The sequence below is a fragment of the Tiliqua scincoides genome, chromosome 4, assembly GCF_035046505.1.
Source record: "Tiliqua scincoides isolate rTilSci1 chromosome 4, rTilSci1.hap2, whole genome shotgun sequence".
Taxonomy (NCBI): Eukaryota; Metazoa; Chordata; class Lepidosauria; order Squamata; family Scincidae; genus Tiliqua; species Tiliqua scincoides.
Window position 1 is genome coordinate 45,184,587 of NC_089824.1, and position 71,529 is coordinate 45,256,115.

The 71,529-nt window shown below is 44.2% G+C and overlaps 3 protein-coding genes across 3 annotated transcripts; all 3 read left to right on the forward strand.

Moving 5' to 3' along the window:
• Positions 1 to 1,294: 1,294 nt before the first annotated feature.
• Positions 1,295 to 13,881, forward strand: LOC136648303 (DGAT1/2-independent enzyme synthesizing storage lipids-like). The gene is made up of 7 exons (XM_066624416.1): positions 1,295 to 1,298; positions 2,280 to 2,429; positions 5,491 to 5,655; positions 6,486 to 6,679; positions 9,678 to 9,738; positions 12,978 to 13,117; positions 13,777 to 13,881. The coding sequence occupies exons 1-7, from the start codon at positions 1,295 to 1,297 to the stop codon at positions 13,879 to 13,881; spliced, it is 819 nt and encodes a 272-aa protein (XP_066480513.1).
• A 12,114-nt stretch (positions 13,882 to 25,995) lies between these two features.
• Positions 25,996 to 34,611, forward strand: LOC136649103 (DGAT1/2-independent enzyme synthesizing storage lipids-like). The gene is made up of 6 exons (XM_066625529.1): positions 25,996 to 26,317; positions 27,431 to 27,595; positions 28,468 to 28,661; positions 29,497 to 29,557; positions 31,314 to 31,453; positions 34,507 to 34,611. Exons 1-6 carry the CDS (start codon positions 25,996 to 25,998, stop codon positions 34,609 to 34,611), a joined length of 987 nt encoding a protein of 328 aa, XP_066481626.1.
• A 17,028-nt stretch (positions 34,612 to 51,639) lies between these two features.
• Positions 51,640 to 70,369, forward strand: LOC136649122 (DGAT1/2-independent enzyme synthesizing storage lipids-like). Its single transcript, XM_066625549.1, has 6 exons — positions 51,640 to 51,952; positions 54,863 to 55,027; positions 59,293 to 59,486; positions 62,514 to 62,574; positions 68,932 to 69,071; positions 70,265 to 70,369. The coding sequence occupies exons 1-6, from the start codon at positions 51,640 to 51,642 to the stop codon at positions 70,367 to 70,369; spliced, it is 978 nt and encodes a 325-aa protein (XP_066481646.1).
• The last annotated feature ends 1,160 nt before the right edge of the window (positions 70,370 to 71,529 follow it).

Sequence of the window (71,529 nt, forward strand, 5' to 3'; positions counted from 1 at the left end):
TTATGGACAGTTCAATAAAATGTCGACCCAATGTGCGGCTGCAGTGAAGAGGGCTAATTCCATACTTGGGATCATTAGAAAAGGCATTGAGAATAAGATGGCTAATATTGTAATGCCATTATACAAATTGATGGTAAGGCCACACCTGGAGTATTGTGTCCAGTTCTGGTCACCACATCTCAAAAAGGATATAGTGGAAATGGACAAGGTGCAAAAGAGAGCAACCAAAATTATTACTGAGCTGGGTCACCTCCCATATAAAGAAAGACTACAGCGTTTGGGGCTTTTCAGGCTAGAAAAGAGACGCCTGAGGGGGGACATGATTGAGACATACAAAATTATGCAGGGGAAGGATAGAGTGGATAGAGAGATGTTCTTTTCCCTCTCACATAACACCAGAACTGGGGGACATCTACTAAAATTGAGTGTTGGGAGAGTTAGGACAGACAGAAAAAAATATTTCTTTACCCAGCATGTGATTAGTCTGTGGAACTCTTTGCCACAAGAAGTAGTGATGGCAACTTGCCTAGATGCCTTTGAGAGGGGATTGGGCAAATTTCTGGAGGAAAAGTTCATTAAGCGTTATAAGTCATAGTAGGTATGTGCAAGCTCTTGGTTTTAGAGGCAGGCTGCCCCTGATTGCCAGATGTAGGGGAGGGCACCAGGACGAAGGTTGTGCTGTTGTCTTGGGTGCTCCCTGAAGCATTTGGTGGGCCACTTTGAGATACAGGAAGCTGGACTAGATGGGCCTTTGGTCTGATTCAGCGTGGCTCTTCTTACGTTCTTACGTGAGATTCCTTCAAAGGGAAGAACATCCCCTTTCCTGCTACTTGATCTTTGTGTACAGCCTCAGCCACCGGGCTCTTCTTTTGCTTCTAGTCTCTCTAGAAGTGGCTATTAATGATGGGAAGTGGCTAGTGGCTATTAATGATGGGAAGGGGTCCAGTCAACAAACCACACTTTTTGTTCTCTTGTAAAAGCGTCAAACTACGCTCTGCACTTTCCGGCTTCTTTGTTGTGCATTCCCTCTGCGGACAGCACTTCCTGCTACTGTTGCAACTGCTCATGGAAGGCTGACTCCCTCCCTTGCTCTCAGTCCCCCAGGGCCTTGCTTGCTTGCCTTTGTCACTCCACTAGGAATGCCCGACTGATGCAGCCTCGTGTCACAAAAACTCTTGTTGCTGCCCCTCCTGCTTTCAAACTTTCTTCACTGGGTGAGTCTGGTGTGGGGAAAAAGTCATGGCCCACCAAAATGGCCAGATTTTGGAACTGTCCAGATTTTGAGTGCCTCGATATGGGTAATCAAACTGTGTAATGAAAGAGATTCTTAAATATGGAAAGTGCCTGGAAATCATTGCTTTTCAAAGCATATACTGTTGGTCATTGATTGCACATATGTGATAATTTTGTATCTTTGTAATTTATTTTTTTAACCTCTCCTGTGCAGCACAAAAACAACAGAGCCTGTATACACACCTTTCTACAGCCTCCCTACCCCCTCCACATTATAACAGGAGCAACAGCTAAACACAAAACTGAGAAAGGAAGAGAACGATAGAATGAACAAATGAAGATGGAGGGAAGAGATCTTTACTTGCTCAGATCTTTCTCCCTTTCTTCATTTTCCATTCAGAAGGTAAGAGGAAAAACACTGCAATGTTATTTCAGCTCCTGTCCTCAGCAGGCCATCCATGGTGGGCCTTGAATAGAGGCCATGCCGGTCCTGAGAACTAGCCCTCAATCTGCTGCTTTGTGGTGGGGCTTGTCCTGAGACAAACACATCATACAAGAGATAAAAGCAGCATAAAACCAGTAAGCAAACAAAAATGATCACTTGCTTAGGCGATCCTTAGTCGAGATATTCTATGCAGCTGTTGAGGGGAAGCTGTCTGGGGAGCCGGCTACCATGTGCTTTACCTTGAACCTGATCTTCAGCCACTCACAAATGCTTGGTAGGATTCTTGAATTCAAAGTTATCAATAGATGCAGCTGTTTTTGTTTCTGCATCCCAGTCTACCTTCCTGGAGGTTTACAGATCAATAGATGCTGAAAAGACATGCTCGGTCATGCTGGGCTGCTGAAGGCTGAAATCATTTTCTTCATCATTTTGACTGAAAATTTTCCTTGGTTTCTTTCTTTCATAGGCACATCTACAATGACAGCAACAACTGTACTAGTGGCAACTGCACTTGCTTACCTTGGAGAATATCTGACCTTTGGGGCTCATGTGTTGTGGTTATTCATGTGGTTACTCATATTGATGTATCCTCTGCCATTAGCCTTATATTGTATTAGCTGCATTGTCAACCTTCTGCTATATCTTTACAAGAAAAAGAACAAAATACAAGGAGACACAACTAGCAAATCATGGGACAAGGCAAAAGAAGCTCTCGCATACCTTGTGAGTTCATTTGGAAGGATATGGCATGGTAAGCAAGCATTTCCTTAAATAGTGATAGTCCAATGCTGTTGTAGTCATTGTAATTCCGAGGATAGAGGTTCAGAATTTCAGTGCTGATGTAGGAGCCACTGTGTAGCCACTCTTAGTGGATGTGCTTTTAAAAAGGCATTAACATGTGAAAATGGGGGAAACCACCTTGTGTGCTGGGATCCTTTGTAGTGGCCAATGGGACAGCTCAAACTCTGAGGAAGGAAGAAGGATGCAAGGGTGAGATGTGAAACTAAGGCTGCAATCCTAACCAACTTTCTAGCACTGACATAAGGGCAATGCAACTCCAAGGTAAGGAACAAACATTGCCTTACCTTGAGGAGGCCTCCATGACTGTCCCCCACTTTAGGATACAGTAGATGCCCCACTGGCACATCTATGCCAGTGCTGGAAAGTTGTTAGGATTGCGCTCTAACTAACTTTTATTATGGATACATTTAAATAATAATAGGAAAGGGGAAATAAAATAAAGCAATTCAGGGCACAATCTGGACTCCTGGTTTAGGCCAGCACAAGTTCACTTGCGCCAACCTGAGGGTGTCACGAACATGCCATAAGGCACGTTTTGCCCATTTAGGTCTCTAGGAGGCCAGCGCTGGCCACCCCGCGCCAGGTCCAGGCCCAGCGTCGGCCGAGCTCGGATGACGCAGGGGTTGGAGGGAGGCATGGGGAGAGCGGGAAGGAGGCTGAAAGGAGGCATTTTGGGGTGGGGGGAGGCAGGTAGTGGGCGGCAGAGCATGGGAGGGGGGGCCAGAACCCAGCGGTTATGCCAGATCCTGAACCCGTTCCCAGGGGGTGTGGAGCAGCACCTGACCTCTCCATTCTGCTTGGATCTGTGTCACCTCATCAGATGGCGCAGATTGGGACCAGTGCAGCGCGACATGGCGTGAGAGGAAATAGGCTCGGCACCACATGAAAAGGGAGATGTAGGGCTTCTGACTAGGGCTGCAAAGGATTGGGTTATCCTAGTAAGCCTTGCAGCTGCTGCTTGTGACCATCCTCCCTCTTGCCACTTCTTTCCCGGTACTCTGTCACTCCCTCCCACCCCCTCCCACCTTGTTTACAGATGGTTGGGGACATCAGGGGAGTGTTCAAAGAACTCTCTCTCTCTCTCTCTCTCTCTCTCTCTCACACACACACACACACACACACACACACACACCCTGTTAGATAACTAGCTCAGGAGCCCAGTTGCTCCATCAACATGGCTCCCTGATTGAATTTGGGCCTGTGATTTATGAGGACAAGCAGGGCTTGGGGTCCGTTTGTTGCCTTGTTGTCAACTTATTTGCTCCAACTCGCAAAGCTCCGCATAGGTTAGTTTGGTTTGTAGGATGACATGTGCTGTACAAGTAAATTGAGGTTGCCCAAGGAATTTTCCAAGGACCAGGCAAGGCGCTATTGAAGCCTGCCTGTGCATGTGTGTAAGCACGCGTGCAAGCATGGTGTTGTCAATAAAATCTATGGTCCCCCTCTTGCCAACGTCAGGACTTGTGTGAAATGTCAGGACTTGCCTCTCAAACCAAGGCACTGCCTGGGTTCATTATTTCTTTGCAAGCACCCACTGCCACTTATGCAAGAATGGACAGTTGTTTCCCTACATGCTTCAAGAATTATGAAACTGAGATTTGAAGCTGAGATTGGCAACACATTCGCAAGCTGTAATGGAAGATCAGAAGATCATCAGGTGGATGATGTGGTGTTGACAGCGATTCCGTTTTGACAGCTGTTTGACAGCTCTGGGAAGGGAAGGGCTGGCTCAACAGCTGTAATCAATCAAGGCCAATGGAGACCTGAATGGACAGCTGAGCTTCATATGACCTTGATGGGACTTTGAATGGACATGGACTGAAGGGATGGCTCACCTGAGCCTAATTTGGAGCTAATGAGGTAGCTCACGGCTGAGCTGCATTTGGATCATGAAACCTCCAAGGATAAAAGGCAGCTTTGGAAGGAGACAGAGCTACCCTGACCTAGGACCAAGAGCGGGACCCTGATCCAGAGCCAGAAGCTGGACCCTGATCCAGAGCCAGAAGCGGGACGCTGACCCAGAGGAAGCCAGACGCTGACCCAGAGGGAAACCTGGACGGACCCACACTGGGAGAAGGGGACTGCCAGAACTCTGCTGGAGGACACAGAAGAGAGGACTGCCAGAACCCTGCTGGAGGAGACACTCTGCTGGAGACAACACTGCTGGAGAGGAGGAACTCTACTGCAGAAGATTGGACTGGGAATACTGGACTGGGAAGACTGGACTGTGCTTTGGAGACTGGATTGGACTTCGACTGGAGGCTTCAGACCTCTACCCACTAAGTTAAGTGGAGTTTTGGGGAGGGAAAGCCTCTGGACAAGAGAACTTGCAGGGAGTGTATGTGTTTGTAGCAATAAATTCTGGTTAACTGCTATAGATAAGGAGTTCTGTATTCATTTCTTTGCACACCGCAGCTGTTGTCCTTGGAAAAAAAGGGTGTTAATTAGCCAAAAAGCGGGCATTAGAAAGGAGTTGGAGTATTTGGACAGGACGAATTGGCGTGGTCAGCAGGAGTCAAAAATTGGGACAGAACACAAGCCAAAGGTGACTCCACTAGGTTCGAAAGGAAGTCATTATCCTTCAGGGATGGCATATTGCTCGGGAAGGAAAGCTATGCCAATATTTTGAAACGTATTAAAAACTAATTAGAAGCCTTGCCTGGTTAGTCCAAATCAAGATGTCAGAACCCTACACCTTGGCTTTTGGCTCTCATTGCTCTCTTAGGTTTGCAAGACTACAGTAGCCCTTTACAGACATCCCATTCCTGTACTCAGTCACCCCAGGAAGAAAGGGAAAGGGAGCACTCCAGGCAGCTCCATAACTCTGAAACACTCAAAGACAATTTATTGAGAATAGATGCAGTGCATCTAGAATGGTCGGTTCCTATAATAGGGCCTCTTTCGCTCCCCTGTTCCGAAAACCATCCTGTCCTTTTCCTCTACCAGAAATTGGTTGAATCTGCATGTCAGTGACATGAAATATTAATCATTTGCCTTCATCCTCTTTTCAGAGTATGAGGTTATTGGCATGGAACATCTACCAGAAGGACCAGGGCTTATTATTTATTATCATGGAATTGTTCCTTTTGACTATATCTACTTTGTAGCTACACTGTACAGGCAAAAAAGGAGAACTTGCTATTCTTTGACAGAACGTCTACTGTCTTGGATGCCAGGTAAAATACTTATGCTCTGCCTTTAGGATTAAAATTCTGAAAATAACTGCACCGTGAAGGGTCATAAACAGCAGGTCTAAGGCAGACTTTTTCTAGAGCAGTGTTTCTCAAACAGTGGGTTGGGACCCACTAGGTGGGTCACAAGCCAATTTCAGGTGGGTACCCATTCATTTCAATATTTTATTTTTAATATATTAGATTTGATGCTACCATGGTATGTGACTGCATTTGGGGAAATGTTACAGACCTGTACTTGTAACGAGCTACTATGTATATTCTTTTAACAGTGATAGTAAATGAGACTTACTCGTGGGTAAGTGTGGGTAGGATTGCAGCCTAGGATTGTTAAAAATTTTCCTGCTTGATGATGTCACTTGCAGTCATGACATCAACTTCCGGTGGGTCCTGACATTTTCTCATTCTAAAAGTGGGTCCCGGTGCTAAATGTGTGAGAACCACTGTTCTAGAAGATCCCTAAGTCTCCATGTATGATAACCTGCTAAAATGAATAGGATATTTACTATGGAAGGAGTTCTTTGTTTTCACTGGCAAAAGACTTCTTCACTCCTTATCTCCCTGAGCACACTGAACCCAGGGACGGGGGAGTAGTAACTTGCTTGTTAGTCATACCCACCATGGCAGTGCTCTCCCTGGCCCTCCCTGAGAACGTTCCCATGTTCAGGGCTGTCTGAAGAGGCAAATGCTGAGTCCAGTGAGATTTTTAAATCAGAGGAAAACTCATTATTCCATAAGTTGTATTTATATAAGAACATAAGAACATAAGAACATAAGAATATAAATCAGTATTCTGTTTTGGGCCTATTTTACAGGAATACAGTTGTTTGTTGAACTGGTCGGTTGTGGAGCTCGCAACAAAGCTCAATGTGTGGAACTTCTGAAGAGAGGCGAATTATTGGGAATTGCACCTGGTGGACTTAGAGAACAAAACTTTAGTGATGATAACTACACCCTGGTCTGGGGTAAACGTGTAGGTTTTGCCCAAGTGGCTTTAGAGGCTAAAGCGGTGAGTGAGTTTCCTGTACTAGCAGTGATTTATCCTGGCTTTTTCTACATACAGTACTTTGTCCTTGCAAGGATTCAAGATCATATGAATGGGTTGATGTACAAAGATACATTGTTGATGGAAGAAACATGAGCTGAGAAACTGCAACATGACTGAGATTAAATAATTATGGAACATTGCAAGGTTCAGGCTACAGGAGAAGCATACAGTAAATATGTCAACGACTTGTCGTGTTAAATGTGCAGTTTGCCATTGCGTTCTTGCTTTTGAAATGGAAGGAGCAGCGCTGGGGAGCAGATTCAGAGTGGGACTATGACACAAGACAGGGAATTGGGCTTTCACAATTTTCCTCTGATGTATTTCTGTCAGGGAACGCATACCCTCAGAGAGAGCTGGGAGTAGCATCTAGTGGTTAGCACAAATGCATCCTTTCCTGCTGCCCACTTACTCTTTACCGCATCAGCAGCTGAACAGGAAGGGGGGGGGGAACCTTGATGGTTTGCATCTTCTTCCACAATTCCAGGCTATGGAGATCGGTCAAAGGATGGACCATCTGGAAGAAGTTCCCTCCCAATATCCCAGGTGTTCTTGTTGAAAACCAAACCCAAGTTAATGGCAAAGAGACAGGAAAGGAATAACTGTCTCCACATACTTTGGTCCCTGATTTCGATCTGGACCAGGTGACTAACATTTGCTTTTGAATACAGAAGGGCCAAACTGCACAGTCCTCAGTATACAGTCCACTCAGTATACAGTCCTCAGTATACTGAGTATACTCAGTATACAGACTCAGTATACAGTCCTCAGTATCTCAGTCCTCAGTCCACAGTATAAAGACTACAGTAATCTGCAGTCTATTCAAATGTAAAGCTGCAATCCTATACACACACCTTCCTGGGATTAAACCTCTCTGAACACAGTGAGTAGACATGCATAGGAATGGGCTCTAATTCAAGCATACAATGTAGACCCAACCCTATTGAGCCACTGTGTGTCTGGAAGGAGGGAAAGGGAGGAACAGGGTGAAGGTGGGGGAAGTGGTGTGTGTCAAGGGTGGGATGGGAGGTATCAGTCCCCATTCCTGGCTTCATTCCTCCTTTCTGGATACACTTGGACATGCACCAGCAAAATCGCTGGCACAGTTAGTAGACCAAACAGGGCAGGCAAGTCTTATTCTGGGGCAAGAGAACAAGAAAATTATCCCTGTAATTCAAGGAGGACTTCATGGCTCAACCCCCCCCCCCCCACCACCACCACTGGATGTATTTTGCACGGCAGCATCAGAGCTGGGTGAAGAGCTGGGTGAAGCAGAGCTGGGCTGCTAGAAAAGTTCATAAATTCTTAATGGAACAGTATAAAGACATAGAATGGATAATGTGAGGCAACCACACAACTTACAATTGTCATTGACAGCAGGATTGAAACCAGTCTTTGTAAGCTGGTGATTTTCTGTGTGCAGATGAAACAAAAGTAAATTCTGTTCTTGCTGAGGCAAACATACCATTTTATAGTTTCGTAATAATGCACCTCCTTACCCATTCCTGCCAGTAGGAGTGATTTTGCCCTACCCTGTCGCCCTTCTGCCATAACTTGAGCCAAATCAACGCACTCTATTGGGCACTTCTTGCAAGGGATGGAGCTTAATGGCTGCTGTCAGCACCCTCCATCATTTTTGCTGCTCACATGATTTGCCTTGGTGGGTGGTTTCTTTCACCTATTCCAGACTGGAGTCGGTCTGGAGTAGACTGGAGTACATCTGTGAGGCAGTGGCATAGCTAACCCAGTTGCTGACCAGTGCAAAGAAAATTCTGTAGCCCCCCCATCCCCGTCCCCACAATTACATCAAATTTAATTAATTAAATATAATTAATTAAATTACCATGTGGCTGCATTGTGGCTACTATTGGAGCTGGAAAGTTGGGCACAATTGGGTCCTCAGAGCCCAATCCTGTGCTTGTCTACTTAGAAGTAAGTCCCATTATAGTCAATGGAACTTACTCCCAGGTAAATGTGGATAGGATTTCAGCCTTACTTCTGTAAGTGACTACAAATCTAAAAAGCATATCTAATTTAGAGCCCATTCCTATGCCTGTCTACTTGGAAGTACTGTAAGTCCCATGTGTTCAATGAGGTTTACTTCCAGAAAAGTGTGCATATACAGTTTGAGAGATGCAGGGGGCTGAGATGATCATACCAGCCAGCTGCTTACCTTTAGGAACTGGAATAGATGAATTATGAATAAATAATGAGATGATAATGGCTGCTATGAGGCCAGGCCAGGTCTGCTTTGGGCACCACATCACTCAGTGCTCCCTGCTCGCCTGGCACGCCTTGCCTTGCCTTGCTGCTCCCCACTTCAGGTTCCTACGCAAGCGCAGGCAACCCATCACATCCAGCCAAACCCACTCCTATGTGTCTATTCGGAAGTAAGTCCCATGATGGTCAATGGGTGTTACTCCCAGGAAAGGGTGTATAGGATTGCAGCCTTAGGTGCCGGTATGAGAAGTGGGGAAGGGAGGGCTTAAGAGCCCAAACCCATGCCTGTCTACTCAGAAGTAAGTCCCATTATTGTCAATGGGACTTACTCCCAGGAAAGTCTCCACTTCATTCCTTTCCCTCCCAACCCCATTTTGCCCACACACTGCTCCTGTCTGTCCTCTGCAGCATCTGATTGATGCCAGGATTTCCTGGAATTGCTGGAGTATGGCCACAGCTGCATACTGCTTGCAGTGGTGGCCCAGCTGCGTGGAATGATTCATTGCCATTTGTGCACACTGTAGAGCACACTGCACCAGTTGAATGTGAGTTCCAGAGGCTAAGCCGGTCCATAGGATTGGGCCCAGATTATCAGTTTATATCTTTGCTTGAACGTAATGCTTTTGAAATATACTGGTTCATTTTTAGGAGCCTCCCTCTTGTTCCTTAATAACAGATAACAGCAAGAAGAGACAGGACTAAAATATTCTCCAGGTTTCATACTTTCTTTCATCTTTTTCAGCCCATCATTCCAATGTTTACACAAAATATTCGCGAAGGATACTACACGTTTGGAAATACATGTGAGCTACAATTTCTAACTTCATTAATGAATAAGTTCAAATGGTACCATGTGGTTGGCTCACACATTGCATAGTTAGAAATGAGGGCAATGTGTTCTGTCCCACACCCAGTACAACATTCATTTCCATGCATTCAAGGGGGAAGACAATCTAAACCAGGGGTGTCCAAACTTTTTGGCAAGAGGGCCACATCATCTCTCTGACACTACGTTGGGGGCCAGGGAAAAATATTAATTTACATTTAAAATTTCATTAAATTTACATAAATGTATTACATAAATTACATGAATATATTAGAGATGGAATATGTATGACTGAATGAAGGTCTCATTCATTCATATGTATGAATGAATGAATATGAATGAATGATGGCTCCAGTCCTATAAAAGACCTTGTAAAAAGCAAGGCCACTCTTTCCTTTGCTGCTGCTGTGGCTTCACAGGTGTGAAACAGCAAGCAGCAGAGGGAGCCCTCGGCCTGCAGCTCGCGCAAGAGATCAAACAGTTGGCCCTCACGCTGAGAGTAGTCATGTTGGGCCAGTGCAGGCTCTAGCAAGTCTCTGGAATGCCAGAGGCTCATTAGAAACTAGGAGCTCCCTGAGGGCCGGATTGGGGGTCCCTAAGGGCCTCAAATGGCCCCCGGGTCGGGGTTCACACCATTCACAATTGTATGACTTTCTACCTCCATATACATTGTTAGAGTAGAATAGCAGGTTATGTGGAGCAGAGAATTATGTGGGTGAACCTGAGAGTTATGTGGATGAACCATATCATCCAAACTAGTCTGAGGTCACAGTCTAGCACAATGTAACTTATTATTCCCTATTTACCTAAGAGACGTTATCAGTTTGTACCAGACCTCTTTCATGAGAACCGTGTGCAGATATGGGTATAACCTAATTCTCCCTGGATTTTTCACCAGCCGTTTTACCTCACTGTGAATGATAAGGGACCTTTAAATTAAAAGAAAAATGTCCCTTCAATCAGAGGTTTAAAAATAGCCACACTTACCATTGCAGGTTGAGAGAGCAGCAGCAGGTAACATAGACCTACAAAACTGAGTGTCAGAAAAGTTTTTCCCAAACTTTGTGGTGCTTTGCTATGAATTTGGGGTGCCAATTCCAAAAATGGCATCCGTTTTCCCCATCATGTCTAGTTATGGAGATATAGTATAGCCTCATTAGTGAATGGTTCAAGCAGCTTCCTCAGGAGGAAACCATGGTATAGGCTTCCTCCTGAGAAAGCTGCTTGAACCATTCACTAAAGAGGCTATGCCGTGTCTCCAAAATTAGACGTGTTCGGGCAAAACAGATGCCATTTTTGGAACTGGCACCCCAAATATACCCAGGAATTGGTGTAATGTTTAAGGAAGCAAAATGTGTGGTGACCTGTGTAATCGGTCAATCAATTGGTCAATGTCCAGTGGCTTCAAACAACTTAGTTTCAGTTCATTCCAAAGCAACTGACCCCTCCCTTCCCCCTGGAGCTCAGGAAAAAATGGTAAGGGAAGGCAATTTTTTAATTCTTTTGTGCACTTCAGGGGGAAGGGAGGGGTCACTTGCCTCTGCATGAACTGAAACTAAGCTGTTCTAAGACCCAGGAGATTGATTGCCTGCCACTCTACCATGTAACAATTGTAAGCAAGGCTATTTTTCAGCCACTGAGTGAAAAGACTTTTTTAAAAAGATGGATTTGGTTTAACACAATTTTCGTTATCCATGAGGGTTCTGACAACAGAAGGAGGAGGGTTTCATCATGGCTGGGAATTGTTCAGAAGGAACTGATCAGCATGTTCTGCACTTCTGCCTTCACTTGAAGAACAGCATGGCTTTTGTTTACTGATGGGATGGGTGGGGACATCAGGAGAGTGTTTAAAGAGAACTCCAACACACACACACACACACACACACACTGGCAGCAGCTCTGTTTTCTTCCATTGAGCTGCAGCTGACTTTTTTCAGAAAAGTTTTGGGATTCAAATCTTTTGTTGTCCCCAAAACACTCTAGACAACTCGGAAAGTTCGCCTGGTAGGACTTGTTTTCGAGTTGAGTTAAAGGGAGCGGACACTCATGAATTGACTCGAATCAAGCTGCGCTGCATGCATGATTAGATTTCAGTTCTTCTTCTTACAGTAAAAGTTCAACATTGCTTGACGTTTTGAGCAGTTGATCCACAGCAGGTTTGCTGACAGTGTTGAAGGAACAGCTTAGATGTCAATAGAAATTGTGTTTGCCTATTTCTACCACAAATGTCTCTCTTGATACTTGACATAATTAAGGAAACCAGTGTAGAAATATCATGGTGTAAAGCCAAACCCATTCTTGATAGTGAAGTGTGGCTGTAATTCATTTGCCTTTATGCATTTCTGAATTTTTGGTTACATCGTTTGTTTGTTGTAAGAGATCAGGATACAGATAATTGAATTCAACAAAGTGGGGTTTATTTCATTCAAAGCCAGGTATACTGGAAGGACTCACTGTGCATATTTCATTCTCCTTTAATACTGTGAGAATGTGTGATTGCATATTACTCATTATATTTAAAACAAAATGGCAATCCATGATGGGGTAGTATGAGGACAAGGCAGGTGGGGATGCCAGCCACATTCTGTAATCCATTGTAGAGTTAGGCATCTGTTCCAGGAAATGGGAAATGTCACACACAGAGTCATTACAGGCTTTGCATATCTATAATAATAATAATAATAATAATAATAATAATACAGGTATTTATATACCGCCTTTCTTGGTCTTTGTTCAAGACTTTATTCAAGGCGGTTTACATAGGCAGGCGATTTAAATCCCCATAGGGATTTTTACAATTGAAAGAAGGTTCTATCTTTCAAGAACCACAACATTCAAGATGTTTCTTTCTTGATCTGGTTTCACGTTCTGGCCTCCATCCTCCCACGCTCAGAGCAGATGGAATAACTTGGCTCAGCTTGTCAGCTGCTTCAAGGTTGCACGGTGCTGCTGGCCTCGAACTGGTGACCTTGTGGATGTTATCTTCAGGCAAATGGAGGCTCTACCCTCTAGACCAGACCTCCTGCCACATCTATCCACAAAGATGGATTTGCAACAAGTTGTAGAAATCGTAGGAAATTGTAGAGGAGGGTCTGTCTTTACTCACTCACATATCATAAGACATCTCACGGGATTATTTACAATTCAGCCTATCAGTTCATCTCATATTCGCTATCAAGTAGTAGTGATCAAAATGTTGTTCCGCTTCACTCACAGGGCTGACACGATGGCTGTATGAGCGTACCCGGTGCCTAATCCTTCCTATATATGGAGAGTTCCCAGTCAAACTTCGTAGTTATTTTGGAGAACCCATCCCTTATAATCCAAATATCACTGCTAAGGAGCTGGCTGAAAAAGTAAGTGAACTCTACGCTTCAAAATATCAAAGCAGAATGATATCCCAATGAATTCTGGGGAAAGCTGGGAACACTGATAGAAAGAAAGAATAATTTCAACAATTCAGTGGCCAAATCAATTTTGGGGTTGGATACATGGCTGCTTTCCCATATTTAGTTTTCGTTCATAAGTAGAAAAGGAAGTAGAATGTGACCCGAGAGAGCCCTCCTAAATGTGCTATTATTGAGGATGTGAGGAAGGTGGCAGCAAGGATCATGGTCTTTTCAGTGGTGGCACCCTGATAATAGAATTCCCTTCACATAGAATTATGTGGGAGGAGTTTTGGGGTGGGGAGAGCGGACGGTGGACATTCCTGGGGGCAGGTGGGCAGGGAGCAGGAAATGGGGCCAGGATCCAGCAGCAGGGCGTGGCTCCAGGTTGCTCCTCATCAGGTGGTGCAGATCCAAGTAGACCACTGAGGCAGTTGTAGCACAACATGCGGTAAGGGGAAACATTTCCCTTTGTCTTGAACTGCACTGCTTTTGCCCCAAAGCTTGTGCTGGATGCAGCCCAGGCCCAATGGCCTGCCTGCTTCTTCCACATGTTAGGATTGTGCTTCAAGAAACATAATATAAAATTCTGACGGTAATGCTATGCTTTCCTTCTTCATTATTTACAGACAAAGACAGCACTTGAAAATCTTATAAACCAACACCAAAGAAAGCCGGGGAATAGAATGAGAGCTTTAATGGAACGGTTTGAAAAGCATCACAAAGATGATTAAGCTTAAGATAACTTCTGAACCGATCCTTATGCCATGTTTATGGTCCATGGTATGTTTGTAGTGGAACTATTCAGTCATGATTATGTCACTTTAAATGCTTTTTTGGAGTTGTATTAATCATGGAATGATGGCTCATCCATGTGGTCTTCCTAAAAACGTGCTGTTTTAGGGAGTCATTTCTTTGATGCTGTATTGAAAGTTATGACAAATTCTCTCTCTTTTTACATACTGTACGACAAGGGGTTCAGTTGTTGCCTTTTGTGGGCTAGTTCTCGTGTTCTAAAAAATGGATAATGTATAACCTCTGAATAAAGCAAAGGATGGTCAGGGGGTTCTTCTTTTTCTATGGAAGTACACATGCGTCACCCATAACTACAATCTGGAAGTGAGGCCGCTTGCTGGCCTGCATGATAAGAAGGCTGGTTGCTGGTGGAAGGCAAGGAGTCAAATATTTTGTTCTGGGGGCTGACATGGGGATAGGCTAAGTCAGCAGGCATTATGGGAGATAGACAGACAAGGTCCAGATGCGCTAAGTGCAAAACCAAACCATGGTCTGTCCTGAAAGCAATCTGTAGTATATGATGTAGACATTCTGTGCGATTCTGTAAAATTGGAGTGCAGCCAGAGTAAGTGCAGAGTCCAAGTACATTCATTTTAAGAGAGCTTTGATTGAACATTTATTGTAGTGGATGATTCACAAATGTAGGAGCAAGAAACCTTTCATTTTGAGAAGATATTCTTTTGAATATTCTTATTGGGTTCTCTAACCTAGAAACTGATAGTTTGAACTGGGTGGCAGGAATATAATAGCAGTAAAACATAGCATTGGGCATTAGGTTCCCTTGCTTCCATACCTGAACTGGCATTGCCACCTGTGGACTCCTACTGAGCTACAGTTTGTTTGAAGCCCTTTCTGTCCTATTCAACTTTGGGCGCAGTCCTAACCAACTTTCCAGCACTGACATAGTTGTGTCAATGCATGCTGCAGTGGGGAGGTACTCAAGGATGCCTCCTCAAGGTAAGGGCATGTTTGTTACCTTACCTTGGGGCTGCATTGCGGCTAGGTTGGTATTGGAAAGTTGGTTAGGATTGTGCCCTCTGTCTTTTATATCCAGTTATGAAACAGACATATCTAGCATATCTTTCAATTGGCTCGGAGGCTTCTTTGGATTCCTTACTGAGAAGAGGCCGCATCGACTGCATAAAAAGAACACATTATTTATCATGCTTTTCTCTTGTATCCTGCCCTCACTTTATAATTCTATGGCAATTGCTACTATAGGAGTATGAGAAACATTAAACAATAAAAGGAAGAATGAATGATCTTGTATTACTTCTGTGTTTAATCTGTGGTATGGACAAATTGCCATTCACCATGAATGTAGCTGCTAGGTGGAGAGAGTGTGCTGCAAATCAAGATTTCCTGGCCTAAAATCTCATCTCTGCTATGAAGTCACTGTGTGGCCTTAGTCAAGCTATTTCCTCTCAGGTAGACCACATTCAGCCATTACTGAATGGAATGGAATGGTTCCATTACATTCATCCCCAACTAGTGGCTGAATGCAATATAGCATCTATATTGGAGTGAAATTGACTAGCTTGTAATAGTGTCCATATAAGGACAGAATCACTTAATGGGGGCAGTGATCGTGTTCCTGTCGTTAGTGACCTGCACCTGTATCCACAGAACTTATTCTTCTGCAAACTGGTAGCCACTTCTCTGTTTCACCCCACCTTTGTCGAGCTATTCCATCTGCTCTGAGCGTGGGAGGATGGAGGCCAGAAGGTGAAGCCAGATCGGAATGAAACACCTGAATGTAATAGTTCTTGAAAGAAAGAACCTTCTTTCAATTGTAAAAATCCCTATTTAATAAGGGATTTAAATAAAGCCTGCCTATGTAAACCGCCTTGAATAAAGTCTTGAATAAAGACCAAGAAAGGTGGTATATAAATACCTGCTATTATTATTATTTGTCAGCCCAGAGAAGGCAGCTGAGCCACTCCTCCATGAACTCTAATTTTGGTAATGCCAAAATGTCAAAATGATCTTGGCAGAGAATTTAGCTAGCTGTGTGTATTCCCTTCATCCAAACAACCACTTGAGCAAAATATATTTTAAAGGTTTATGACTGACAAGCATTAAGAAGAATAAGGGGAGCCAAAGCCCTCAGAAAGACAGAAAGGCATATTAAGAAGATAACACACAATACAACAAAACAAGAAATACTACCTAACCCAAAATATTTAACTATGAGTTGGCCTGGTGAGGCATCTTTCCATCTGTATGTTTAGCAGCAGGATTGGAGTGCCCTATCGCTGCAGCCTCTGGTTGGGGTGGAGCTGGCCCACACAGGGAGACCAGACATCTTCTTTTTCCAAGACATTTCCAGCCTCATGTCCTGGAAATGAACTTAAATGTCCTCCTTTTCCCTGTGAGTGGGTCCCTGCACGCAACTCATAGCCTTCTTGTAATCAATAAATTATATGTAATATAGTTTTAAATTTAATAAGTAATATGGTATTTAAAAAATGGAAAAGGTGCAAAAGAGAGCGACTAAGATGATTACGGGGCTGGGGCACCTTCCTTATGAGGAAAGGCTACAGCGTTTGGGCATCTTCAGCCTAGAAAAGAGACGCCTGAGGGGGGACATGATTGAGACATACAAAATTATGCAGGCGATGGACAGAGTGGATAGGGAGATGCTCTTTACACTCTCACATAATACCAGAACCAGGGGACATCCACTAAAATTGAGTGTTGGGCGGGTTAGGACAGACAAAAGAAAATATTTCTTTACTCAGCGCGTGGTCGGTCTGTGGAACTCCTTGCCACAGGATGTGGTGCTGGCGTCTAGCCTAGACGCCTTTAAAAGGGGATTGGATGAGTTTCTGGAGGAAAAATCCATTACAGGTTACAAGCCATGATGTGTATGCGCAACCTCCTGATTTTAGAAATGGGCTATGTCAGAATGCCAGATACAAGGGAGGGCACCAGGATGAGGTCTCTCGTTATCTGGTGTGCTCCCTGGGGCATTTGGTGGGCCGCTGTGAGATACAGGAAGCTGGACTAGATGGACCTATGGCCTGATCCAGTGGGGCTGTTCTTATGTTCTTATGTTCTTAATATATGAGTGTTTTTAGCTTTTATTCTGTCACGTCCTACATTTTTCTTGTATGTCCTATATTTTGTGGAGCTTTGTCCTCTTTTGCAGTAATGACATCTGGTTACCCTGGGTCCACAGCATCCTCCTGAGGAAAGCAGAATCAACAAAAGAACAAAATGGTAGAAAAAATAAGATGATGCAATCTCTACCTTTATGCGATTTTGCACCTAGGCAGTCCAGGTGTCCAGTTAGAAAATAAATTTTCCTCATCTCGTGATTCATTATAAAAAAACTGGAGCTGATCTTTTAGAAACACTTTCATACCTCCACTCCCTCTGTTGATTGCTCAGCTGTGTCAGTTTCTTCTTCTCTCCAAAGTTCCTCCCTGGCACCAAGAGAGACTCTTCAGGACTTAAGGCAGGACTGATTCTCCAAAATGTACTTTGATGTTTCTCTGGGCATTTAACTTTGTCACCAGCAATAAATTCAGGTTCTTACCTCTTGTCAGAACCCTGCTGCAGTGTCCCGCATTGGAATCACTACCAGAGCTGTGACACCCTCTAAATCTGCATAACGCAACCTCCTTCAGGTGTTAAGAACCCACTTCAGGGAACAGGGGGATGTCCCTGGGTATTTCAGAGGTGGGAGGGGTTGGCACCCTGTGCAGGTGACTTGTACCAGCTACTAACCCCTCTGGAATGAGCTGACACACCCCTTTCTGATGCTGATCTTAGGCACAGTCACATGGGAGTGTGTGCACCTTGGTCACATGAGGGAGGAACAATGATGCAAATTACCTGAAATTCGAAAAGTGTAGGACTCAGGCCAGAGCAACAATGGATCAGAAGCAACAATGGAATAGTATTTCCTCTCATCTCTAGTCCTACTGCCTGGGCCACACACATTGTATAGGTTAGCAAATGATGGTGTATTGCATTAGGTGGGTTTGCAAGGGGTATAGCAGGCTAAGCAGGTGAGCCAACAGCTTCTTTGCCTTTCCATCCTCCTGATGTTAATCAGGGCTCATTTAAGAAACTGAACCAGCCTTTTTGGATGTTGTTAGCTGCAGTGTCCACTGGCAGGGTCAGCAATCCCACCTTAACAGAGTTTTCTTCCAGGCAGAAACACTTACTTGCTGAGTAAGTAAGAGGGATGATCACATACTTATGTCATAAGCCAGCTGCAACCCACCCTCTCCATCTCCACATATGGGAGGCCCACCAGAACAAAAATCACTTTTTGCTTCCTGAGTGGGAGTTACCAGTGCATGGAGCTGGTGGACTGCATTGGGTGCCTGGTTGTGGCAATGATATCTCTGAAGGTAGAGTGGAGTGGAGGAAAGTGCTACCCACATTCTCCCCCCCCCCCCGTCACTCCATTGACACTACTGTGGAAAACAAGTCATATTCAGGGCAAGCCTCAGACCTACCATGTACTATGCATCAACCCACCATGCCCCTGCCAACGTGCCCAGGTGCCTACACTGCACAAGGTTAATGACCATTAACAAGTCCTGGGGCAGTCACTGAAGATGGCAGGGTTTGACTTGAGGGAGGACTGCTTCTCACATGGGCAGTTCTATGTGGCCTGCTCCAGAGTGAGTTCACCCAGCAGCCTGGTGACCCTAGCACCTAAGGGAAGAACCACCAATGTGGTCTACAAAGAGGTCCTTAAGTAGATAACCAAAGGTTGTAGGTATTTTTCACGATTATTTTTTTTATTACAATCTTCTCTTTATTATGTCTTCATCAAATGTCAAATTTGAAATATTTCAAATTTAACTTCATCATTTTTCTGCATCAACATGCTTCACTTTATTCAAACTGCATATATATTTTCTTAATTTGTGTTCATTTACTTTTGCAAACACATTTGCAAAGCACTATGCTATTATAGAACAAAACCAATTCAAAGACAAAAATAAAAATTTATTAAACAAAAAAATCTTATATACCCAGAAGTATTATAATGTTCAACCTAAACATTTAGGTTTAAACATAAAACATAAAATTCTGTCCCCCATGCTATTTAATATCTACATGAAACCGCTGGGAGAGGTCATCCGGGGGTTTGGAGTGAGGTGTCATCAATATGCTGATGACACCCAGCTCTATCTCTCCTTTCCTCCAGACTCCAGGGTGGCGGTTGAGGGCCTGGAGCGCTGTCTGGAAGCAGTGAGGATCTGGATGGGGGCTAACAAGCTGAAATTAAATCCTGATAAGACAGAGGCTCTCCTGGTTCGGAAATCCTCGATGCAGGTGCTGGATTATCGGCTTGCTCTGAATGGGGTTGCACTCCCTCTGAAGGAGCAGGTTCGCAGCTTGGGGGTCCTCCTGGACTCGCAGCTGCTCCTGGATTCCCAGGTGGTGGCTGTGGCTAGGGGGGCCTTTGCTCAGCTTCGGCTGGTGTGCCAGCTGCGACCGTACCTGGATCATGCAGACCTGGCCACGGTGATCCATGCCACGGTGACATCAAGGTTAGATTACTGTAACGCGCTCTATGTGGGGCTGCCCCTGAAGACGGTTCGGAAACTACAATTAGTACAGAATGCGGCGGCCCGTGTGGTCACCGGAGCCAGGTGGTTTGACTCTGTCAATCCACTTCTCCGGGGGCTACATTGGCTGCCCATTCGTTTCCGGGCCCAATTCAAGGTGCTGGTTTTGACCTTTAAAGCCCTATACTGCTCTGGGCCAGGATATCTTAGAGACCGCCTACTCCCGTACAATCCGGCTCGCCATCTCAGGTCATCAGAGAAGGCCTTTTTGCAAGTGCCGCCACCCAAGGAGGTCCGGGGGGCGGCTGCAAGAAATAGGGCCTTCTCAGTAGTGGCACCAACATTATGGAACTCCCTTCCCCTTGATTTGAGAATGGCTCCCTCTCTTGAGAGTTTTCGGCGAGGCCTGAAAACACTGTTGTTTAAACAAGCCTTCTGATTTCTGGCCTTCTGAACATTTTTATACATCTTTTAGTTTGTTACAGGCTTGATTCCTCAGTGACTTGCTCTTTTATTCTGTCTTTGAATCTGACTACTGTTTTTATGGCCTCTGTAATGTGTTTTTAAATGTTTTTATCTGCTTTGTATTAATGTTTTTAAAATCTGTTTTTTTTAATATGTTGTTAGCCGCCCTGGGTCCCGTTAGGGAGAAGGGCGGGATAAAAATAAAGTTTTATTATTATTTATTATTATTAAACATGAATGTGGCGTTGGTTAAGTCATATGATGAAACCATGTCTTTAAATAATTACAGGGTGTTGCCTGACATGAGGTATTTGTGCTACGTTTAAATTGTTCATTGCAATTAAAGGAAAGTATATTGTAGTCAAAATGGATTTAAAGTAGTTAAATACCATAGCGAAGCTAGTATTGCATATTGAGAAGCAATAGAGAGATATTTCTCTGCCATGAAAATAGTGTAATATGTTCCTGACTTCCATGGTGGTTGTGTGTTGTGCAGAGTGTATTTGGTGCAGCTGAAGAAATAAAGGAAAAGGGTCACTTTGAAAGGGAAGGAATTTTAGGGGTCCTTGCTCTTCCAGTGCAGCTTTTAACTAGGGAAAGGGAGAGAGAAGGGAGAAGAATGGAGGGGGGGAGTGACAGAGTTTAAAGCACAAATAGCTACCTGCCTTGTCTTGCATAGATGTGGACACTGTCCTGAAATGTGTGTTGCATAAGGAGCGTGACATTTTGCTGGTCCTTACTACATTTTGCCCTTACTACTTAGGGAATTTTGCAAGTTGCCTACATACAGGCAGATTGTTGGAGATAAATACGTAACTTTGGCTGCTTTTTTTTACAACATGAATTTGGAACTTGGAGGTAAATGGGGAAGAGATTCTTTCTCATTAAGCAGGATATTGGTAAATAAGGCTGAGCAGCGTCAGCTAAAATGTAAGTACACAATGCTACCAAGCAGTGGTGCCAAGGGATGTCTGGCATCTCAGGGTGAGGTTTTCATAATGTCAACCTCCATCCTTTTAACATAAAATGCATGAACCTAAATCTAACATGCAGGTATAATAGAATGCAGATGTTTTGGTACAAAGTACAGAGGATATTGGAATTGTATTCACAGAGGGCAAATACCGTGAGAGTCTAATACTATCCTTTGCTGACCCGGAGCATGCAGAACCACTGTCAGTCTGTGCTGCATGCTCTGGAATAATTGGAAACCTGCGGTCCAGCAGAAGTGAATGTTCCTAGTTCATAGTGGTCTGGAATCCCTACATAAAGGAGTTGATATAAAAAGTTCCATTTCTTTTGTTGCGTATTTACACCTATTACAAAAGCAGATCTGACATGGAGGCCCATTTCCCTTCATGTGATCTTCAAGGAATTGCTGATTTGTTCTGCCTCATCAAAGGTGTACACTGTGGGAGTAAATCCTTTACAACCATGCATAGCAGGTGAAACTCACCTAGTGAAATCCGACTAAGACTGCAACTATTCTCTCCTAATCCAGGATTTCTTCATGAGGGTGGCGCAATCCTGTGAGCCTCTCCTAATTTTGGTTTTATAAAGGAAATTATCTCTATAGGGAGCAGAAAGTAACTGAGGAAAACTGAACTTCAGTGACAAAAGATCCTCTTGTGCTGCCTCCACAAGAAGAAAAAGGGAGTTTTATTTGAAATTACCACGTTACAGGTAAGTAACAGTCCTATGCACAATGTGACCATGTGTGGAGAGAGGGTTCTTTCCTGTGAGTGAAAGCAACAAAGAGTATTATGGTACTTGACACACTCACAGATTAACTGTGGCATTCAAATTTGGTGGGCAAGAGCCAACACTGTAAAACTGGTAATTTCTTTCTCTGTGTGTGTTTACCTACATCTATTACTATATGTATGAAGGGAAAGAGAGGAGAGAAATTGTGGGTCTCAATGTCCTTGACACTCAGGTTTAGACTGTGATATTTCTATGCAAATCCAAATGTATACAAGGGAAATGAAATCACTATGTACATCACAGTCTGTTCTTCTGGCTTTTTGTGACCCTTGAGGTGACTGTTTACATTTTTGCTTTGTGAGGGAATGCATGACTCTGTTGTCTTATGACTAACACAGCAATCTTAATTCTTTGCCAGTAGCAGAGTAGTATTGCCTATTCCGTTGAAAGAGATGCAAGCGTCAGAGGAAGAATCTAGACATTGAAATAGGGATTGAAAGAGCCCTGAAACCCTGACTTGGAAAGTGCTCTTAAAGTTTTCATTGCTCTGCAGGAGAGACACTTTCAACAGAAGCCTAGTTTGTTTTTTCTTTCCATATTGGATTATGGTTATATTTTAGGTACCAAAGAGTTCTGTGACTGAAATGATATAGTGATGGTATTTGAAGAATAAACTCTCTTGATGTTATTATTTCTATGTGTTTGTATACATTAGATAATGTAATGCAAATCACATTATTGGAAGCTCCCTTCTAAAGATTCCACAAGTTAGCACAGCTACTATGCAAGACTCGCCTTTTCCTTGAGACTTTAGTGTGTTTCATTCAAATTTATTAGTAAATAAATTTACTAATAATGAAGAAACGTGGAATAAATGCAGAAACAAAATCCAAAACATTCCCTGGATCTGCTCCTCCCCTCACCTACCCTCCCCTTGCACAGTTCTGCCCCCTTCCCACCCACCCACCCCCAGCTCGAAAAGCCCTGCTGCCAGCAATTCTCACTGCCAGGAGCTCTCAGCATCTATCTTCAGGTGCTGAGGCACAGTGCTAACTTTGGTGAAGTACCAGTGCTGCAGCCCACAGGATTGGGCCCCTTAATCTCCATTTGAGAGCTTAGGAATTGCAATTCTAACAGTTAAAGCCGTTTTCCATTGCTTACATAAGAGAGGAAGATTCAATTGCATGTCTCTGCTGTGAATTGAATTGCACACTCCCAGATATGAGTTATAAGTTGTATGTTATATGTAGAACCTCTGGCTTAGTGCACCAGAAGGATTCTAAATCCTTAAAGAAGGTTTTGATTAATGGTTCTCCTGCAGGGGTTCCCAACCTTCTTTTTCACTTGCATATCCCTTGGTAGCCCATTTCCCTAAATTGTACCCCTTATATTAGCTAAATGTTTGTAGTTAATATTAATAATATAAGCCTTCATCTCCTCTATATGAAAACCCAGACTTCATGTATTCATCACAGTATTTTCTCTATTTATCTGTTTAAAGAACTGAAGTCAATGCCTTTTCACTGTTTTGCACCAGAAGTGTCCTGAGAAATTCTGGGTGATTGATCACTTTCCATATTATGTCTCAGCTTTTTTACTGTGCTGGTTTTCAATCACTGATTCATGCATGAATTGATGACCAAAAACTAGCTATAGGTGGGGCTTTCACAGCCAACTAGTTACCTTCCTGTCTTTCTGGAGCACTTTTTTCTGCCATTATTCCATTCTTTTTCAAGTGCCCCCAAAGGTCCTGTCAAGTGCCACTGCCCCAGGTTGGGAACCACTGTCCTACAGTGCACTTACTCTGGTAGCATTTACAAAAAGGTGGTGAAGACCAGAATTTAGAAAGTTAAAGAATAAAAATCTATCTTATGATCTTTTACTATATTTTTAATAAATGAGTGACTGTACAGTTCTTAGGCAACAATTACTGGTAGGTTATTTTTCAGGATCTAGCCTCGGGTAAAATCAGACAAAACTATAGTCAGACACCCCCCTAAATTTAACCCAGGGCTGAATAACCCAACTTATCTGAGGATTATATAAAATGCCATGATTTTTGGCTCAAACCCTGCCCTCAACTTATCTGTGAGATCAACTTATAGGTGTGTATCTATGGTAAATGTTGCGGTGTATGAAGAAATGTGTAAAGGAATTGCACATAAGGCATATATAATGCAAGGTATAATATTCATTTTAAGTGTATTATCTTTGCCCCCAAAAGACAAGTTGAAAGGGCACAATCCTATGGTGTTCAATGCTAGTGGTATGCTTGTACTGCCAGCCCTGGGTGTCATAAAGCACTTCTCCACCAGTCATACGTGTGTACCACTGGCACTGAGGCAGCGCCAGTCAGGGGTATCACCAACACTTTTGGGGGGCTGGGAGGGGATGGGTGGAGGGAGGGGAGGGAGGGGTGGAGGGAGGGGATGATAGGGCCCATGAGAGGTCAGAGATGGCAGCAAACTCTTCTGCCAAATCCTATGCCCTCTTCCTGGCTAGGAAGCCATACACCAGCTTCCTCAGTTCTGCACCTGCTCAGTAGTGGGCACATCTCTGAGAAGACCCATTGCAGCCACAGCATCATTACCCAGGTAAAGGAGAAAATGTTCCCTTCAACCGAGGAGCCCTGGCCCAGTTGGACACAGCAGCAGCCATTCCAGCTGTTCCTCTGGGCACTGGAGCAGCATAGAACTGGGCTAAAAGTCATCAAAGTGGAATGACCATTAAGTTTGTTTACTGTTGGGAAAACATTCTATAACAATGAATAATTATAAATTACTAGGAAATATGCTACATTTCTGGTACAATATTGTTAGCAAACTTGAAAACAGCAAATCAGTGGCAGACCTCCACAGCCCCTCGCCCCAGGCAAAGTTCAAGATGGCACCCCCCCCCGCAGCATGCTGCTGCCCCCCTGCACAATATCCGCCCCCTTGCTTACCTGGAATGGTACCTCGCACGACGCCAGAACATGTCAAGGAAGCCTCTCTGAGGTTCCCCAGTGCTTTAAACTGTGCTTCCAGTAAATCAGAAGCACAGTTTCCAGCCACATTGGGAGCCTCAGAGAGGCTTCCGCAGGGTCCTGAAGCTCTGCACCTGGGGCATTTGCCCAGTCAAGCTTACGGGAGGTCTGCCACTGCAGCAAATCTGCCTGTCAACAGAGCAATGGGAACATAAGGTTTGACAAAGAATGCTGAAACACTGAGGAACTGGCAGCCCAATCCTATGCATGTCTACTCAGAAGTAAGTCTCATTAAAGTCAATGGGACTTAATCCCAGGAAAGCGTGGATAGGATTGGGCTGTAAGGCTGTAATCCTAACAACTCTTTCCTGAGAGTAAGCCCCATTGAACAAAATAGGACTTGCTTCTGAGTAGACCTGGTTAGGATTGTACCCTAAATAAGCAAAAAAAGAATGGAAGCAGAAATTGCTAAGGCAGATTCCAGGGAAATTCCCAAGAGAATATTGGATGGGAGATGCTTAGAACTGTAAAAGGAAGAAGAGTGCTAGATATGGTGCCTGGAAAATATTGCTTTTCAATGTGTATCCTGTTGATAATTGATTGGAATTATATGGTAAGTTTGTGAGTATCCTTGTAATTTATTTCATTAATCCACAAACCTCTTCCTGTGCAGAACACACAAAGCAGGGCCTGTTTGCCCACCTTTCCACAACCACCCTACCCCCTCCACATTATAACGAGCAAAAGCTGAACAGAAAACTGAGAAAGGAAGAGAACAATAGAATGAACAAGAGCCAAGGAAGGATGGAGGGAAGGGAGCTTCACTTGTTCAGATCTTTTCTCTTTCTCCATTTTCCATTCAGAAGGGAAGAGGACAAGCACTGAAATGCCATTTTACTTCCCTGCCTGTAAAAGCTGTCCATGCTCAGCATTGGGGAGAGGTCCGCGATGCCCCTGAAAACTGGCCCACAACCTGCTGCTTTGTGCTGGGGCTTGTCCTGAGACAAACATTGAACAAGAGATAGGAGCAGCATAAAATCAGAAAGCAAGCAAAGAAAAACCTTTGCTCCCTTTGAGGATCCTCTTCATCAAGACATTCTGTGCAGTCATTGAAGAGAAGCTGTGTGATGAGCCATGCCTCCATGTGCATTTCCTTGAAGCTGTCCTACGGCCATCCATGATTGTTTGGTAGAATTCTTGAATTCAAGGCCATCAACAGTATGCAGATGTTCTTGTTTCTATATCCAAGTCAATGTATCTGGCAGTATACAGAGCAAGAATGACATTGTCAGTCATGTGCGCTACAGAAGGCTGAAATCACTTTCCTCATCGCTTCTGCTGAATATTTTCCTTGTTCTCTTCCTTTCACAGGCACATCTACAATGATAGCAGCAACTGCACTTGATGCTTCTGGGGAGGAAGATGCCATGACCTGGTTTACTCCCATGCTGTGGGACTGGAATGGTTTTCCTTACCTTGAAGAGTATCTGACCTATGGGATTCATGTGTTGTGGATATTGGTGCCTCTCATATTGATATATCCTACATCTTTGGTCGTATATTTTCTTTCGTCCATTGCCAACCTTCTCCTTTATATTTACAAGATAAAGAACAACATACAAGGAGACATGTCTAGCAAATCTTGGGACAAAGCAAAACAAGCTATTGCATACTGTGTGAGTTCATTTGCAAAGATATGGCATGGTAAGCAAGCATTTCCCAATCCTATTATTCATTCTAATTCCAAGATCTGAGGTTCAGAATCTCTGTGCTGATGGAGTGGCCATAATGTTGCCATTGTTACTTGGTATACTTTAGATAGGTATTAACATACGTACATGGGGGAAACCATCTCGAATGGTTATGCTCGGATCCTGGGTAGTGGCCAAAGGCACACTTCAAATGCTGAGGAATAAAAAGGGAAGATGGATGAGATATGCAACAAAGAAACTTTTATTGTGGAGACACTTTAACAATAATATCGGGGGAATTAAATTAAAGCAAATCATTCATGTAAAGAAAATGACCAGAGCATTACAGATGTTGCCTATTGGACTATAGAAGAGAAAATAAGGAAAGACAGAGGACAGGCCGTGCCAAGAACCAAGATTACACAGAGCAACAAAATTGAGAGTCAGTAATGTTTTTCCCAAACTTTATGGTGGTTTGATATGAATTTGGGGTGCCGATTCCAAAAATGGCATCCGTTTCGCCTTATCTTATCTAGTTTTGGAGACACGGCACAGCCTCTTTAGTGAACGGTTCAAGCAGCTTCCTCATGAGGAAGCCATGGTGTAGGCTTCCTCATGAGGAAGCTACTTGAACCGTTCACTAAAGAGGCTGTGCCGTGTCTCCAAAACTAGATGTGTTTGGGCAAAACGGATGCCATTTTTCAACATGCCTAGGAGAGAGGCAGCAGCCTCAGCTGACCCACAGAAGGGCAAGAGAGCTGGAGCGTTTTTCACAGGGAAAGGGGCATGTTGCAGGATGACCCACAAAGATGACTGTCTTGTCCCTATTCGCATAGTAAATTTGATTGTGCTCAAGAAAAGCAATGGGAAAATAGATAGACAGAAGAAGGCAGTATGGGGCTGTTCATCTTGGCTGCCGGCTTGGCATGGTGGCAAGCTGAGACTGGCAACACACAGCCACAAGCTATGAGTGATTTCACTTCATTCAAAAAGAAGTCATTTTCCTTCAGGAATAGTACAGCACTTGCAAAGGAAAGCTATGTCATTATTTCTAAATGTATTTAAAATTGATTAGAATATCAATTAATATGAAATATTAATCTTTTCCATTTAATCCCCTTTTCAGGTTATGAGGTTATTGGCATGGAAAATCTACCTGAAGGACCGGGGGTTATTGTTTATTATCATGGAGTACTTACTATCGATTATGGCTGCTTTGTAGGTGTACTATATAGGGAAAAAAGAAGAACTTGCTATTCTGTGTCTCACCCTTTAATGTTTTTGTTGCCAGGTAAAGTTCTTATAATCTGCTTTTAGAAATCTAAAAATAACTGGAAATCTGGAAATAACTGTACTGTGAAGGGTCATAAAGGTCTACAGCATTGGTTCTCAAACTGGGGCGTTGCGATGCCCCGGCCTGAGGGCCCTGGACTCTGCCCCCTTAAGGGGCAGGGGGTAGGCAGAGACGCGATCCCCAGGATCACATTGCTGGGGGGGGCGGTATAGGGACTGACATGCACTTACCATTCCCTGCAGCAGTCTCCCAGGGGTGCAGGGAGCCCTGTGTGACCCTCCACGTGGCTCCCCGAGCCGTAGAAAGTGAAAGTGGAGTTTGAGAACCACTGGTCTAAGGGCCCAATCCCACCCAACTTTCTAGCACCAGTGCAGCTGCAATGCAACCTTGAGGTAAAGAGAGCAAATGTTCCCATACCTAGAGGTCTCTGTGACTGCCTCCCCACCACAGGATGCAGTGCATGTCCCATTGACACGGCTGCACCTGCACTGGAAAATTGCATAGGATTGGGCCCTAAGGCAGATTTTTTCTAGAGGACCTATAGATCTCCAAGTATGAGCACCTGCAAAAACTAATATAAGACATTTTTACTAGGGGAGGTAGTACTCCATTTTAGTAGGCAAAATCCTCTTCACTCGTCTCCCCAAGCACACTGAACCCAGGGAGAGGGGAAATATTAATTTGATTGTTAGTCATACTCCTCATGGCAGTGCTCTCCCTGGGCACTCCCTGGGAACATTCTCATGCTCAGGGCTGCCTCAAGAGGCAAATGCTGAGTCCAGGGGGAGTTCGAAATCAGATGAAAATTCACTATTCCATAAGTCATATTTATATAATTACATTATTCTCATCTGGACCTATTTTTACAGGAGTTCAGTTGATTCTTAAGCTGGTCGGTTGTGCAGATCGCAGCAAAGCTAATTGCGTGGAACTTCTGAAGAAAGGCGAATTATTGGGAATTGCACCTGGTGGACTTAGAGAACAAAACTTTAGCAATAACAACTACACCCTGGTCTGGGGTTACCGTACAGGTTTTGCCCAAGTGGCTTTAGAGGCCAAAGTGGTGAGTGATTTCTCTGTACTAGAAGTGATTTCTCCTGCTAGAAAAGTATCACAGAGCTTAACTAATAATCCCATGTCCCCAATATGAAACCAGCCAAGCAATTAAAAAGTTGATTGTGAGGTGTGTGCAATCCATTAGGAAAGAAAATCGAGGATCAATCCATGGTAAATGGAATATATAGCTTTTATTATTGTAGAAAGTATGTTGTGTGCTAGGTGCTAATATTCTAGGATTCCCAGCATCTTGGTGCAAATGTAGTATTGCTGGAATATGTATCAGACATTTAATGTAGAGCTATAAAGACAGAGAGTGAGTTAATGATACCCTGTTACCCTGCACATGCTCAATCTCATCTGATCTCGGAAGCTAAGCAGGGTCAGACCTGGTTAGTACTTGGATGGGAGATTGCCTGGGAATACCAGGTGCTGTAGGCTTATACCATAGTCTTTCATGACTGAAGGTTGCCAACCATTATTATGAGCCTATGATGCAACCACACAACTTACAATTGTCATTAACAGCAGAATTGAAAGCAATTTCTGGAAGCTGGTGCTTTTCTGTGTACAGAGGGAAAAAAGGTAATTCTGTTCTTGCTGATGCAAACCTTCCATATTATGGTTTCACAATAACGCAGTTCCTACCCCCTTTCTTTCAAGTGTTATGGCCCTTATGAGTGGGGGAGCCAATCTCTGCTGCCTATTGGGTGCTTGTCGTAATGAGATACTTGACATTCTTTTTCTTGAGCTTCTCACTTGTTCCTTAATAACAGATAACAGCAAGAAGACACAGGACTAAAATACTCTCCAGGTTTCATACTTTCTTTCGTCTTTTTCAGCCCATCATCCCAATGTTTACACAAAATATTCGTGAAGGATACTACACGTTTGGAAATACATGTAAGCTACATTTCGCAAATTCCGTCATATGCTTCATTAAAGGATTAATTCAAATGATACCATGTGATTGGCTCACAGATTGCATAGTTAGAAATGAGGAAACATGTTTTCTGTCCTGCACCCAGTACAATATTCCATTGCGCGCATTCAAGGGGGAGACAGACTATCCAAACCATGCTCAGTTTGACATCTCATCGTCCAAGTATGCTTGCAGGGCAGAATAACAGATAATGTGGAGCAGAGACTTATGTGGGTAAACCATATCATCCAAACTAGTCCAAGGTCACAGTCTAACACAGTGGTTCTCAAATTCTTGTATAGACTTAGAGCCGTTCTAAGTTTTTGCAGGGGTGGAAGGATGATGGCGACATGAATGGAACAATCACACTGCCAATGGGGTTCCAGGGGCTTGGTTTTTACTCAACCTGTTTGCTGTGGCATACAGGGTGTGTGGGGATTCCCATGGAGCCCTATGCAGGACTTTCCATGCCTCAAAATGTTGAAGAAATGCAATTGTGACCCACTTCCGGTTTCACACTTGCAACCCAGAAGTGGGTTGTGATTGGGCTCTCCACAACATTCTGAGGTGTGGAGAGCCCAACAGAGGGCTCTCTGGGGATCCCTGCACCTCCTGGATGCCACATCACGCTATGGTAAGTAAAAATCAAGCACTGGTGGCGCAATTGCTTCAATCATGTCACCACACTCCCCCTGCCCTGCCCCTTAAAGGGGCAAAAGAGACCTTCTCAGGCTGGTGTGTTGCAACACTCCAGTTTGAGAACCTTTTCTCTATTCTCACACAGTGTCACTTGTGTTTTATTCACTATTTACTTAAGAGACTTCACCAATTTGTACCAGATCTCCTTCATGGAAACTATGTGCAAAGAGGTTGTACAATCTTGTTAGCTCATTGGTGAAAAAGGCATTGCTGTAGGGCATGATAAGATTTCATTTCTGATGTTGATCAAGAAATATGATTTGAATAGATTCAGCTCTGCAGATTGCCTAGGGCAATACTTATAGTGAGAATTTATCATTGCTTGATGATGGCCCTTTGAAGCAAAAATTTTGAGCAGCTGACACACAACTCCTTTTCTGAAAATTTATAGGGAAAAACTTCAATGTCAATAGAGATTGTATTTGCCTATTTGAACCACAAATGTTTTTCTGTATACCTGACATAATTAAATACATCAGTGTGGAAATATTATGGTTACATCTAAATGTTACAAAACTTGATTCTGAAGTGTGCCTGTATTTCATTTGCCTTTCAGTCTTCCCGCATTCTGAACTACAATGTTTGTGTTTGATACAACAGTTCAGGGTACAGATAATTGAATTCAAGAAAATGCTGTTGAGTTCATTCAAATTTGGGTAAATTGCAGAATGCAATTCTGCCTTTTGCATTCTCCTTTAATGTTGTTGGAATGTGTGATTGCACATTATACCCATTACATTTAAAATAAAATAGATTCTGTAACCAAATACAACCAGATTAGAGTCATGCATCTACCCTGGCAAATGGGGAAAGTCACGTACAGTGCAGGCTTTGCAAATACATCCACAAAGTGGATTTGCAACAAGCTACAGTGATGTACTGTAGACAATAGCAGAATTGGGTATTTCTTCAAGCACTCACATATCGTAAAGCATCTGGACGGATCATTTGCAGGGGTCAAATATTGAAGTGATCCGTTCATTTCAAGTCTGCTATCAGGTAGTTGCAATTCAAAATGTTATTCTATTTCACACACAGGGCTGACAAGATGGCTATATGAGTATAGTCGGTGGCTAATCCTTCCTGTATATGGAGGGTTCCCAGTCAAACTTCGTACTTACATAGGAGAACCCATCCCACACGATCCAAATATCACTGCTAAGGAGCTGGCTGAAAAAGTAAGAAAAGTATACATTTGGAAATATCAAAACAGAATGGAATTCTACACCTTGAGAAGGACAATGTTAGCTTTTGAATGACACTCTGCATATATAGCTTCTCCATAATTGAGAGTAGGCATGGGGTTCATTTCTGTGACTGAGGGCACAATCCTAACCAGAAGTATTCAGAAGTAAGTCCTATTTTGTTCAATGGGTCTTACTCTCAGGAAAGTGTGGTTAGGATTGCAGCCTGATAGTTATCACTGATTTTTACTCCCCCTTTGTTTGAGTTTACACTGTGAGAATTGCATATACCTTGCAATTGCAAGGAAGTGTATATGCCTGTGTTACTCATGTGTTGACTGTACTTTTCCTTAGGAAAAGGGCAATAAGACCAAGCAAGAGTTTAAATGCAGGTAATGCAAAAATGCAAGTACCACCACATCATATGATTTGAATGGTCCCAGTCTGAAGATGGCACAGCTTTTCAAACCTGCCCCGACTCATTCTGGGCTTGCAACCTCCTTCCAGTTGTCAGAATCTCTGGCTGTAAGTGATACCAGGACTTCCTCTGGATGGATGGGATTGATTTCCTGCTGGGAGCCATGAGGTGGTAATATTGCTTGAGATTGTACTGTCAGCTCTTCTTCTGCAAGCTAGATCTGCTACTGATCACAGAGCTGCTCTCTGTAAAAAGCCAGGCCACAACCCTGACATTTAGAATCGCAATAAGATTTTGAATTGTTACACTTAAAAAAAATTCAGTAGCCAACTCTATTTTTGGGCTGGACAAGTGGCTGCTTTACCCATGTAAATTTTTGTTTATGAGTAGCAGTGGAAATTATCTAGGGACATTCTCTTCTGTACAATTGCCTGAGGACCATTTCCTGTTTCAGTTTTTGAAAGATGTCCTTTTCTGAAAATGAATTAAGTGGGAAAAGTGCCTAAGAAAAAAATAATTCAGCCAGGATTTGGGATGGAGACAGCCTCGGTCTACTTGGTGGATAACCTGAGCCAGGGACTGGACAGTGAGAATGTGCCCCTGTTAGTCCTACAGGACCTCTCAGTGGCTTTTGATACCATTGACCAAGGTGTCCTTCTGGGGTGGTTGGAAAGATTGGGGCTTGTTGGCACCATCTTGGGGTGATTCTGCTTCTTCCTAGCTGACAGATCCTAGAAGGTGGCACTGGGAAATGCTTCCTCAATACCCTGGCCTTTGAGGTGCGGGGTGCAACAAGTTTCAACTCTATCCCCCATGCTTTTCAGCATCTATATGAAGCCAATGGGAGAGGTCATTCAGATATTTGAGGCAGGGAGTCATCAATTTTCTGATGAACCTCAGCTTTTTCTGACTTTTCCACCTGATTCCAAGGGGGTAGTCAAGGTCCTGTATCATTGTCGGGAGGCAGTTGGTGCTAGATTAGGGAAAACAGGCTGAAATTAATTCTTGATAAGACAAAAGTTCTCCTGTTCCAGAAGTCCGTGTTTCAGGTATTGGACTATTGCCCTGCTCTGAATGGGGTTGCACTCCTTCTGAAAGAGCAGGTCTGCAGCTGCTCCTGATTCCCAGGTGGTGGTTGTTTCAAGGGAAGCTTGTGCAAAGCCTCAGTTGATCCAAATAGTGACCTGGCACCAAACAGGGCTTTCCCAATGGTGGCACTCCAAAAGTGGAATTTCCTCCCCCTAGAATTAAGAACATCTCCCTCCCTGGAGACCTTTAGGCAGGGCCTTTTTATTTAGTTTGTTGTACAATATTTGAGATGATGGGTTTGCGTTTTTCATCAGATGCAATTCACCACATATACTCGCCTATAGGTCGAAAAATTGATGCCTAAGAATAGAGCCTGAGATCCTGGATCGACTTATACCCGGGTCAATGCAGTGGGTGGGGCACAGTCCTCTGGGAGCTTCTGGGAAGCTTATGGAAGCTCAGCAGCTGTCTGGTGAAGTGGGGGGGGGCTGGAAATGGGCTGAGAAGCAGGAAGCAGGGGGAGTAAAAGGAGTATTTTTACCAGTAATTACGGTATTCAGAGGCAGCCATTTTAGCCTCTTCTCCAGACAGGAAGAGAAGTGAAGGCGCTTCTGGGAACTGTAGTCTGTATGGGCTGCTATGGAATGCAGCACATACTCCCACAAAGCCTCCCCACAATTCCCAGAAGCCCCTTTGTCTCCTTCCAGTTTGGAGAAGAAGGGAAATGTCTTCTTTTCTTCTACGGCTGCTGTCTCAGAACATTCCTGACAAGTCATTTGCCAAGAATTTCACCTCCCCCCCCCCAAGTTTATGGGTCTGGTTCTTAAGACCCCAGGATGTGATCCTCATTTCCACCTGAAACAAGGTCCCAGGCTGCAGTGCACCGTTACTTAAGAGTAACACCCATGGAAAGCAGTGGGTCTGCTTCTGAGTAAAGAGGATTGCAACTGTATGCAGCTCAGTCCTTGTTGCTTGTCTCCCTGCTGTGAACTGAACCGCACACTTCCAATTGCATGTTTTATGTTGCATGTTATATGTAGAGGCTCTGGCTTCACACACCAGGCACCTTAAAGAAGGATTTGATTGATGGTTCCACTGGTATGTTGTTTACTGGCACTTACTCTGAGAGTGTTTACACAAATGTTGTGAAGACCAGAATTTTAAAAGTTAATGAACAAAAATGCATCTTATGATCTTTTATTGTATTTTTAATAAATTAGAAACTGTACAGGTTTTTAGGTAACAATTACTGGAAGGCTAGTTTTCAGGATCTGGTTTCAGGTAAAATCAGACAAAATTATAGTCAGACCCCCCCTAAGTTTAACCCCCGACTTATCCGAGGGTCAGAGAAAATTCCATGAGTTGGAGCTCAAAACCTGCCCTCGACTTATCTGTGAGATCGACTTATAGGCAGGTGCCTGCAGTGACTGTTAATGTGATCCTTGGGACTTGCTGTGTATTTATTGTTTATCATGCTATTTTTTAATACTGTATGTTCTAAAAAAATTTTTCTCAGTTTAGGTTGGATCTCAGACCTTTTCTTCATTGTTTGTGAAAATATAGACAGTAATGTTTTGCTTTCGTTTTTCGTTATTTACAGACAAAGACTGCACTTGAAAATCTTATAAACCAACACCAACAAAAACCAGGGAATATAATGAGAGCTTTAATGGAACGATTTGATCAGTATCATAAAGATGATTAATCTGAACTTTCCTTATAACTGAATTTTTATGTCATATTTATTGTCCATGTCATGTTTCTAGTGGGATTATTCCATCGTGATTATGTCACTTTAAATCCTTTTAGTATGCATAATTTTTTGGAGCTTTATGAATCATGGAGTGACTGATCATCCATGTGATCTTCCTGAAAACATTCTGTTTTAGATAGATAATATTTTGACATTGTATTAAAAGTTATGACAAAGTCTCTCTCTGTTTTTCATGCTGTACCACAAGGGAGCATGGTGTTGCTTTTTGTGGACTAGTTCTCTTGTTCTGAAAAATGGGTCATGTGTAATCTCTGAATAAAGCAAAGAACAGTCATGGGTTCTTCTTCTGCTATGAAAGTACAGGCGTCCCCCATAACTACAATCTGGAAACTAAGCCATTCACTGGCCTGTGCGAAATCTGTTTTGTCAACAGAGACTGCTGGTTGCTAAGGCAGGAAGTTTGGTGCTGGTGACCGACATGGAGGCTAATTTAGCACCAGAAGCAATTCAGAGATCATTAGAGGGCTGTATATTTGTATGGTAACCTCCCTGGGAAATTCCAGCCAAAGTTAAACTTTTAGTCTCCTTGTTCTACTTCTATTCTACTTCTGAGTAAAAAGGGTTGCAACTATGTGCAGCTGCACTTGCTCATCTCTCTGCTGTGAATTGAACAATCCCAGTTATGTGTTATAAGTTGTATGTTATATGTAGAGCTTCTGGCTTAACACACCAGACACCTTAAAGATGGATTTGATTCATGATTCTCCTGCAGTGGTTCCCAACCTTTTTCATTCGCATATCCCTTGGCAGCCTATTTCCGTTAATTGTACCCTTCGTAATAGCAAAATGTTTGTAATTAATAATATAAGCCAGTGGTATTCAAACTGGGGAGTCGTGACACCCCAGGCTGTGGGTCTTGGCCACTGCTCCCTTAAGGGGCGGGGGCAGCCAGGATACAGGGGGAAGGCAGCGGCACGATTCTGCGGATCGCGCCGCTCAGGGGGGCTGCAGGGGCTTGAGTGCACTTGCCCAAGCCTCCTGCAGCCTCCCAGGGGTGCAGGGAGCCCTGCACAACCTTTGGCAGGGCTCCCCAGGTCAGGAAAAATGAAAGCGGAGCGATCACGCCCCGCTTCGCAAAACCAGAAGCGGAGCATGATCGCTCCGCTTTCCCTTCTGACCAGGCTGCAGGGACTGGGATGCACTCACCAGTCCCTGCAACAGCCATCCCTGTGTGTGGGGAGCCCTGCGCGAGCACCTGCAGGGCGCCCCAGGTCAGGGAAAGCGAGAGTGGGGTGATCACGCTACGCTTCTGCTTTTGCAGAGGCAGAGCAGATAGCTCTACTCTCCCTTTCCCTGACCTGGGGCGCCCTGCAGGTGCTCGCTCAGGGCTCCCCGCACACAGGGACGGCTGCTGCAGGGACTGGTGAGTGCATCCCAGTCCCTGCAGCCCCCTGAGCGACACGATCCTGGGGATCGCATCGCTGCCTTCCCCCTGCCCCTGCTGTCTCCCCCCCTGCCCCCGCAAAGACTTACTGCGGGTTTCAAACTCCCAGAGAGTTTGAAAACCGCAGATATAAGCCCTCATCTCCACCATATGAAAACCCATACTTCCTGTATTCATCACAAATTTTCTCTTTTTATCTGTTTGAAGAACAGAAGACTTTGCCTTTGCACTGTTTTGCACCAGAAGTGTCCTGAGAAATTCTGGGTGATTGATCACTTTCCATATTATGTGTCAGCTTTCTTACTGTGCTGGTTTTCAATCACTGATTCATACATGAATTGATCATCAAAAACTAGCCATTGGTGGGGCTTTCACAGCCAACTAGCTACCTCCCTTCCTGTCTTTCAGATCCTGCAAGACATTCTGGAGCACTACCTATCTTATTCTGCCATTATTCCATACTTTTTCAAGTACCCCTAAAGGTCCTTTCGAGTGCCCCAGTGGGTACATGAACCCCAGGTTGGGAACCACTGTTCTACTGGTATGTTGTTTACAGTGCACTTACTCTGATAGTGTTTACAAAATGGTTGTGAAGACCAGAATTAAAAAAGTTAAAGAATAAAACTCTATCTTATGATCTTTTACTATATTTTTAATGAATTAGAGATTGTACAGTTCTTAGGTGACAATTACTGGTAGGTTATTTTTCTGGATCTGGCCTTGGGTAAAATCAGACAAAACTATAGTCAGACACCCCCCTTAGTTTAACCCCCAACTTACCCGAGGGTCATAGAAAATTCCATGATTTTTGGTTCAAAACTTGCCCTCAACTTATCTGTGAGATCGACTTATAGGTGAGTGTCTGTGGTGGGTGCATGCTGCGTATGGACAACTCTCGCTAGTCAAGCAAGCATATAATGCCAAAAGTCCTGGTAAAAGACCAAGAGGAAGACCAGCCAAGGATGGCTTGATAACATCCTGGAGGATTTAAAATTTGCAAATGTGATTTATCAACTGCCACACAAATTGGTCAAGATCACAAGGGATGGTTTAATATCATTGAGGATTCTGCTATGTTGTTTCAATGGGAATTTGTTTTATAACATGGCCGTTGACAATACACACACACACACACACACAGAGAGAGAGAGAGAGAGAGAGAGAGAGAGAGAGAGAGAGAGAGAGAGAGAGAGAGAGAGAGAGAGAGAGAATGTAGCTACTAGATGGAGAGAATGTACTGCAAATCAGGATTTCCCAGGTTCAAATTCATCTCTGCTATGAAGTCATTGTGTGACCTTAGGGCCCAATTCTATCCAATTTTCCAGTGCCAGTGTAGCCACGTCAATGGAGTGCAAGCTGCATCCTGTGGTGGGGAGGCAGTCACAGAGGCCTCCTCAACATATGGGAACATTTGTTTCCTTACCTCGGGGCTGCATTGTGGCTGCACCAATGCTGGAAATTTGGATAGGACTTGGCCCCTTAGTCAAGCCATTTACTCTCAGCTTTGGCTCGATAGCTGTCATAGGGTGATAATAAGAATTATGCCCAAATCCTAACCAACTTTCCCGCACCGGCATAGTTGTACCAATGGGGCATGTGCTGCATTCTGCAGTTGGGTGGCAGCCACAAAGGCCTCCTTATGGTAAGGGAATGTTTTTTCTTGACCTCAGAGCTGCAGTGTCCTTACTTCAGTGTTGGAAAGTTGGTTAAGATTGCACCCATAGTCACTTGAGAAGATTGCTATAAGGATAACACTGAGATAACACATGTGAAGCACTTTGTATGCTCTGAAAGCACCATATAAGTGTTACATATCTTTTCAGCCTATAACAGTTCTAACAATATTGCTGGTGCAGGATCTGAATTGACCCGTAGCAGTGGATGGGACTTTCCTGGTGCATGGAGTGAAATGTCCCCTTACCTTGAGGAGACCTCCTGCCTGCTAAATTCCCCCACTGGATGTAGTGTAGCCCATGCTGGCATTGCTGCATCAGCACAGGTGATGTAAGTTAGGATCGGGCTGAAATTCAGTCTTTGCGCGATTCATTTGGATGAAGAGAAACACACCTGATAGATTACCCCATCACCCATCATATCAAGAAATTGTGTCTGTGAACTAACACATTCCTATGGCTCTGTGAACTAATACCTTCAGCCTCTCTGGGTTGGGATAATTTGCAAATACAGCTGTGAGCCCTGGGCTCATCTTCTTAATGTGCTGTGCCTTCTTGGAGTCTGCACTCAGAAATCCCCCCACAACTTTTCATTCTATTCTTCTGCACCAACACTTCTCTGTCTCACCCCCCCCCCTACTTGTCAGCCCAGAGAAGGCAGCTGAGATGCTCCTCTGTGAACTCTAATTTTGGTAACACATTCAAATGTCTGTGCAACCAATTTAGCTAGGTGTGTGCATTCCCTTCAACCAAGCAACTGCTCCAGCGCAAATACTTTTTAAAAGGTTTTGTGAGAAGAATAAGATAATGAGGAGAGCAAAAGCCCTCAGAAAGATCAAAAGGGATATTAAGGGCCCAGTCCTACCCAATTTTGCAGTGCTGGTGCAGTTGTACCAGTGGGGTATAGGCTGCATCCTGTGATGGAGGGGCAGTCACTGGGGTCTTCTTAAGGTATGGGAACATGTGTTCCCTTATGACAGGACTGCATTGTGGCTACACTGGAACTGGGAAGTTGGATAGGATTGGGTCCTAAGAAAACACACAATGCACACAAAATAAGAAATACTGTGTAGCCTGAAATATTTAACTATGAGTTGGCTTTGTGAGGTAATCTTTCCATCTGTAAGTTTAGTGCCCTGCTGCTGCCACCCCCCCCCCCCCACCACGGGATGAATAAAAATATGTTCCTCATCCCATGACCCATTATAAAGTTCTGGTTTTTTAGAAAGACTTTCACGCCTCCATGCCCTCTGTGGATTATCCAGCTGTGTCAGCTGCTGCTTCTCTCCAAATTCCTCCCTGGCACCAAGAGACACTCCTCAGGATGTAAGGCAGGACTGATTCTCCAAAATGTACCAAAATGCACCCAGCTTGGGTGCTCTTCTGGGCATTAAACTTTGGCACTAGCAATAAATTCAAGTCATTTATTTATCTAGGCCTCCGTGTCAGTCACAGCACTGGGCTATCACCAGCACTCACAGTGAGGCAGTGAGCAGGGAGGCAGTGTGCCAAGCCTTAGATTGGGCTCTAAGACTGTACCCTTATGTATGCTTTCCTGGGAGTCAGCCACGTTGAATGCAGTGGATCTTACTTTTAAGTAGGAGGGGAGTGATGAGTGCAGTAGGCAGCTCCGGCGGTATAAATCATAGGTGGCCAATCTTTAAACTTTAGGACTCCCGGACCTCTAACAATTGTGTGGAGGAGGGAATTTCAGCAAGAGCAGCCTGTCATCTGTGAGGTGACAGGCCACCCCAGCTATAAGAACATAAGAACAGCCCCACTGGATCAGGCCATAGGCCCATCTAGTCCAGCTTCCTGTATCTCACAGCAGCCCATCTACTCCAGCTTCCTGTATCTCACAGCGGCCCACCAAATGCCCCAGGGAGCACACCAGATAACAAGAGACCTCATCCTGGTGCCCTCCCTTGCATCTGGCATTCTGACATTACCTATTTCTAAAATCAGGAGGTTGCGCATACACATCATGGCTTGTACCCCGTATTGGATTTTTCCTCCAGAAACTTGTCCAATCCCCTTTTAAAGGCGCCCAGGCTAGACGCCATCACCACATCCTGTGGCAAGGAGTTCCACAGACCAACCACATGCTGAGTAAAGAAATATTTTCTTTTGTCTGTTCTAACTCTCCCAACACTCAATTTTAGTGGATGTCCCCTGGTTCTGGTGTTATGTGAGAGTGTAAAGAGCATCTCCCTATCCACTCTGTCCCTCCCCTGCATAATTTTGTATGTCTCAATCATGTCCCCCCTCAGGCGTCTCTTTTCTAGGCCGAAGAGGCCCAAACGCCGTAGCCTTTCCTCATAAGGAAGGTGCCCCAGCCCCGTAATCATCTTAGTTGCTCTCTTTTGCACCTTTTCCATTTCCACTATTTCTTTTTTGAGATGCGGCGACCAGAACTGGACACAATACTCCAGGTGTGGCCTAACCATAGATTTGTACAACGGCATTATAATATTAGCCGTTTTGTTCTCAATACCCTTCCTAATGATCCCAAGCATGGAATCGGCCTTCTTCACTGCCGCCGCACATTGGGTCGACACTTTCATCGACCTGTCCACCACCACCCCAAGATCTCTCTCCTGATCTGTCACAGACAGCTCAGAACCCATCAGCCTATATGGGAAGTTTTGATTTTTTGCCCCAATGTGCATGACTTTACACTTACACTTTATATTATGTCAGGAATCCCATAGTGTTCCAGTTCTAGTTATGTATGAATGTTGTGCATATCTTGGGCTTGGTTTTTCTTATCAAGCATTCATTTCCTTTGGTTCAGACATGTTCCCCCCCCCCAACACCTTTGCAGCAGCAATGTGTACATGGGCAGTACTGAAACAGGGCAAAAAAGTCATGTTCATGTGATAAAATATTCTATAATTTTTTTTGAACACTCTGCCAACATGGAGAACTGCATGTTATGTGTCAGTTATGTGTCAGTTACGTGACACATGTTATGTGTCAATGCTATGCAAAAAGAATCCTGGTGCAGCTGTTTAGATATGTTAAAATTGTAATTTTTTGCAGTAGTTTGTAAATGTGTTTATTTATTACAATTTATTAAAATACTCTGTATCTTTTTAAACACAAAACAAAGGCAACAAACAAATGCCCTTTAATTTCCTTAAAATAGAATGCATTAACACCACAACACAACAACACAGTCATTCTCTAATATCAGGTCAGGGAGTTTTTACCATGATTGATTGACAAGTATGCTGTGCTATTGTACCCTTCATCTTCTAAATCTATTAGGTTGGTGTGAAAGCCTTAATTTGGGTTAGATTTAGGCCCTTGTGCAGAACAATTTGCTATCATTAGCCTGATCTTAGGTAATTATTTCTCCTACACATTAAACAGAATACATTACTGAACCGCACAGTCCTACACACAATCCACACAATCCTCCTGGTTTGCCAGTTCCAGCATAGGATAGGATTGTGCCCTTAGTTTCAATTTCAAATTTGAAAAAATTTGAAAGTTTGAAAAAAAATTTGTTGTTGAAAAACAGCATATGGAATTCTAAATATAAGAGAAGGAATTTGGGGTGGTGTCAGTTCCGCTCTCTTCCTAAACTATTTAAGACAATAACATACCATTAACTATCTTTTCCCCCACTAGCTTTTAACATGCCAAAATCGACTGAGCTGCATTGTATGTTGGGTGGGGGCTGATTGGGAGGTTTGGGAGGGGAAAGGGAAAATACTTGCCCCTGCCCATTGGTAAGCTTCTCAACCTCCAGTCAGTCTCCTTCCCCCAGGAACTGCTCTTTAGCAGGCGCAAGTCTGAGGAGAAAAGGAAAGGGGGTGTCAGCTGGCAACAATATCTGGCACAAGTCACTTGACCTGGTGCCATCCCCTCCTGTCCGGTGCCACGTCCCAGTCCTTATACAATCTGCCCACCAATACTTGTCTGATCCCTAGTGAGTTCAATGGCTAAGGCAGAACATGTAACCCCTCACCTACCCCTCCCACATACTTTCCTTGCTTCAGCCAACTGACCACCCCCTACGACCCAAAGGCTGATTGCATGTGTGCTCAAATAGCAGCAAGCTTTCTGCATCACTTATGCCTTGCAATGGGACAACTTATGCAGATGGTCCTGTTGTGGGGAAAAGACTCCTCTGGGTAGATGGAATACAGGTCCAGCCTTGTTATACACAAATTTTTTATACACGGATTTGACTCAACTCTAATGACCACTGCAAACATGAATAAATGTGCTGATCCCTGGAGAAGGGGAAAAATGCATCCCTTTAAAATCAGTTTTTAAAAACTGAATAATCCTTTAACAATAGCCTCCTTAATATGAGAGAGAGAGAGAGAGAGAGAGAGAGGGCAGCTGGCTGACAATCCTTCTCTCCCCAGTGGACCCTCCCCTCCCACCCAGCACCTGAAAGAAAGGTAATCACTTTGCATTGGCGAAGGGAGGGACTGAGTGAAGGCTGTTTCTAACCACTTGGAGGACAACTGATTGATGGATTGTCTTCTTAATGACTCTTATCTTTCATCACAAAGGTCAGCAAGGCTGTTTTTAAATCACCAGAGCAAAGAAACTTTTTTTAAAAAATTGATTTGCTATAGTGTGTTTTTTGCCATCCATGTGAGTGCTTGGAATGGAAACCACACGAATAACGAGGTTCAACCTGTACTTTACTCACAATACTTTACTCACTATCCAATTAAATACTGTTAATAATAATAATCCAATTCTTCCCACACATCCCATGGCATCTTCCCACCCATCCCATGGCACCTCCTCTTTTGCACCACACAACACACCATATCTCATGTGGGATATGACCACACCATAGTCTACAGGGTGTAACTGGTAAAGGATGTTGAAGAAAGACATGCTTGTCTAGGACTGCCCAGAACAGGTATTGTCCCCCTTCTGGTGATTCTATTACCTCCTGAGTTCCTTGACTTTTCATGCATGCCTCAAGTCCCTCAGGTAGCCCTGTTCTTGAAACCATCTGAAATTTAGCAAAACTGCTCCACATTTTGGTAATTTTTGGCAAGAGCCACCTGGACAGCTTCTTCCCACCAAATCTCTAAGAGTTGTTAACTCTTCCTCACTGTACAAAGGATTCTTCTGACACTGGGGAAGCTCCTTGCTGCTGAAGGAAGCCAATGGAGCAGTTGGAGTGTCACTTTCCTCAATCATTAGCTTATATTAAGATCCAAAGAATCAGTCTCAGTTCAAACACATGTCACTTTGAAGCCTGTCTCTCCTATTTGTCAAAAGTGAAAGGGAAGAGGTGGATGACTTTTAAAGCAAACTCCAAAGACAGGAGGAGCTGTGACAAAGAAGGGCTACATCTGGAGCTAATTTGGAGCACATTCCCACCTCTAAATGCACATATGTTGAAAACACTGTGAATTTTCATATATTATGTTCAAAACTCACAGGAAAATATGGAACTCAGATATTCTTTCACAAAAACTGCATGGGTAGCTCATGGGTGAGGAAACCCATGTGGCTTTTCCAACCAGACATGCAGTTATTCCCTGAGAAAGTCCATTTTTGTACGAGTATGTTTGTTCTGGGCCTTAGATTCCTCTGGTTTGATTTCAGGTGCAGAACTGAGAGAATGGTACTTCTAAAGTGATCTTTTTGTTATAACATGACTATATGGACAAGATTTGGTTCAATTAGTAAGAAAATTTTCATTTACAAGATGCCATTTTTAACAAGGTAATGTAGATATTCTCTTTCATTCAGTAAAATCTGATTACAGCCATAGTATGTCGAGAGTTCAAGTAAATTCCTTTTTAGAAAGTTTTGATAAAACATTTATTGCAGCAGAGAATTCACAAACAGAGGAGCCAAAAACATTTCATTTTGGGGAAAAAAATACCTTTGAACATTCTTACTCAAGTCTCTAACATAGAAGCTGATGGTTTGAACTGATTTGCAGCAGTGCAATGGCAACAAAGTATAGCATTGGGCATTTGACTTCCTTGCTACTGTATCAGAACTAGCATTGCCCCCTGCTGGTTCTTACTGCAATAGCAGAGCTACTATTTGGTTGAAGCCCTGCCATTCCTATGACAACAGAATCAACTTTATGTCTTTTATATCCAGTTATGATACAGACATATCTAGTACATCTCTCAGTTAGCTTAAAGTCTTCTTTGGATTCCTTACCGAAAAGAGAATCTGTGTAAAAAGACATTATTGTATTTACCAATCCTGATATCCTGGCTTCATTTTGGGGATGGGAAAATCGAGTCGAGTCTAGAGTCACCGCCCCCACAGCTCAACTTGAAAAAGAGTCATAATGGGGGCTCTTTTCCAGTCTCTGAGTCACCACAACTCTAAAGGACTCAAGTCGAGTCACACACCCCTTTAAAAAGGGCTGCTGCCCCGCTCTGTGTGTGTGGGAGTTCACTTTAAAGACTCCCCTGCTGCTCCATCCCATTTGTAAAGAGGGTGGGCGGGACTGTGTGAGAGTGGGGACAGAAGTGGCAAGAGGGAGGATGGTCACAAGCAGCAACTGCAAGGCTTTCCAGGACATCCTGACATCCTTTTGCCCGATTCTGCTTTCCAACCTCATGACTTCTTGGCTCTGTTGTTACATTGGGGAGCAAGACTTACTGAATTACCAGCTGAAGTGGAACTACTTCTGAGTAGAGCTACAAGGATTGGGTCATCCTGTTAAGCATCGCAGCTGCTGCTTGTGACTCTCCTTCCTCTTGCTGCTTCTGTCCCTGCTCTCTTGCAGTTCCTCCCACCCTGTTTACAGATGGGAGGGGACATCAGGAGAGCGAGTAAAGAGAACTCAGATACACACACACACTTCCTGGCAGCACCACCATTTTGTCCACGGCAGGCTTTTTAAGGGGATGACAACTTGAGTCCATTAGAGTCACTAAAGGGTGACTGGGAGACTTGAAAGGTGCCCCCATTAGGACTCTTTTTTGAGTCGAGTCATGGGGGGTGGTGACTCTGTTAAGCCACAGTGGATTTTCCCATGACAGGCAAATGAACACCTATTTCAAAATCAGATGTGACATGGAGGCCCAGTTCCCTTCATGTGATCTTCAAGGAATTGCTGATCTGTTCTGCCTCATCAAAGGTGTACACTGTGGGAGTAAATCCTTTACAACCATGCACAGCTGGTGAAACTCACCTAGTGTAATCCGACAGACTGCAACTATTCTCTCCTAATCCAGGATTTCTTCATGAGGGTGGCCCACTCCTGTGAGCCTCTCCTAATTTTGGTTTTATAAAGGGAATTATCTCTGCAGGGAGCAGAAAGTAGCTGAGAAAAACTGAACATCACTGAAAAGAGATTCTTCTGTGCTGCTTCCACACAAAGAAAAAAAAAAAGGAGTTTTCTGGGCAAGTACCACATTACAGGTAAGTAACAGTCCTATGCACCAGTAACTGTGTGTGGGGAGTGGGATTCTTTCCTGTGAGTGAAAGCAGCAAAGGGTGCAATCCTAACCCACTTTAGTTTAGAAAGGAGTTTTCTGAGAAGGTACCAACTTACAGGTAAGTAACAGTCTTAGAATCAGTGACCGTGAGTGGGAGTATGGGATTCTTTCCTGTGGGTGAAAGCAGTAAAGAGTTTTATGGCACTTGACACACTCACAGATCCATTATGGCATTCAGTTTTGGTGGACAACATTATAAAACTGGCAGATTTCTGCATGAGTGTGTGTGTTTACCTACATCTATTTCTAGATATATGAAATGAAAGAGAGGGTGGAAAGAGAGAAAATGTAAACAGTGGGTCTCAATGTCTACGACTGTCAAAAGAGTTATATCAGGGATGTCAAACGTAAGGCCCATGAGCCAATGTGCCCCCCCCAAAGCAATTCGTCCAGCCCCTATGATAATTGGGCTCTCCCAGTGTAATAATTGGTCTCTCTCATATCTTGAAAATATGAACATGGTTTGCACATTTTCTCTTCCTTCATTTACAGCTAACGGGTTTCTGTATGATAACAAAATGCTTATTTCTGACCATCATCTGCTTAATGATTTCACTTCCTGCTTAATGATGTCACTTTCGGACCTCAGTAAGCAGCATGAATTTCACTGTATGAAACAAGTTTGACACCCCTAATTTAGACTGTGATACTTTATGCAAATCCAAATGTATACAGGAGAGGTACTTTCACAATGAACAAAAACATTAAAGACTCTCCTTCAGGCCTTTTGTGACCCTTGGGATGGCTGCTTACATTCCTTCTTTGTGAAGGTATGCATAACTCTGTTGCTTTATTTGCAGCAGACTGATAGCCCAATCCTGAACTGCTCAGAGCGCGGTGTTGCCACTGCGCCAAAAGTAGTTGCCATGGTATCCTGCATGCCCCAAGCAGCCACCACCACCTCCTCAGGAGAAGGGGAGTTTCATCCCCTTTCCCTGGGTAAGGGAAGTAGCCCTGCAATGGGGCTACTCGATTCTGCGGTGGCTCCAAAGCCAGCGCAGAATCAAGGAATCTTGTGTTGGGCCACACAGTCTGCTATTGGACTCAGGATCTGGTGGAACTCGCACTGGGCTACCTCCGGCACTGGGCCTACAAACACATGGCATATATGCAACACTGATCCGGTCTCTGGATCAGTAACATAGCTATCTTACCCCAATTCTAAGCTGCCGGAGCGCTGGGACTGCTGCAGCCCCAAAACAGCTGCCCAGGTATCCTAAGTGCATCAGGCAGCCAGCTCCTTGGGAGAAGGGGACATTTGTCCCCTTCTCCTGGGTAAGGAAAGTAGCCCTGCAATGGAGCTACTCAATTCTGCAGCAACCCTTGGGCTGGTGCAGAATCAAGAGCCTCCATGTCAAGCCAAGAGGTCTGACAAGGGGCTCTGGATCCAGCAGAGCTGAGCTCTGCTGGTTCTGCCCCCTCCTGCCCAGCTCCCTCCCCTGCTATACCTCCTCTCCACCCACTCCCTGCCCTCTTCCAGCCCTGCCCCTACCTCCCCCCACCCCAGAACATCTCCTTCCCACCTCCCCCCATACCCCCACCCACCTCTCCACCACCTGGCAGTAAGGGTGATCACTAAGCCATGAAGTACCAGCTTCCCACTGGTGCTAGCCCTGCACCACCTGGCCGGTGCCAAGGACTCACAACCATACTTTATGGCATATTTGTGACAGTACACACTGGCAGTAAGCCAGTGTGCCAAGTTCTTATTTCTCTGATAGTAGCGGAGTAGTGCTGCCTATTCCTTTGAAAGAGATGGAAGGTTCAGAGGTAGAGTATACACACTGGAATAGGGATTAGAAGCCTAGAAACCCTGACTTGAGAAAGTCCCCAGCCCTTGTAAACTCTCAAACCCCCAAATTCCAGGGGCTCAAGGCTCTGGTTCACTTTAGTAGTATGACTGAGGGTTCAATCTTAACCAACTTTCCTGCACCAAGGTAAGGACAATGGAGCTCCGAGGTAAGGGGACAAACATTCCATTACCTTGAGGAGGCTTCCATGACTGCCACCCAACTGCAGTATTCAGCACATGCCCCACTAGCATAGATATCTCAGAACCCAATCCTATCCAACTTTCCAGCACCAGTGCAACTGCAGTGCAGCCCCGAGATAAGGAAACAAATGTGCCCATACCTTGAGGAGGTCTCTGTCACTGCGTCCCCACCACAGGATGCAGTGCACACCCCATTGGCACTGCTGCACCAGCACTGCAAAATTGGATAGGATTTGGCCCTCAGTTGGTTAGGATTTGGGCCCAAATGGACATCGATGGATCAATTCTATCACATATAGAGACACAGGTATGCAAATGTAAATATATTGGTGGGCCGTATCTGCGGATCCCATATCCACAGTTTCAGTTAACTGCAGATGAGGATGAACCCCCCCCCCCACACCCTCCAGAGGTTAGGGGAGTTCTGCTCCCCTTGCCTCCAGAGGGGCTTCTAAGCCCCACCGAGGCCATGCACATCTGCCAGAGGCCTCTGTGGGCTTCAGAATGACCATTTAGGCAAAAAAAAGTCACTTTTGGTTTTTTTAAAAAAGTGATGTTTTTGTGACTTTGTAAGGTCAAGGGAAGATGGAAGTGACCTTTTTTGGCCTAAACAGTCATTCTGAGACCTACAGAGGCCACAGGCAGGCACATGCAGCCTCTGCAGGGCTCAGAAGACCCTAGAGCAGCTGCTGAGGCTGCTTTGCATCTCCTGCTGCTGAACAAGAGGAAGGCTGCAAATGAGAGGATCCTCATTAACCTGGGAGTAAGCCCCATTGAGTATTATGGGGCTTACTTCTGAGTAGACATGCCTAGGATTGGGTATCAAGTCCGCCCTGCATGCCTATTGGGCAGCTACAGAAGCCCTCGAGTGAGTGAGAAGGAGGGAGGCAGGAGCAGGCAAGCAGGTCAGAAGGAAGCATGTCTGCTGAGGCCACCAGCCCAAGAACTGGCTGGCCTGGCGAAGGGTCCACGAAAAGTTCCTTTTTCTGCCACAGTTGCCTGCAACTGCCCAAAGCAACCCTCCCTGCCTTGCCTTTCGCTTTCCAAAGGAAGGGCTTTGGGCCACAATCCTATCCACATTTAGCTGGGAGTAAGCCCCATTGACTATAGTGGGGCTTACTTCTGAGTAGACATGCCTAGAATCAGGCTTTTGGTTGTACTCTTTCTTAAATACAGGAGCAGGCAATTGGCGCTTCTCCCCACCCCACTCCTTCCCACAGGTACATCCCTCCCCAAATCTCATAATCGCAGTTAGCACCTCTCTTACTGTCCCTCCCTTCACTCCTCTGCACCTTTCAAAGGTCCACAATCACTTTCCTCACATCCTCCCCCCCCACTCCAGCTGAATCCTGCACTTCTTTCAGTCATGTGTCTTAATTGCCCCTCACCCCACTATGTGCTCAGTCTGACCTCTCTTTGCCAGCACCTTCTGGCATTACACCTTAATAGCAACATTTTTCCTCCTTTCCAGAATCACATATACTCCAAACTTCATACTCTCCAAACTACTTGTGCAGTCTTTGGCTGCAATCCTAACCACACTTCCCTGAGAGTAAGCCCCATTGAACAAAATAGAACTTACTTCTGAGTAGACCTGGTTAGGATTGTGCCCTTTGTCATGTAATGATTTAATTGTTTTAATTGCATTAATTAAAAATTAATTGCAATGTAGTAATTTAATGTAAGTAAAAAATTGGTAGTGTGCCTTGACAATTTTAGTGCCTTGCCAGCGTGCCATGAGCTGAAAAAGATTGAAAATGGCTGCTCTAGAGGCTTCCTTGGCCCTCCTATCGCCTTTTAAAGGCATAAAAATGTCACAATTTTTAAAAACAAACAAACCTTGAAGTGACTTTTTTTTTTGCCTAAACAGCCATTCTGAGGCACGCAGACCAAAGCACAGGGGGCACCCCCAGTTTCCACAGTTTCAGCTAACCATGTGGGGTTCTGGAACAGAATAGATCTCCCACGGATATCAGGGCACACCTGCAATTTATTAAAGAATAAATATATGGTCACACAGACAAGAAGGACATTAGGTTACTTCAGAGAATAAATATTGGTACATGCAAAATAAAGCTAATGCTCCTATACTTGTCCTATCACTTGCCTGAACCTTCTGATAGTAGGCTAAGGGTAGCTCTTCCCCCGGTCATACCAGCAGTGATACAGTCAGATGTCCATGATACAATAGAAAGAGAGCAGCAATTCCCCCCTCCACAATAGGCTTATATACCAGGTCAGCCAAAGCTTCTGGAAGATGATGTCATTGATGCAACACTTTGCAATCATGCTTTCCTGCTTCCAACTGGAGATGTGCAGTCACATTTTGTTGTTCTTAATTGTTGTCAGACCTCTGTATTCGGCTGTTACTGAGAAGTCTGACAAGGTGCTTCACACTGACTCCAACAGTATTTTTTCCCCCCAGAACACCACCAAATGGCTCTTGGCCTATAAAATGGAATCTGGCCTAGCAAATAAACTTACCCTGTTCATCACAGAGTCAAATGATGATATTCTGATGAAAATCAATGAGTGAGCTATCTTATTTAAAAGATTACAAATAATGTGATTGATGCTGTGATTTCTACATAGTTGTATAAATTAGATCAGTGTTTCTTAAACTGTGGGTCAGGACCCACTAGGTGGGTCATGAGCCAATTTCAGGTGTTGCCCTGTTCATTTCAATATTTTATTTTTAATATATTAGACTTGATGCTACCATGGTATATAACTGCATTTGGGGAAATGTTACAGACCTGTACTTGTAACAAGCTTCTATGTATATTCCTTTAACAATGATAGTAGATGGGGCTTACTCCTGGGTAAGTTTGGGTAGGATTGCAGCCTAGGATTGTTAAAAATTTTCCTGCTTGATGATATCACTTCTGGTCATGGCATCACTTCTGGTGGACCCTGACAGATTCTTATTCTAGGAAGTGGGTCCTGGTGCTAAATGTGTGAGAACCACTGAATTATGATAATGGAAAGAAAATATCTTCTAAGCATTCAACAATGTTAGCATAGCCCCTCAGCAAGACTCACCATTTTCTTGAGAGGCTTGTGTTTTTTTTCAATCACCCTTTAAAAACAATAAATGTGCAAAAACAAAATTCAAAACATAGAATTCACAAAAAGTGGGGGGGGGGGACGGGATAAGAAAGAGAAAATGCATAATATAAATGAAATACATAAGAATTGACCAATCTATATATAGTTCTCTAAGGAATGCTTTCACATGTCCAAAACTCTCTCTCTCTCTCTCTGTAGTTCTTGATCTTTTAAGAGACCAAGCCTTGATGATGTCACTAGTTGATCTGAGTGGGTGGAGAATCCTTTTCTGCCCTCTGAACTGGTCAGTTGGGCTCAGCTGGCAGATCAGCTAGACTGCATGTGAACCCCAGAAGCTGGGCTACCTGGGGTTATTGGCTTGGCTGGACTCTGGTGAAGAAAACAGAAAACCCACAAAACAACCTGTCTACTTGTTTGTGTGTTCTTTTTGGAAACTTTCACTGAGAATTTCCTTAAGGGAAATTGATTAGGGAAAGATGGGAGCAAGAGGAGCTAGCTAAATCAGCACAGTGGAACTACCATTAGGTTTGTTTGCTGTTGGGGAAAACATTCTATAAGGATGAACAGTAAATTAGTAGGAAATATGTGACAGCCTAATCCTAACCCCCCCCCCCCATGGGTACAGTGGGGTAAAATGGGTGTCCTGCATCCAGCAGGAGAGGCTGATTAAGAGGCTGTGGAAGGGAAAGGGGATTTAAATCCCCTTACCCCTTTGTAAGCCTCCCACTTTGCAAATGGTCTTCTTGGATCTGTGCTAACAATGTTGGTAGCACAAGTCCAAAAGAGAAAGGGGGTAGGAAGGCTGCTGCTGAAGGGGATAGGATTCAGTTTGCACCATCCTCACTAGATTCAACCTCCCCCATAGCTTCCTTGCCCCTTCCCATCTCTCCTGCTTGGGTCTTGGACAGATTGTCATTCTAAAAAGTGAGTTCCAGTGCTAAAAGTTTGAGAACTGCTGCAATAAGGTGTTAGTAAGATGACACCCGGGTGTGTGTGTGACACCACTAGTGGCCAAAATCACAAAAATCATAATTTGGAAGAATAATACCATCATGTTATATATCAATCAATGTGTAATTTAATGCAGAATGTGTTCTATCTTTCTTCTATCAAAAGGTACAGCCAAAAAACCAGTGGGGGTGGAGTGATGGTACATTACCATGCCCACCACCTGGGGTGCTGCTCTGCCCACTGCATGGGGGGGGGGTGACGCGCTGGCATCCCGCACCGGGTGTCACAAACCCTAGTGACACTACTGCCTGGAAGTATACAGAGCAAGAAAGACATTGTCGGTCATGTGGTCAACAGAAGGCTGAAATCACTTTCTTCATCATTTCTGCTGAATATTTTCCTGGGTCTACTCCTTTCATAGGCACATCTACAATGATAGCCTCAACTGCTCTTGAGGCTTCTGGGGAGGAAGACGCTGTGACCTGGTTTACTCCCATACTGAGGAACTGGATTGGTTTTGCTTACCTTGGAGATTACCTGAGCTATGCATTGTGGTTAATTGTGCCTGTCCTATTGGTATATTCTCTCCCACTAGCCATATATTGTTTTGTTTGTGTTGTCAACTTTGCGCTATATATATACCAGAAAAAGAACAACATGCAAGAACATCCATCTAGCAAATCATGGGACAAGGCAAGAAAAGTTGTTTCATACCTTGTGAGATCATTTGGAAAGATATGGCATGGTAAGCAAGCATTTCTTTAAATAGCCATCATCCCAATGCTATGAGTTATTATACGAGTCCATTCATAATTCCAAGGGACTGAGGTTCAGAATCCCAGAGCTGATGTAGGGGCCACTGTGTTGCCACAGTTACTGGGTGTGCTTTTTGTAGGGTCCCTGCCCTGGAGGGGCCTGGAGCAGGCTTGTTCCACCCCCAGGGAGGCCTCAGATTGGCTGAAGGGGGAGGGGGTTCCAGCACCCTTGTCCTCCTCCCTAGCAGAGCTACCAAACCTGGCCTAGGAGCAAGAGCTGTTCACCTCACAGCTTCCTGCTTTGCACTGACTGCCTCTCATCCCTGGCTTCCCTGTTTTATGGAGCAAGCCCGCCCCCCTTTGGCCCCTCCCCTTCCTCCAGGTGGGGCAGAAAAGCCCCTGTTTCCTGTTCCTGTTTCCTGTTCCTGGCTTGTTTCCTTCATTGTTCCTTTTTTGCCCTGCCAGCCTCCTCTGGCTGGTTGGGGTGAGCCAACCTTCTTTGCCCCCTTCAAGGACAGGGAAGTCTCCCCACCCTGGGCCTGGGGTGCCTGCTCCAGGATAAGTGGGGGGGGGGGGGAGTCAGGGCATCTGGCAGGGGCCCTGACACTTATAAACAGGCATTAACATGCAAAAAATGAGGAGAAACTATCTTGTGTGCTGGGACCCTGTGTAGTGGCCAGTGGCACAGCTCAAATGCTGGGGAATGAAGATGGAGGCGAGGGTGACACATGCAGCAAAGAAACTTGCATTGCGGGGATACATTAACAATAATAGGAAGTAGGAATCAAAATAAAACAATTCATTTATACAAAGAATAAAAATGGCACAACCCAATCCTATCACCCCCACCCCCCGTGCTGCCACCAATGCAGCTGGGCCACTGGAGCCACTGGTAGGGGGGCAGTACTGAAGTTCCCTGGCCTGGGGATAAGCCTCCACTGCTTGGATAGATCCACTCTGATGTATGCCAGTGATTCTGGGAAGGTGGATCAAGGTGAGGAAGGGAAATAGGATATTGGCGATGTGGTTGCTACCAAGACTTCCAATACCCAGCCTCAATCCTCCTCCCCATCCCATTCTCCACCACCCAAGTCCCCCTCCCTGCCTGTGCTCTTAGTCCCTGCTCCTCCTGCTCCTCTCATGGTCTTGCCAGTCCTGGGGCTTGTTGGAAGGCCACTGGAGCATGGCCTGCTTGCTGCTTGTGGCAGAAACCCGGATGTGCAAAGTGTTGTGTTACCTTTTGTGATAGGCATAAAGGGCTTGGGCTGCCAGTACATGAGTTCTGGCAATACAAGGCTTCCATAGGATAGGGCCATCAGTCTGTTGTCAATTTGACTGTACAGGAGAAAACAAGGAAATATAGAGGGGAATTTGTGGATCAGTGGCAAGGGTTTGCCAAGGACAGTGATTATAAGTCTGCTTCTGCGGGGTGGGGTGGGGTGGGGTGGGATGGGATGTATTGCAGGAGATGTAGAAAGTCTTCCAAGACCAAATGACTCTCCTGAATTTAATCAAGGTTAAAATGGCATAAAGAAGGTTCTGGAACAAGCCCAGGAGTGAAGCAGTAGCCTTACAGCCCAATCTTGAGCTGCCTGAAGCATAGGGCTGCTGTGCAACAACTGCCACGGCATCCAGCACACCCTGGGCAGCAACTGCCATCTCCTCGGGAGAAGGGAACTAAGTAAGTTCCCTTACTCCTCAAGTAAGGGAAGTAGCCTCACAATGGTGTTACTCGATTCTGCAGTTCTTGGATGGTGGCTGGAATGGCAACGGCTTAATACAGCACCAGCAGGTCTGCACATGACAAAAAAGACAGCAAGGCAGTGACAGGGAGGAGGAAGAACAATGACATGTGGGGTCTATTTTATAGCTTTTTATATCCTTTCCTATAATTGGATTCTATGGGATGTTTTGTGAGGTGAGCTCATCAAAGAGCCTTCTTTCTTGACTTGCTGGCTTATTCCTGGTCCTAAAGGCGTCCTTCCATAGTTCTTACATTTAGTTGAGGGTGTGTGACCTGCTCAGGAGCCCAGTTACTCCATCAGCAAGGCTCCTTGACTGAATTTGGCAATGGTGTTATGAGGAGAACCAGGGTTCAGGATCCTCCTTTTGTGTTGCTAACAACTTCTTTGGTGCAAATACATGGCTTTTGTTCCCAGAGAGATATTCACCATCCTGGTTCTGTGACACAAATGTGTCACTGACCTGGGTTGTGCTTTCTTAACAGGCAAGCAATGCTACACAGGTATGCATGCATGCATATTTTCCTACATGTGTCAGATAAAAAGGGTTCTCAGACAACATCAAAGTCCATGAATATGTGAAGTTAAAGTTGAGACTGACAACACAGACACAGACCATTGCTGACTTTACTAGGTTCCAAAGGAAGTCATTAACCTTTGGAAATGACTCAAGGCTTGGGAAGGAAAGCCACATCATTATTTGCAAATGCTTTAAACACAGGTTAGAAATCTTGTCTGGTTAGTCCAAATGAATGTACCAAAAGTAGGTATTTGTCTCTGATTGCTCCCTTATCAAAGCTACTGTAGCCCTCTTCAGAAATTCTATTTCCAGAACAAATCATTGTGAGAAGAGAGAAGGGGGAAAGCTTCTGCTAGCCACCCTCTCTGTGCAGATGTACCCTCAGTGACTCCCAGTTGTATCCACATTCTTTGATCTCAGGAGGGGATGCTCCTTAACCCTGGAGCTACCACAGCAAAAATCTTTCGCATAGAGAATGGCAAATTAGTATCTGGGATGGATGGGTCCTGTAGTAGGGCATTTTTTGCCAATATGTTTGGAAAACCATCCTGCCTTCTTCCTTCATCATGAATTTGTTAAATCTTCATATCACTGACATGAACATAAAATTAATCTTTTGCATTTCATCCTCTTTTCAGGTTTTGAAATCATTGGCTTGGAACATCTACCAGAAGGATCAGGGCTTATTATTTATTATCATGGAGCTCTTGGTATCGACTATGCCTGCTTTGTATCTACACTGTATATTCTAACAGGGAGATGTTGCTATTCTGTGTCTGACCATTTTCTGTTTGGGATACCAGGTAAAGTACTCACGCTCTACATTTAGGATTGGAAAATGGAAAATAACCCTACTGTGAAGAGCCATAAAGGGCAACTCTAAGGCAGAATTTTTCTATAGGATCGCTAGGTTTCCAAGTATGAGAACCTGCTAAAATGCATATAAGTCATTTTTACTAGGGGAGGTTGTTTTACAGTCCAATCCTAGTGGGCTGCCCTACCAGTGGAATATATGTTCCACTGTCACTGGCTGCTGAAAAGCAGCTGTAAAGCATGCTCCAGCAGCACTGGTGGCCAGAGTGCCAGCAGGAAAGCCAGAGCCTTCCCATGCATGCTGGCAGATCCAGGAGGACCCACTGAGGCAAGTAAGTTAGAGTTGGAGACAGAAAAAGGTGGAAGGGTGGAACGGGGCAAGGAGAGAGATGAACGGGGCAGGAATGGCCCCGGAGGGTCTAGTAGGAGCAGAGCCACTGAATCCTAACCCCCTCCATGGGCCTGATTCACCAGCACAAATCAATGTGGACTTGCACCAGTAATATTGCTGCTGCAGGTCCAAGGTGCTGGGTCTTGGATAAATGTCCCCTTACCCTAAGGAGATGCCTAAAAGCCACAATTCCTACATGGGATATAGCAGAGGCCATGCTGCCATCACGGTATCACCATGTGGGGAGCTAGTTAGGATTTGGCAGTTAGTTGATAAAAGCCCTCTTCATTCATTACACAGGCCTACAAAATTGAGGGTCAGAAAAGTTTTTCCCAAACTTTATGGTGAATATGATATGAATTTGGGGTGCCAATTCCAAAAATGGCATCCGTTTTGCCCTAACACATCTAGTTTTGGAGATATAGTATAGCTTCATTAGTTAATGGTTCAAGCAGCTTCCTCGTGAGGGAGCCATGGTGTAGGCTTCCTCATGAGGAAGCTGCTTGAACCATTCACTAAGGAAGTTATACTATATCTCCAAAACTAGGCATGATAGGGCAAAACAGATGCCATTTTTTGAATCAGCATCCCAAATATATGTAGGAATTGGTGTAACGTTTAAGGAAGCAAAATGTGTGTTGGCCTGTGTTATTTTCCCATGTTCCTTAACCAGAAGGAGCAGGGGAGTGAGAACATGCATGTTCCTTATTCCTTTCTCCAATGAACATGAGGAGTTAATGAATGAAGAGTGTGTTTGTCAACTATAACTGTGAACAGAGCATATTTCTCTGTCACCATTGTGTCTGCAAGGAGCCGTCCAGGGAACCTTTTATAAGTCGTTTGTGATCTGCTCCATTCAGCCTCTTTGGCAAATGAGTTGGAGGGCTCAAATACCCACTGTGATGAATTTGCAAGGCACTTTGCAGATAAAATTGATCATATTTGTCATGACTTGGACTCTGGTTTAACAGTTCCAGAAGTTGCCCCTACAGCATCTGTCAGTTCCATCTTTATGGATTCTCTTCAACTGTTATGGCCTGGGGATGTGGATAGGATCCTCTGGAGTTTAAGACCGTCATCATACCACTTGTCCCTTGCTCAATGTGGCTAATTCAATCTGCCAGGGCTGGTTCGGCTAATTGGATGGTACACATTGTAAATTTATCTTTGCAGGAGGGAATGATGCCTAGCATATTGAAGACCACAATTGTGTGCCCCCTCCTGGAAAAAAAAAAAATCTCTTGATTCCACCAATCTAAACAACTACTGACCAGTATCTACTCTTTCTTTCTTGGGTAAGGTGATTGAGGGGTACTGGCATCTTAGCTCCAGGTGATCCTAGATGAGATGAATTATCTGGATCCTTCCAATTCGGCTTCAGGTTGGGCTTTGGAACAGAGACAGCCCTGGTTGCCCTGTTGGATGATCTTAGCTGAGGACTAGACAAGGGAAGTGTGTCCCTGTTGGTTCTGCTGGACGTCTCAGCGTCTTTCAATAAAATTGACGACTGTATCCTTCTGGGCTGGCTGGCTGAGCTGGGAATTGGGGGCACTGCTTTGCAGGGGTTCCATTCCTTCTTGGCTGTCAGGTCCCAGATGGTGAAGCTGGGGGACTCTGGTGCCCTGGCCTTTACAATGTCGGGTGCCATGGGGTTCTATTCTGCCCCCATGCTTTTTAATATCTGCATTAGTGTTTCTTGAACTGTGGGTTGGGACCCATTAGGTGGGTCACAAGCCAATTTCAGGTGGGTCCCCATTCATTTCAATATTTTATTTGAATATATTAGACTTGATGCTACCATGGTATATGACTTCATTTGGAGAAATGTTACAGACCTATACTTTTAACAAGCTATTATGTATATTATTTTAACAATGATAGTAAATGGGACTTACTCCTGGGTAAGTGTGGGTAGGATTGCAGCCTAGGATTGTTAAAATGTCCCCTGCTTGTTGATGTCACTTCTGGTCATGCCATCACTTCCAGTGCGTCCTGACAGATTCTCATTCTAAAAAGTGGGTCCCCGCTCTAAATGTGTGAGAACCACTGATCTACATGAAACCACTGGGAGATATCATCCGGGGATTTGGAGTGGGGTGTCACCAATATGCCGATGACACCCAGTTCTATCTCTCCTTAGCATCTTGTTCCAGGGAGGCTGTGGGAGTCCTGGAGCAATGTCTAGAGGCCAATAGGTTGAGACTGAATCCAGAAAAGACAGAGATCCTTCTGGTCAGGAAATCCTTGATGCAGGTACTGATCATCCACCTGCTCCAAATGGGGTCGTACTCCCCCTGCAGGAGCAGGTGTGCAGTTTGGGGGTTCTCCTGGACTCACAGCTTGCTCTGGAGAGTCAGGTTGCAGCAGTGGCCAGGGGTGTGTTTGCCCAGCTTTGGCTGTTGCACCAGCCAAGGTCATACTTGAGTTGATGAGACCTGACCATGGTGGTCTATGCCCTAGTGACTTCTAGATTGGATTACAGTAACATGCTCTACATGGGGCTGCCCTTGAAGATGGTTGACCACCAGGAAGCAGCAGAGACAGGGCTGTGTGGGAGTCTTGAAGCAGACCCCTCTATTGGGGAGGGGTCACCTGGGGAATGACAGGGGCCCAGTAAAGAAGCCCTGCCCCAGAGCAATTGGGTAATGCCCCTGAAGACAGTTCAGAAGCTGCAATTAGTGCAGAATGCAGTGGCCAGGGTAGTTACAGGAGCTAGGCAGTTTGATTCTGTCAGAACACTGCTTCGGCGACTGCACTGGCTGCCCATTTGCTTCTGGGCCCAATTTAAGCTGCTGGTTTTGACCTTTAAAGGCCTTCACAGTTTGGAGCCAGGTTGCCTTCTCCCATATTTTCTGAACTGCCCTCTTAGGTAATCTAAGGGGGCTTTCCTGTGAATGCCATCTTTCTCCCAAGTTAGGGGGATGCTGGCACTGTGGCGAGCCTTCTCAGTAGTGGTGCCATAATTATGGAACTCTCTACCAGGGGAATTAAAATCTATCCCCATCTTGTGGTGTTTCAATGAGGCTTCAAAACCTTTTTGTCTTGTTTAGCATTTGGGTTTTCTGCCTCCTGTGACTCTATAGCAGTTCCTTAAATGTTAACAGTTTTGCCCTAGTCCAATTGGTTTTTATTTTGTTTATTTTTGAGTTTATTCATTGTTTTAATAAATTGTATTTAATATTTTTTCTATAAACTGTAAGATGCCTTGGGCATCTGCTCTAGCAGAGAAAAGGCGGGATGAAATTGTTTAAATAAATAATTAATAAATAAACCAACCCCCTAGTAAAAATGTCTTATATTCATTTTAGGTGTTATAGTTACACCATAACAGCCCAATCCTAACCTGCCCTGGAGCAGGCAGGTCAGCGAACCTGCCCCACATCCAAGGCAGGGTTGGGGCCGAAAGCAGCGCAGCCCAGGGCAAGGAGAATCATGTCATCATTACTCATGATGCAGCATGAGTAATGCTGCAGCAGTCCCAATGGGTCTACTCAGATCTGCACCACCTAAAGAGGTGGCACAGATCCAAGCAACCTGGAGCTGTCCAGGAATGGAGATAGGATCTGGCATAAGTGCTGGATCCTGTCCCCGTCCCCTCACCTTTCACCCGCCCATTGGCTTGCCTCAAAATGCCTCCTCCTCCCCTCCCCATGCCCCCCCACACCCCTACACTGGCCGAGCTCGGCCAGCACAGTCTCACCTTTCAGGCCCGCTGAGTGAGGCTGCCTCCCTCCTGGTGGCGCGAATGCACTTTACTGCACTTTTGCGACACCAGTGGGCCGGTGTAAGGGACTGGAGGCATCCCACCCTCCCCTGTGGATTGTGCCCTAAATGTATTATTCAGTTATGTGTATATTTTTATAGGAATACAATTGGTTCTTGGGCTGACCGGTTGTGGAGATCGCAACAAAGCTGATTGTGTGGCATTTTTGAAGAAAGGCGAGTTATTGGGAATTGCACCTGGTGGACTTAGAGAGCAAAATTTTAGCGATGGGAACTACAACCTGATCTGGGGAAATCGTACAGGTTTTGCCCAAGTTGCAACAGAGGCCAAAGTGGTGAGTGATTTCTGTTGAAAAGTATCACACAGCTAAACTAACAATCCTGTGTTCACAACATGAAAGCAACCAAGTGGCATAAAAGTTGATCATGAGGTGTTCAGAATCCATCAGAGAAGAAAATCAAGGATCAACCCATGGTAAATGGATTATATAGTTTTTACTATTGTAGAAAGTACTCTGTGTGCTAAGTGCTAAAATTCTAGAATTCTCAGCTGTTTGGTGCAAATGTACTGTTGCTGGAATATTTACCAGATTCTTAATGTAGCAGTATAAAGAGTATAAATTATTAAGCAGTATTAAGAGTATAAAGTAGTATAAAGACATAGAGTGAATCCTGTGAGGCAACCACACAACTTACAGTTGTCATTGACAGCAGAATTGAAACTAATTTTTGGAAGCTGGTGCTTTTCTGTTTGCAGAGGAAACAAAAATAAACTTTGTTCTTGCTGATGCAAACCTTCCATTTTATAGTTTCATAATATTGCGACTTCTGCCCTCTTTCTTTTGAGTGCAAGTGATTTTGCCCTGCCTCTGACAAAACATTAAGTGGGAGAGCCAATCTCTGTACCCTATTGGGTGCTTGTTGCAATGGGTTGGGCTTAATGACTTTTGTCAACACCCTCCATCTTCATATCCCCATCCACCCTGCCAATGTGCAGTCTGGGACTAGCTATATGCCTTTTGGGGATGGATAGAAATGTTTTTGCCGCTCACCTCGCCTTGGGGATGGTTTTTTTTGCTTGCTCCAGGTTGTTGAAAATTCCATTTGTTCCCTTGCCAAAGGTTCCACTGCCTGAATGGGTCTACTTGGACCTGCACCGTTGTTCTTGCTAGCACATGTCTGAGTGCACACAAGAAGTTGTATCAAGGTTGGGGGGGGGTAACATACTGGTGGTGCTGCTGCTGCTGATACTTCCCCCTTCCTGGGCTTGACACTCTTCCACCTGTTCTTTGGCCACCTAGTCTTTTTACTTTGACCTCATGAATCATGACTAAGCAAGACAGTATGTTCTTATGTATGTCTGGGTGTGCACTCACTTGGTCCTGGTAGCATCTTGGTCCTTCGGGGGGAGCAGCAGGCAACACCCCCTAGTGGCTTGTGGCACAAGCCACTACCAGGGCTTCTGGCCTGGTAGCAGCTGCGATGACAACAAGCCCTGAGGAAGGAGAAGGAGGTGATACCCTAGCAGCAGGCACTGGGAACTTCTGGACAGGCCAAAAGGAAAGCGACAGTGGCCTGGGTTGTCCTTGCCTTGGAGAGGAGAACTCTGAGGAGACTCTGGCAAAACCAATGCCACCATAGGTGAGTGTGGTTTTGGCTTTGCTGGACCTGGTGGAAACACAGCACTTTTCCTGGCATCAGAGCATTTGGTCTCACCTGGATGAGGAAAGAGAGAAATGGGGAAATCTTGATTCTAAGTTCTGAGGGAAGTGGGTGGATGAACACACCTAGGCCCCTGATAAAGGGATGGTTATTGGAGACACTACTGTAGGGTTCTGAGTGCTGGGGCTCAGCTGATAGCCCCACCTTGGATAGTGGATCTGCCCAAGGAGGGAGAGGCACAGCTAGGGACAGAAGAGAATCAAGGAGGTGTTAATTCCCTCCTTCCCCCACCTGAACTCTGAGGCCACTAAGTGTAGTTGAGGGGTTGTCTATTCAGGGCAGCAGAGCCTCCCCCTGGAAGACTGCAGAGAAAACAGGATTGGGGTCAAAGCAACCCCAGCCCTCTTTGCAAATGGGGGTGGCACAATGTATCAATACACTCTGCTGACTGGAGAAATATGAGATAGGAGACTGCATCGTAACTGAGACTAAAAATGTATGCAACATAGCAGGGTTTGGGCTACTAGAAAAACCATTAAATTAAGTATAAATAGACACAGTAAGTACCTCAGCTACATATTATGTTAAATATGCAGACTGGCCATTGTGTGTTTGTTTTTTCTAATGGAAGTAGCAGCCCTGGGGGGCAGATCAGATTGAGACTATGGCACGGTATGGTGAGGGAGACTGTCATGTTTTTCCTCTGTCATGGTCCTGTCAGAGAAGAAGTACTTGGGAAGAAAGCAAGCTGACAAAGGAGAATAGTGTCTAGTTAGTGTGCATGTATCTTTTCCTGCTTCCCACACGCCCTTTATGAACATAAAAGCCCTGCTGAGTCAGTCTAAGGGCCCATCTAGTCCAGCTTCCTGTACCTTACAGTGGCCACTAGATGTCTCTGGAAGCACTCAGAACAATACTATACCTATAACCTGTTGCCACTCCCTTGCATCTGGCATTCAATGATAGGCTACCACGAGAACTTGGAGGTTGCATATAGTCATCACGACTTGTAACCTGTAATGAACTTTTCCTCCATGACACCATCAAATTCCTATTTAAAGGCCTTTAAGCCAGGTGCCATCACCACATTCTGTGGCAAGGTGTTGCATGGATGTATTATGTACTATACAAATAAATATTCTCTTTTGCCTGTTTGAACTCTCCTGCCAGTGAATTTTAATGGATGTCCCCTGATCCTGGTGTTGTGTGAGAGGAAAAAGAACTTCCCTCTATCCATCGCATGCTTAGTTTTATTCACCTCAATCATGACTTCCCCCCCCCCCGCCCCCGGTCTGGTACTTTTTTTCTAGACTAGATATAGGGATGTTAGAAAAGAGGTGTGAATATATCAGACTTGTTGAAATGATGATAATACAGTTATAGCCTTGATATTTCAAAGTTATCCCTTTAAAGTATGCATAAAAATATTCCAAATGTTCTTTTCCTCCAATTTTTAAACCACATTTTAACTGTCTTTAGTATCAAAATGATCTAAGAAAGACACAGCTATGGGTTCCACCCCAGATTACTGAGAAGGACTAAAGTCCTGTCTGCCAATGAGAAAACCAAAATATTAATTTTATACCCTTGCTTGAAAGTAATGCTTATGAAATAAGCCTCTCCCTTAATAACAAATAATAGCAGGAAGAGACAGGGCTAAAATTGTCTCCAGTATTAATTTTGTGTTTCATCTTTTTCAGCCCATCATCCCAATATTTACACAAAACACTCGTGAAGCATACTGGACATTTGGAAATACATGTAAGCTACATTTCCTAATTTTCCTTCATGTATTTAATATTTATTTATTTAATTGTATACTTAATAAATGGACCAGTTCAAATGACACCATATGATTAGTTCACCCATGCACAGTTAGACATGAGGGCACATGTGTTCTGTGCCCCAGCAGTACACCATTCCCTCCAGCATATTCTGGAGGTGGGGGCAATTGACAGAATATCTAACCAAGCCTAACATTCCACCATCCAAATAAGAGTAGTACATTTTATGGAGCAGAAACGTGTGCGGGTGAATTGTATTATTCAAACTAGTCCAAAGTCTTCCCTAATGTTATTTTCAGAACCTATTTTCGAGAGCTTCATGAATTGTGCCCAATCCCTTTTGTGGAAACTCTTTGCAAACACATTGCAATCTTATTACTTTACTATAATCTTTCTGTTGAAATAATTGTTTAAAACGGCATGCATGGTTGTCAGCCCAGTCCTGTTCTCTCTTCCCACTAGCAGAGCACACATTCTGGAAGTAAGAGGATGCCAGTGGAAGTACCATTTGGTCAGTGAATGATAGGCTATCTGCGTAATGATTGGTGGCTGTGTGCGCGGGCTGGGGGATAGATCACCCTCTGCCAGCAGGCAGTGGGCAGAACAAGGTGGGGATGAGGAGGAAAGGACTCCTCCCCCAGGATGCAGCACAGGATCCATTAGCGCAGCTGCATGAGTAGGGGGAGTTAAGTTGAATTAGGTTGTATGTTTCATTTCTGATGTTGATCAAGAAATCATCCACACAAGCTGCAGAATGATGAACTACAGGAAATTGTAGAGTTGCATTATTATTATTAACAGTATTTACATACAGTTTTTCAACAGAAAGTTCACAAAGTAGTTTACAGAGAAAATCAAATAACTAATGGCTCCCTGTCCCAAAAGGGCTCACAATCTAAAACAGTGTTTCTCAAACTGTGTGTCAGGACCCACCAGGTGGGTCGCGAGCCATTTTCAGGTGGATCCCCACTCATTTCAATATTTTATTTTAAATATATTAGACTTAATGCTACCATGATATGTGACTGCATTTGAGAAAATGTTACACATCTGTACTTTTAACAGGTTGCTATGTATATGCTTGTAACAATGATAGTAAATGGGATTGACCCCTGGGTAAGTATGGGTAGGCTTGCAGCCTAGGATTGTAAAAATTTTTCCTGTTTGATGTCACTTCCGGTCATGACATCACTTCCAGTGGGTCCTGACAGATTCTCATTCTAAAACGTGGGTCCCGGTGCTAAATGTGTGAGAACCACTGATATAAAAAGATGCAAAAGAACACCAGCAGACAGCCAGTATAAAAGACACTGCTGGGGTGAGGAGGGCCAGTTACTCTCCCCCTGCTAAATAAATCACCCACTTGAAAAAGTGCCTCTTACCCCACTAGTAGGGATTACTCTATAAGCATAATAAGTCAATAGCTTCACAGGATATCATTAAAGCTTGCATCTTACAACACCCCGAAGTTGTGGCTAGGGAGCAAGGTTTAAGATGCTCTGCCACCGGTATGGCTAAACCTGCTGATGGGCGCCCACTAGAATTAGGTTTAATAGCAGAGAGCAAAAAAGCTTTATATCCATTAAGATGCAATTGGCCCTGGACCCATGTCTCTTGCAACATAATTACATCAAAAGTTCTAAGATAACTTAGAAAATCGGTGTCATTTTTCTTGCTCCTCCATCCTGCAATATTCCAGGAAAGGATTCTCAAAAAGGGAGAGACCAAGTCAGGAGAAGGGTTGATCAGTCAAGCTTCATTCATGGGCAGGTTCTCAATTTCCGGGGGGGGGGGGGGGGCATGAGACACACAGCTAGATGAGGCTAAGTTTGCCTCCATGAGTAACACAGAATCTCTTGAATTAGTAACATGTTCCCTGGGTGAAGTAGTTTCTGATTCAAATTGATGACCCAAAGCTTGCTCTGGAAGAACCGAAGGATGCGTTCTGCCAGTCAGAGCTTCCTCATTAGGACTAATAAGTTCTGCTCTAACTTTATCCAGGCATTTTATTATGTTTGCTTGTTCCATCCTTGGAAGGCTCTTGAAGGCATTTATAGCTCCTTCCACAATCTCATCTTCTTCTGGAGAAGGGGAGGAAGACAAATTTCCTCCACCTGGAGTCTCCTGATGGATCTCAGCCTGAATGGGCAGCTTCCGAAGTGGGTCTGCTTCCAGAGATGATGCTTGAGGGTCTTGTGGAGATGAACTCTCCAAAGATGTAGAAGAACATTGGGTCAGAATAATGTTTGTTAATTCCTGCCAAACCATCTCAATTGTTTTGACCATCTGTAACTGCTTTTGTTGAGGGAGAGCTCTGTATGCCTCCAGAGCATCTCTGGTTAGCGTGTCCTCATCTATATCCAGTTGGAGCAGCAGGTCCATGGACTGGGAGCTTGTATCACCGCTGTGAGGACTTGTATTCTGAGGAGACGTTGTAGCTTGTGAAGAAGCATTGGGCAAACACTGAGTGATATCACCAGTGTCTGAGATCTCTGAGCTGAACACAGAATTCCTCAGAAGATGATTGCTGGCACACACTGTGTCTGAGGCAGGCAACTCATCCTGTACCTCTGTGGATGAGTTTGTAATCCTCACAGGGCAACTAGGAATGGCAGGCATTGTCTCCATTGGGCAGTCTATTTCTGTGTGTGCACTGCTGACGTCCAAAGGTGCACATGCTTTGCAAAGAAGGCCATTTTGGACTACTGGTGCAATTGGCTCCAAGGATACAGCAGCTCCAGTTGTACTCTGTCCGTTCAGAGACCATTGCAGGTCCTCTTGGGGTCTGAAGGTCTTCTTTCATGATGGCAAATTTACTGGTACCTTGGGTGGAGGCTTGGGAACCAGCGATTGAGCCTGGGAGCTGCTGCTAGATGCTGGGCTCTTCCTTTTAGGCATTCCTTTCCCAGCTTTTGAGTGTGGACATTAGGTGGGCTGTATGCATCCTTGGGTGCTTTGCCTTGTTGCACTGGAAGCGAGGCTTTTAACTTCAGTAGTAGACTAGCAAAGCTATTGACTTATTATGTATTAACGTCTATATCCCCCTTGTACTTAACAGTTCTCAGAGATCCCAGCTCAAGAGTGACCTCTTGACTGGTATAGATGACCTCAAGAGGAATAATCCTCTAGCTGAGGTTGTTTTGCTGGGCGACCTGAATTCCAGGGTTGGAAACTCTAATCAAATCTATTCTAGAGCATGGATGGTGGATGAAGAAAATTCTTCCCCTCATTTTGTAAGTTAGATAGATGGTCAAAGGATCCTCATTACAATGCTAATGGCTTGGCCCTTGCAAGATTTTCTGTTATTTCTAACCTGCTCTGGCTTAATGGGCTAAAGGAGTACCCCAATGCTGGTGAATTTACATACATGTCCCCCCGTGGGTCAAGCGTCGTAGATTATGCTCTCGTGTCCATGTCTTTGAAACCACATGTGAAAGAGTTTGACATTGGGGATCTTACTATTAGTGATCACTTCCCTCTAACCCTGGTGCTTGATCTACACTCGGGGAGAACACCAGCACACCCAGGGGTTGAAGTAAACACAGAGAGTAGTGGCAAAATCATAGTGAACAACACCCTTTCTTTAAATTTCCATCAGTTAATTAGGGAATCAACAAATATAGATTCCTTATCATCCATTTTGAAGGAGCCTGACCCCTTTGCCCAAATCCAGTCATTTGAATGCCTAATTGACCACATCCTTAGGACCCTGGGTTCCAACCCTAAGCGGAGCACTGTACATGGTGTATCCGATAAAAAGGACTGGTTTGACAAAGAATGCAGAGACCTCAAGGCATTGATCAGAGCAACTTATTTGGCCTTCAGAAAGTCTAACGCTCCATGTGAGGCAGTTAAATATTTTTTCTACAAAAAACAATTTAATGCCTTACTGGTAGATAAAAAGCAGAAGTACACCCATGCTCAATGGATCAAGTTGTTGCAAGCGATACAGCAAAAAAATAACAAACAATTTTGGGCCGTGGTATCAGGCTCTCTTAGCTCCAAAATGGATGACCCAGTTGTAATCTCTTCTTCTGTATGGATTAAACATTTTTCAGAACTATTTTTTGATAAGTGCAAATCCCCAGATACCCAACCCAACTTCAATTCATCTGATCTACCTACCTGGCCCCCTGTGATGCCCATGGAGATTATACAGATAATAGATCAATTGAAATCAGGGAAAGCTGCCGGACCGGATGTAATACCTCCTGAACTCTTAAAATGTGACCCTGAGTGGTGGGCTCACTTGCTTGCACCCCTCTTCACAACGATCGATAGGACTGGCTTAGTTCCCAAAGATTGGGTCTCAGCAACAATCATCCCAGTTTTTAAAAAAGGTGACCCTAAGCTCACTGCAAATTACCGGCCTATCAGCTTGCTCTCTGTAATAGGCAAAATTTATGTGAAATACCTAAATAATAAGCTTTTTACCTGGACCAACTCTAAGGATATCCTAGGTCCTGAGCAATCAGGATTTTGTTGGGGCAAATCAACAATGGATAACTGTTTAATTTTATCTCACCTAGTCTATAAACAGATTAAGAAAGCCAAGGCAAGACTCTACGTGGCTTTCCTTGATCTAAGAGCTGCGTTTGATTCCATTGATAGAGATCTTCTTTGGTCTAAATTAGCCAGCATGGGGATTGATAAAAGACTATTGATGTTAATTAAGATCTTATACTCTAACACATCATGTAAAGTTAGATATACCAGGAGTGGTAGCCTCACACACCCCATTGCTATAAACAAAGGTGTTAAGCAGGGATGCATTTTGGCTCCCATGCTATTTAACCTGTTCCTGAATGATTTAGCCCCAGCCTTGAAGACAGTGGATGGCCACTGCCCGATACTTGGGTCCAATCCAATGCCGCTATTACTGTATGCAGATGATGCGGCTCTTATTTCTCGAACAAGAATCGGCTTAAAACGTCTACTTAATCAATCTATAGAGTATTTTACATCCAAAAGGTTACAGATTAACTACTCTAAATCTAAAATCATGGTGTTTGCCAATAATTGGAAACCATTTAAATGATCATTTATGGGCAACAAAATGGAACAGTAAAGACATTCAGATATTTAGGCATTAATTTCCACTATAAGCATCCGTGGGTTTCTCATCGTAATGCAGTCCTAAATGCATCAAAAATCTCATCCCTTGCAATTTCCCGGGTTTTTTTAAGCCAAGTTAACAGATATGTTCTGGCTGCTTTAGAGGTATTCAAGGCTAAGGTACTCTCGCAAGTTCTTTATGGCTGTCCAATCTGGCATAAGGCCTTGAATCATTCAACTGAGAGCATACAGGCCTCCTTCCTGCGGAGGATCTTGGGTTTCCCCAGATGTGTTCCATATTCTGCTATGTGTCTTGAAGTGGGTTTTATTAGACTCAAAACATTGGCTTGGTTGAGATCAGTAAAATTTTGGCTTGCAATCCTCTTCAGTGCTGCCCCGTATGGGCTAATGTACCAGCTTCTGGCTGATCCAGTACTGCCTGTGGAGGTTGCGGATTTACTCTCCAAGCTTAAATCGATAGGACTAGACACAGCGAGCCTGGGTATGATTGGTTTAAGCGAAGCCTACAGGACTATCAAGGAAAGATTGCTCGATATTGAGCGTCAAGAGCTACTCTGTGCAGCTAACACCATTTGCTCCCCTCTCCATCTGAACATCCCAGTCAGCTTTGGGAAGCCGGCTTCTTTCCTTTATCATCTGCAGTGCCCACAGGTTCGCAGAGCATTCTCCCTTGCAAGATGCAATGCCTTTCTATCAGCTCTGCTAGCGGGCAGGTTTTGTGGCATTCCCTACTCAGAAAGAAGATGTACCTGTGACAGGAATTGTGTGGAGACATTACATCATATATATTTTTACTGCCCACTCCATGATACCCTTCGTAAGATCTATCTGGCTCCACTGCTGAACAAAATGCAGGGCTGGGAGGATTCATTTAAATTACAAACTCTTCTTTCCATAGGGGAAACTGACTCTCTTGACAAGGTTGCCAACTTTGTTTCTGGGATTCTGGCAGGACGGAATTCTGGGTCTTCTGCTATATTATGGTGAATGGGGGGAGGGGGTATTGGATGATTACGAGTGTTTTATTTTATTGTGTGTGTGTTCTGAATGTTTAATGTTTGGTTGTTGTTTTGTATTTCCATTATCTATGCCAATAAAGGTCTTATGTATGTATGTATGTATGTACTCTATAAGCACTTCCATGAGTGAAGCATCTGGTTGTATTATTTGCAATGGGTCAAAAATTCAAGTTAACAGTTCAGTACAAGCCTGCTATCAGGTAGTTGTAAATCAAAATGTTATTCCATTTCACACCCAGGGCTGACAAGATGGCTCTATGAGTCAATTCGGTGGGTAATCCTTCCTGTATATGGAGGGTTCCCAGTCAAACTTCGTACCTATATTGGAGAACCCATCCCATATGATCCAAACATCACTGCTAAGGAGCTGGCTGAAAAAGTAAGTGAACTTGACACTTAGAAATATCAAAGCAGAATCAGTTTCCACATCTACTGATGTATTCAGAAAAAAGGTTAGCTTTTGAATTCTCCTTACATGAAATCAGGAATGGAATTCATTTTATGTGCGTGACATTCATCACTCATCCTTTCTCCCACTTCATTTGTAAGAAATACATGTGTCTGTAAGGTGAAATGTAACCACCTGTAGTGTTGACTGTAGTTTTCCTTAGACATAGGGTAATATGTCAAAACAAGAGTGTGGGGGGAAAAGGCAAATACCCCATCAAATGATTTGAGTTGTCCCAATCTAAAGATGGCACAGAAATTCAAACCTGAACCTAACTCAGCCTGGGACTTGCCTCATATAGCCTCGACTTGGAAAGATGCTAGTGCATAGCATAGAGAATGTGCATAGCAATGCATAGCTAGTGCATTTGACCCTCTCCTCTAGATGACATAATTTTAACAGCCCTTCCTTTATGTGATGTCCTCTCCCCTACTCACTCTCCAAATGACCCAGTTGCTGAGAAGCTTCTACTGCCGGAAGGGGTGGGGCCAGATGGGGGAGCAGGATCCGGCTGCTATTATACCTGTATATTCAGTAGCCACACTACTGAAAGTTGCCACAATCTCTGTCAGCAAATGGCACCAGGGCTTCTTCTAAATGCTTTATTTGCTGCTGTGGAATGTAAAGTTGCAAATTGTGGGGGGCTGTACAGTCAACTCTCCTGTTGAATGCAGAAGTTGCTGCTGACAATGGAGCTGGGCTGCGTGCAAAGCCAGGCTACAAACCAGACACTTTAAAAATTCCAAAAAGATTTCTCAAGTGTTCAATCAGATTAGAACATCAGAGTAGCCAAATTGGTTTTTGGACTGAGCAAGGGGCTGCTTTTTCTTTCAACAGTAGAACAGGAAAGCATCTAAGAAGTAAGAACCTTCTCTTCTGTGAAGCTGCCTGAGGTCCATAAACATCAGTGCCTATTAACCATCCTCAAAGATGACGTTTCTGAATATGAATTCAATGGGAAAAGTGCCCCTGCAAGAAATAGACCAACTTTTCAGAAACACTAGTGCTTCTGCACCCAAAAATGACCTTCTGCCATTTTAGGTTGGATCTCACATCTTTTCCTAGTACTGTATTTTGTGAAAACATAGACAATAATGTTATGCTTTCCTTCTTCATTTTAACAGACAAAGACTGCAATTGAAAATCTTCGAGACCGATACCAAAAAAGACCAGGGAATATAATGAAAGCTTTCTTGGAACGATTTGATAAGCATCACAAAGAGAATTAACGTTAAGAAAACTTATGAACTAATCCTTTGTAAAACTAATCACATGATCCCAGATTTTGATACTCTCATGGCTCTTTGAAGTTGCTTTCCAGTTGGCTTGCTCATGGCCCTTTGAAGCTGTCAGAACTTCTGCCCCAAACAGCCAAGTGCTAATTAGCTCTGTGTCCTCTCAGAATTGGGCAACTGGATTGTGTCTCATAGTTATAGGTCAGGTCAGAATATTCTGCTGATGTTCAATAAGAGCTAGTAAGAATTGGGGTGCCTTTGTTAATTAAGAGGCAATGCCCTTCCCTGTGCATGATTTATGGTATATTTTTGATGCCCCTCGGATGAGAGATACATGTAGGTCAAACAGGGTGACCCTCCATGAGTGAGTTGCCTGACTGCACATCCACCACTAGAACCTTCGACTGGTTCCGATTTCTAATTGGCTGTTGAATTTAAGTCAATTATAAGAGTCACCTGTTAAGAACATCCTTTGAATTAGTTCTTCTCTGGCCTGTGTGGCCTGAGCTTTGAGCCTTACATGAGTGCCTTTACTTGGGTGCTGCTAAAGAGAGTAGCCCCATTGTGGGGCTGCCTCCCTTATCGGGGGGAAGAGGACGTATATCCCCTACTCCCGAGGTGCCTCCTGCGGTAGCATGGGAGGCGCTGGATTTGGCGGCAGCCCTCACGGTGCTGCCGTGCTGGGGCTCCCTGGGCAGCTCAGGATTTGGCTGTGAGTCTTTCAAATCCCCCCTCCCAAATATTGTCTCTTTATTAAATTTGGGGGAGTGACTGGTCTTTGATGTTTCTCCGTCCTTATCCTTTCATTTTGCACACCAGTATAGATACCTGACATAATTACTCACCCTGAAAAGATAGTCGACCCCCCACCTCTAGAATCCTGGCTGCAGGCCTGGGTTTAATACATTGCTTGCATACACCCTTGACTCCTTTTGTGTATTGCTGATCAGTCCTCATAATCTCCAACCATCCTTCAATTGCAGGCCATTGTTGTTAATTTGCTGTGCCTTTTGGGGTTCACTAAATGCCTGTGCCAGTTGTCCTCTTGAAAAGGAAAACTTTAGATTTTCTAACAGCATAGACATGACTGGGGTGAATGGTATTTGGGTAGGAGGTATCTTCTGTAGTGAGAGGGTGGGATTATCTCATGCAGG

Excerpts from the sequence above, each read along its gene's own strand:
- LOC136649103 (XM_066625529.1), top strand. The coding sequence starts at position 25,996 with ATGATAGCAGCAACTGCACTTGATGCTTCTGGGGAGGAAGATGCCATG. Across the intron at positions 27,596-28,467 it reads TTTAATGTTTTTGTTGCCAG|GAGTTCAGTTGATTCTTAAG; the intron begins GTAAAGTTCTTA and ends CTATTTTTACAG. Across the intron at positions 29,558-31,313 it reads CTACACGTTTGGAAATACAT|GGCTGACAAGATGGCTATAT; the intron begins GTAAGCTACATT and ends TTTCACACACAG.
- LOC136649122 (XM_066625549.1), top strand. The coding sequence starts at position 51,640 with ATGATAGCCTCAACTGCTCTTGAGGCTTCTGGGGAGGAAGACGCTGTG. Across the intron at positions 55,028-59,292 it reads TTTTCTGTTTGGGATACCAG|GAATACAATTGGTTCTTGGG; the intron begins GTAAAGTACTCA and ends ATATTTTTATAG. Across the intron at positions 59,487-62,513 it reads TTGCAACAGAGGCCAAAGTG|CCCATCATCCCAATATTTAC; the intron begins GTGAGTGATTTC and ends CATCTTTTTCAG.
- LOC136648303 (XM_066624416.1), top strand. Across the intron at positions 5,656-6,485 it reads TCTACTGTCTTGGATGCCAG|GAATACAGTTGTTTGTTGAA; the intron begins GTAAAATACTTA and ends CCTATTTTACAG. Across the intron at positions 6,680-9,677 it reads TGGCTTTAGAGGCTAAAGCG|CCCATCATTCCAATGTTTAC; the intron begins GTGAGTGAGTTT and ends CATCTTTTTCAG.